The sequence below is a fragment of the Gossypium arboreum genome, chromosome 9 (genome assembly GCF_025698485.1).
Source record: "Gossypium arboreum isolate Shixiya-1 chromosome 9, ASM2569848v2, whole genome shotgun sequence".
Classification (NCBI taxonomy): Eukaryota; Viridiplantae; Streptophyta; class Magnoliopsida; order Malvales; family Malvaceae; genus Gossypium; species Gossypium arboreum.
Genome location: NC_069078.1, coordinates 6,171,947 through 6,244,035, shown reverse-complemented (window position 1 = coordinate 6,244,035; position 72,089 = coordinate 6,171,947). Strand labels below are relative to the sequence as shown.

Here is a 72,089-nt window from a genome sequence, read left to right as displayed (position 1 = left end):
AAATACCGCATCAATTTGATAACGATCTTTACTTTCAGGTTTTGGATCTTAGCCACAACAATCTAACAGGCATGATTCCTGCATATTTGTGGGTGTCGTATGTGCTCAATCTGTCCTATAATTCTCTAGACGGTCCTATACCAGGGCATTTGAGTGAATTTTCATCTGATTCATTTTGGGGAAACAAGTATTTATGTGGAAACATACGAGGTTTCTCTCCTTGCCCTTCTACATCAAGCAACAAGTTAAAAATTGTTGAAATCATTCTTCCCGTTCTCTGTTTTTTGGCCTTCTTGGCTTTAGGAGTCTTACTCTTCCTTAGATCCAGAGCAAAAGATAACATTCCTGAACCAAATGTCACAAAAAATGGAGATTTATTCTCAATCTTGAACTTTGATGGAAGAATTGCATTTGAAGATATCATTGAGGCGACCAACGACTTTGACATCCGATACTGTATTGGGACTGGTGGTTATGGTAGTGTTTATAGAGCGCAGTTACGAAGTGGAAAGATTGTTGCCTTGAAGAAACTTCATCGTAGAGAAGCAGAGGTCCTAGCTTTTGACAAGAGTTTCAAGAATGAGGCAAAAATATTATCAGAAATACGACACAAGAACATAGTGAAGCTTCATGGATTTTGTCTCCATAATCGTTGCATGTTTTTGATTTACGAATACATGGCTCGAGGGAGCTTATTTTGTGTTCTCGCCTATGATAATGAAGCAATGGAGCTGGATTGGACCAAAAGAGTGAAGATAATCAAAGATACAGCATGTGCTTTATCTTATCTGCATCATGATTGCCACCCACCAATAGTTCACCGAGACATATCAAGCAATAACATTTTATTGAACTCCAATCTTGAGGCTTGTGTCTCGGATTTTGGCACAGCTAGACTCATTGATCCTGATTCGTCTAATCAAACAATGCTTGTTGGCACCTACGGTTATATTGCACCAGGTCAAGTTTCTAAGCTTTGAGTCTGTTTTTGTTTTGTTATTCTACTTTGGGTTGTAAGTATGCCTTTGAGGTATTGAAAACTTGACCCCGATTCTTAACCATAATGAAAAGTGGCATATTAGCTATTTTTAAATTGCTTGTGGTTAAAGATTAGCAACAGTTTATGCATATAGTGCCATGAATTATCAAGTGCTGGAGTTCTTTTGTTATAAAGACTCGATTTTCGATCTTTTAAATTATTTTAACGATTATATTTTAATTGGGTTTCTTTTGTTGTTAAATGCAGAACTTGCTTATACTATGGTTGTAACTGAAAAATGTGATGTCTATAGTTTTGGAGTATTGGCACTTGAAACACTCATGGGAAAGCATCCTGGTGACCTCTTGGTATCATTTTCCGCATCATCTTCCAATAATATAATGTTAAGTGATATTTTAGATCCACGCTTACCGCTTCCAAGCGATCGAAGAGTCACAAAGGATATTGTTTTCGCTACAACAATGGCCTTTGCTTGCTTAAGGTCGAACCCAAACTTCCGACCAGCAATGAAGTGTGTGTCTCAAGCGTTTCTTTCCCGGAAAAGACCAGTAGCAGATCGTCTCCAAGCTATCTCTCTGCTGCAACTCAAGGAGCATGGTCTGTATATGGATGATGAAGCCAAAATTCAATCTCAGATGTCAGGGGAAATTGTTGAACTCCATGCTAGTTCTTCAAGTTGATTTTCAGGTGTAGCATTATTTGAACAATGCAAGGCATCTTTGTGTTATTTGATCTCTTCACTCCCTGTCTTTGCATTCAATATCAGATGCTTGTCAATTCTATCATTGTGATTTTGTGTTTGGTTTTGCAGATATTAGCCATCAAATCTCCATTATCCAAATCCACTCTAAAATTCGGTTATCTATTATTTAAATTCACTTTAGTTTTATGAATAATTAATCCAGATTAACAAAACTATTTTTAAAATTTTATGAAAAGTTTTAAAATCAAAATTTATCATTTTGTAAACGTTGAGGGTTAAATTTATTAAATTTTTTTTAGAATTTAACTAAAATGACAAATTTGATACACATTGAAGGCTAAATTTGTTGAATTTTTCATATTTAGAATCAATTAGATAGAATGTCTAAACATTAAATGGTTAAATTTATTATTAGACCAATAAAAAAAAAGCTCACGGCAGCTTTCTGTCACTCATCTAAAGGCAACTAATAGGAGAGTGACTATAATATTTGATTTTGAAAAGTTTAGTGATTAAATCGGAAAGTTAATAGTTGAGTGACCAAAATTGAACCAAGTCAATAATTTAGTGATTATTTTTGCACTTTGCCCAAAATTAAGTATAACTTAACATAATTCATAATTTTTTTAATTTAAAACATGTAAACTAATGAATTAACCTCGTAAATATTATATTAGAAAGATTTAAAGTATAATTCCACTTAGATATTATGAAAATTATGGTACATTATTGATAATTTATTCCTCATGTATTATTATTGCATATTTTCTATATTTGTTTAGCTACTATTAATATTACAACTACTTATAAATCATTTATTATTATGTTATTTATCATATAAAACTTTTTTTATAATTATTCTTAGTTATAAAATTTATCAAATGTCATTAATAAATTACATTGATAAAGATTAGACCATTTAAGAGATTTGAACTCGGTTATTTCACTATTAACATTATCAATTTGAGCACTAACTTTAATGACAAAAAAAAAATTGGTTACCTAAACCGTTAATTAAAGACTCATGATTGGGAATGAGTGTCAGTACCGTGACATATATTAGATGATATTCAGTGTATCACATAGCGTTGCCCGTGTTCTGCTATGATTTTAAATAAAATTATTTTTATATTTTTATAACTAGGACTATAATAGTAAATTTTGTAAATATTCAGCGTTTAAGTTTGTTAATTTTTTAGATTTAGGATTAAATTGAATATTAGAGGTTGAATTTTTATTGAATCAATAAAACAATGTTCGCGTTAAACTTCTATTAGATAACTAATATAAACGTAACTCAAATATTTAATTTTGAAAAATTAAAAACTAAAAACAAAAAATATTAATAATTAAATAATCAAAATAAAACGGAAATAATTAAGTGATTTCACCCTTTTCTTTTTAAAAAACGAGAGAGCGAGGAAGAAGTTTTGTGAAGTAGAATTAGGGCCACTTCTTTATAGCATTGTTTTTTGTGGACCCATTTATATAAACATGCAGGCAAATGTTAGATAAAGACTACCAAAGACTTTGAACTTTCCAGTTACATCAAAGGTAGAATGTTTTCCACCGCAACCATTTAATTTTAAGTCGTTATTCTATGCCAAAGTCTTGATAGGCTTCAATTTAAGTGTCATGTAACTTCGCAATTGAATAACGACTTAGAAAATGTTCGTTTTCAGGGAATAATTACGGGTCTGATTAAATTTTAATTTTATATGTCTAATAATTTTATGATTCTTTATAAATTTTCTATATTTTATAATTTTTGTATTTTTATAATTTTAATATTTTGAATATTCAACTGGACTTAGATGTTGTAAAATATGGAGATTACATTACAATAAGAGTAATTATATGTTTAGACACTCTAGTAACTATTTTCTAATTAATGATGGGTTGATTAGAAATTAGGGTTATTGTGCAAAATTTATATATTAAGATTATGGTCTCCAAATTATACATAGGTAACTTTTCTAATATCTCATCTTTTCATCTTCTCAAAATTACTTGTGTGATAATTTAAAAGATCAAAATCATAAGATCAGATGATTTCAAGAAACTCATAGATTCAGGTACGCTTCTGCATTTAGATTTATTCTTGATGATTTGACATGACAAATCCTGATTTATGATTTGTTAAGTTTTATATCAAATATTATTTTTATGATTCTAACAAGTGGCATCCGGATCTCATCATGTCGAATTATTAAGATTTTATGAATTCAATTTTTGATATTCTGGTGTTTCGGTTATAGATTAATATTGAAATTTTCAGTTTTGATTAATTATAGATTTGATTTTTTAGCATTTTCTTGATTAGAATGTTTTAATTGCAATCGCATAATATAAAAGGTTGTGTGCTTGTAATTTAAGCTACATTAATATTGACCAACCCAAAGGAGGGTTAATATTTAACAAAATTACATGTGCAACTTTGGTAATAAATATGTGACGATTATTCGGTTTTACATGTGAGCAATTAACCGACTCAAAGAAAGATTGATTGTTCGACATGTTTTTATTGTCTATCTTTGATTACTAAAATAAGATATTACTTACAAGTTAATATTTTTGTCCAAAGATGAAATATTAATGGTGTCTGATATCTTGAGATGGGATTTACCTTTATTCAAATTACTTTAGTTTAAATTTAAAATATTTTGAAACAAATAAATTCAGATTTTGGCTTTAGGATTTTATTAAGGATGTTTAATATTTTAAATAGATTAGTTGAAACAAAATGTCACCAAAGTGACCTCTTTTGCGTAGATTAGTTTATTTAAAATATCAAAATAATTATATATTTTTGTGATTCATGTGTTTATTAATTGACCCAAAAGAAAGTTAATATTTGACAGAATTTCAACGACGTCTGTGGTGATAAATGTGTGACAATTATGGGGTACTTTATGTGAGCAATAAATTAGTCCAAAGATTGATTAATTGTTTGACATAATTTATTGTCAATGTTTGATTGCTACGACAAGAGTATCGCTTACTGTTAATATTACTGCCCAAAGACTTAATATCAATGTTGTGTTTGGTATCTTGAAATGGGATTAGCCATTATCTTGAATCTATTGTTTACTATGAATATTAATGTGAGCTTGTTTTTATTTATGTTTGTTTTATATTCACCTAGTTCATCTTCTGCTGCCTCAATATCTGTTAACATCAATATTATATCTATTCTTAATAGGACTAGTTTCAAGAAATGAAAAAGGCACTTACTTATAGTGTTTGGTTGTATGGACATAGATCTTGCACTAAGGGAAGAACATCCCACACCTTTCATTGCAGAAAGCACCTTTGATGTTAAAAGGGATTTTGAGAGATGAGATCATTCAAGTCGCATGAGTCTAATGATCATGAAGCACAACATTCCAAAAGCCTGGAAAGGCACGAAATCTGAAGAGATTACTCAGGCTAAGGGTTTCCTTGACGAAATTGAGAAATGTTTTGCTAAAACTGATAAGGTTGAGATGACATCACTTCTAACTTCTTTGATGTCTATGAAATATAAGGGTCAAGGAAACGTGAGTAAGTACATTATGGAGATGTTCCATGTTGCTTCAAGACTTAAGGCACTTAATCACTACAGGAAAACAGACTTTTAGCGGCGTTTTTTTTACCTTTGGTGCGCTTCCCTAAGCTCCGCAAAAAACGTCGCTATATGTAACGTCGGTAAAATTAGCGGCGTTTGTTTGAAAAAAATGCCGCTAAAGGTCATGGTTTTTAGCAGTGCTTTTTTAAAAAACGCCGCTAAAGACCAGGACTTTTAGCGCTGCTTTTATAAAAACGCCGCTGAAGATCAAGACTTTTAGCGGCGCTTTTAGAAAAACGCCGCTGAAGACCAGGACTTTTAGCGGCGCTTTTAGAAAAACGCCGCTGAAGATCAGGACTTTTAGCGGCGCTTTTAGAAAAACGCCGCTGAAGATCAGGACTTTTAGCGGCGCTTTTTTAAAAAACGCCGCTAAAGACCAGGACTTTTAGCGGCGCTTTTAGAAAAACGCCGCTGAAGACCAGGAGTTTTAGCGGCGCTTTTTTAAAAAACGCCGCTAAAGACCAGGACTTTTAGCGGCGCTTTTAGAAAAACGCCGCTGAATACTAAGACTTTTAGCGACGCTTCTAGAAAAACGTCGCTAAATAATAGGACTTTTGGCGGCGCTTTTTTATAAAAACGCCGCTAATTTGCCCAGTTTTGCAATATTTATTTTTGCACTTATATCCAACCCTCCTACAAGAAATTCAACCAAAAACAGTAAATATATACCATAAAATCCAACCAAAACCCGCAAATTTAAATAATACAAAATTATACGAAAAATATATTATATAAATTGTAAATGAATATTCAAAATATTCTTATAATAATGTTAAAAGTTACAAGAAAACAAATGTCTAAGATGGGGGATTTTGAAATTGCTGGAACATAGTCATCATAGACTGAAGTTGTAGCTGGAGTTCATTGTATTTTCTTGCTCTCGCCTCCTCGCCGCCGCCTCCTCGCCTCTCATGCCGCCTTCGCTCTAAGTTGAGAAATTTGGTCATCTGTGCTAGCTTGTATCTGAACTATCTCGATCTTTTAGCCTCTCGAACTTCACTTGACTTTGACTCCGGAAGGCATGTATTGGTGCGAGGTGGATCCAAAATATTGGGTCGGGTTAACACCGGATCCTTGAAATCTAACCCACCATACCTTTCAGACCCAAAACTTCATTAATAATTCATTATCAATATCCTCAAAATTAACAGAATTATCAATAAGCGATCGCTTCATACTCTGCCTTCTTATCTTTTAGTTTCTCCTAATAAATCAGTTAAAGAGTTAGAAACGAAATATACAATAAAAATGAATACAACATAACATTATTTAAATTAAACCAATAAAACGATTTAATTAAATATTATAAATATTTATAATGAATCAAATTTTATTAAGTAAATATACCATAATTTCGCAATTCGAGATGTCATCGGAGTTCCATCTTTTTCTCATATGTAATGTCAAAAAGTCAAGGCGCCCAACTTTTGACCGACGAGGCTTCCTACAATATAGTAGTAAATATTATTTAATAGTAAAAAGTCATTAATACTTGATAGAATTAATAAATCCATAGTACCTCGGCCGAGCTACACAAGCAAAACTTCTCGATCCCGCCAGGTATGCGTAAATTTTTGTTTTTGCTCACGCTTGTTCCAACTCGCTCACGGTCCTACATAATGAAATTATTATTACATATATAGTAAATACTATAAACCAAAAATTTATAAGAGTTTGCAAGTACATAATACCTCTCCTTTCTTCGAATTCCAAAATCGAACCACATCTTCCCATTGGTACCTCAGCATTCTCGGTGGGACATTTTGCAATTTTTCTTCGAGGCTTATGGGTTTTTTAAAATATTCTTTTTTCAAAATGCTTTTATGGTCTCTCCATTTTTTACCCAATGCCTTCTTGATATAGGCATCAGAGACCTCTAAAGCAAACCTCTCCTAAAAAACACAAGTTTAATTAGGAAGTAAATATAAATGAAACTTAAACCAAAGTATTATAAATTACATTAACATTTTGTTACCTTAATATTAAAGAGAGCTTGATTTTTATTGCTATCAGGCATGTTATGCCATGATTCGTAGTTGATGGGCAACATATTGGCATTTCGTGCTATAATGCCCAAATAGCCTGCTAAAAGTCGAGCTTCTTGTCCAACAGTGACCATGGTCAAGCTTTCTAGTTACTTTGACACGCTCGATGTAATTTAAGTTATATAAATCATTAGAGCGTATGTCCTCGACCTCTCTAGCGTCCGACCATTTTCAGCTGAAAAATAATATATTATTACTATATTGAAATTTAAAATAAATCAAGAATAAAATTTAATACAATTTGTAAAATAAACTTAACATTACTTTGAAATTCCACAGACTCGTCAAGTGTCTCCAAGACGCTTGAAGATCCAATAACTGTCATTGCTCAAGATTTACTTCTTCTCGAATTTGTAGTATTCGCACAATACTAAAATCTCTTAATCTTCTTCTAGGCATTTTTCCCGCAACACATAAAATAGTTAAAATTTTAGTAAGAAATAACAACAATAGTAAATATAAAATAGTTAAATTATATAACATGACCAATGTTAAAATTATAACATTACATATAAATAAAAACTCATAAAATCTTACTACATCATAAATCGTAAATATTTTCGTCCACATCCCGACGAACCCATTGAAATTGTGTACTAGTACTAGGGATATTTTCATTTAAGTTTTGTTCTGGAAAGGGTAAAGTTTCTGATCTTTCAACGATGTCATCTCTACTTCTATTCCCCATGTCAAATAAGTCTCTAGGGGTGTTTCGGAGTACAACATACCAACCCTCATCAATTGAATCTTTCGAGTAAAAAACTTGTTTAACTTGAGAAGAAAATACATACGGCTCATCTATCAAATGTTCTCCAGTGTGAATTAATTGAGAGAAATTCACCATTGTAAAACCAAACTGATCATTTTTAATTCTGCGAGCAGTATTAGCATCAGCCCAATCACATCGAAATAAGATAACTTTCCATTTTCCACAGTAATCCAACTCAATAATGTCGGTTAGAAGTCCGTAATACTCCACATTTCCTCGGCGTGATTATCGTCCCTAGCACTAGCGTAACTTGTAATTAAAGAATTAACAACTACATAATTTTGAGTTCTCCTCAATCTCTCGCGATATTTGGTATGAAATCTGAATCCATTCATGATGAAGCCACTATATCTTTTTACTATTCGATTCGAACCTTGGGAAAGCCATTTAACTTCGTCATTAACGATATTCCCACTCCAAACCTATTGAATCAAAAATAAATTGAGTAATTGTAAATGTTATGAGAAAACATTATTATTTGTCAATAAAATGTTGAGTTGCATACCGTTTGGCTTAACCATTCATGAAAAGATTCTGCGAATAACCTATTAATCTCGCGATGTTGTAATCTTCGTGAGCGTGAACGAGATCTTAAGACTTGTTTGTACTCACTATGTTAAAAACATGTTTAATTTGTTAAAAAATAAACAAATAAAAAAAAGATGAATATTTATCATATTCTAGAACTTACTTGCGTAATTGTTCAAGTGCATCGTGGTGGAAAAGAACATATCTATGTGCTTGTATCCAAGATCGGTCATCTAATTCTGTAATTTCAACTTTGCCGATTGGTTCTCCATAACTTTGAAATAAATAAGTTTCAGCCAAGCTAGGATCATTGAGTCCGGCATTTCTACTTGGTCTATTCAATCCTGTTTCAACATCTTCTAAATATCTAGAACAGAATGTCATACACTCCTCTGCCAAGTAGTCTTCAGCAATCGATCCTTCCGGATAACGCTTGTTACGGCAATAAGACTTCAATTTGCTAAGGAACCTAAACACCATATACAACATTATCAAAACTGGTAACTATAGGTATAAAGGTGGAATGCCTTTGAAATAAATTAGCACCTTTCAATTGGATACATCCAACGATAGAAAATCGGCCCACCAATTATTGCTTCACGAGGGAGATGAATGACAAGGTGCACCATAATTGTGAAGAAGGAAGGTGGAAAGATCTTATCCAAATTGCATAATGTCAAAGCGGCTCGATCTTGTACTTTTTCAAGTTCTTCAACATTCAGAACTTTGCCACAAATTGCTTTCATTATATTGGACAGTTCAATTATACAAGACGTTACCTTCTTTAACATACAGCACCGTAAAGCAACTGGAAGTAGATCTTGCATCAAGATGTGATAGTCATGTGATTTTAATGAATATAGTCTTCGATATTTAAGACTTACACATCGAGATATATTTGATGCATACGCATCCGGAACCTTTATATCCTTCAACACTGTGCAGAACATTTCTTTCTCTTCCTTTGGCATTGCAAAAATTGTAAGCGGCAACCAATATTTTCCATTAGGACGTACTTGGGGATGAAGATCACGCCTAATTCCCATGTGAACTAAATCAAGTCGACTCTGAAGATTATCTTTTGATTTACCATCGATGTTCAAAATTGTCTGGATGATGTTCTCGCAGACATTCTTTTCAATATGCATCACATCAAGATTGTGGCGTAATATGTGATGTTCCCAATAAGGCAACTAAAAAAAATGCTTCTTTTCTTCCACAAGTCTGCCTCATTAGGGTCATCCTCCTCGTCAGATTCATCATCAGATTCATCCCTCGATCATCTATTTGTTTGCCTGTTAGATGGTTGATTCAGCTTTCCGTAACTGAAATCCATATCTTTTAACATGAATAAGATTTCAAATCCAATGGTCTGCTCAGGAGCTTTTTTCAACTCTTCAGTACCGTCAAATAAAGCCCTCTAAAATCTATAGCTATGGTTTTCATCTAACCATCGACGATGCACCATATAGCAGAACTTCTTCCCATTATATAACCATTGTGAACACGTTTGAGCAGCACAACAAGGACAAGCATAATGTCCTCTGGTACTCCAACCAGATAAATTCGCATATGCCGGAAATCATTAATTGTCCACAAAGCAAAGCAACGACGTAGGTAAAAATTCTCTTTCTCAATACATCATACGTCTCAACACCCGCCCATAATTGTTTTAACTCTTCAATAAGTGGCTGCAGATATATGTCAATATCATTTCCGGGGCCTTTCTCTCCGAGGATAATCATAGATAATATCAAAGAAGATTGCTTCATGCAGAGCCATGGAGGCAAATTATAAGGAACAAGGACCACAGGCCAAGTACTGTACGAGGTGCTCATGATTTTAAAAGGATTAAATCTGTCAGATGCTAACCCGAGCCTTACACTCCGAGGATCACTTGCAAAGCTTGGAAATTTATTGTCAAATGATTTCCATGCTAAAGAATCAGCAGGATGCCTTAATAATCCATCATCCGTTCGTTGATCATGATGCCACGTCATAAACTCGACTGTCTTTGACGACATGAATAGCCTTTGAAGCCCTGGGATTAGCAGGAAATATCGCAAAATCTTGTTCGGCTTCCTTATTGACTGTGGCCCATATTCATCCTCATTAACATCTTCTGCATCTCTATTCATCCAACAAGATTTACCGCAAACATGACAAGACTGTTGATTTCTCCGATCACCCCAATACAACATGCAATCATTTGGGCAACTATGAATTTTGTTGTACCCAAGGCCCAAATCTTTTATCACTTTCTTCATGTCTTTACATGTTGAGGGATTTTTGCAAACGGGAACATTTCTCTCAAAAGCTCTAACAGCATTGTCAAAGAGTTTCCGGTCCACCCTCCCAAACATTTTAAGTGGAAAAGGCGAATATAGAATGACATTTTCGAAAATTTTGATCCCTCATAAAGTTCTTCATTCATTTCACCAAGTAACGTGTAGAACTTCGCCGCTTCTTCATTCGGTTGTTTATCCGGTACACTTCTTCCCGTTTCCATAAAAGTATTCCCACCGATATTATAATCATCGGATACAACATAGTTTGGTGGAAATGATTGGAAACCTTCACTCCGCATATTAAATGCATCCCGCATCATACCTTCCATGTCATCTTCTCTAACATACTGACGATAACCACTATAAGGATAACCCAGATTAATTGTCGAAGAGGCTCCACTAGGTGTACACTCTCCATGGAAAATCCATTTTTTATACCCCCGAATGAAGCCATCAACAATTAGATGTTCGTAGACAACTTCACGATAATGCCAATAGATATTGCCACACTTCTTACACGGGCAAAGAATCATATTCTCTTGGCTTGAATTGTGAAATGAAAAATCTAAAAAAGATTGCACCCCATTTTGATACTCGTTGCTTGCCCTTGAGAAATTCATCCAAGTCCTATCCATTTCGTAGTTGTTGAAGTCTAAAGTTGGCAATAAGTTACACGGGTAAGTTGTTTATTATGTAAGTCTTGATATGATATATTTTTATGTTTTATGTAAGTTATGTAGATTATGTAAGTTATGAAATTTGAACTTTAAACTATATGCTTTTAAGGAAATTATTAGATTAAACTACATGTATTAGTTATGTAAGTTGTTATATACGTTATGTGAGTTATGTAAATTATGTAAGTTATGTGAGTTATGTAAGTTGTTATGTAAATTATGTAAGTTATGTGAGTTATGTAAGTTGTTATGTAAGTTATGTGAGTTATGTAAGTTGTTATGTAAATTATGTAAGTTATATGAGTTATGTAAGTTATGTAATTTATTTAAGTAATGATCAATATTAATACTATTTTGATAAAAATTAGTTATAACTTTTAAAGACATTTAAAAATATTAAATATTAAAATCAAACATTATTAATATAAAAAAAATACTAATTTGATTATAATAATATAAAAAAGAATCGTAGTTTAATTTTTATAAGTAAATTGGAAATAAATTAAGGTTATATAAATATTCAATAGTAAATGAGCTCGATAGAACTTTTTCAAGTCTTTTGAATTTTTAAGATTCATCATACGTGGCGTTGTTACATCTAGGAAGGATCCATTATATCTTACACTCGATATAAGGCAACCCGTCAGTTTCCAAATTTATATACTTTGAATCTTTAAAATATTTAAAATAAGGTTGGAGAGAAGGTCAGCTATTGTTGTAAGTTTATGGACAAGCAAGCTACATGGTAATAAAATTAATTAGTAAATGAGCTCGATAGAACTTTTTGCAAGTCTTTTTGAATTTTTTAAGATTCATCATACGTGGCGTTGTTACACCTAGAGAGGATCCATTATATCTTACAGCTCGATATAAGGCAACCCGTCAAGTTTCCAGCCTATATACTTTGATTCTTTAAAATATTTAAAATAAGGTTGGTGAGAAGGTCAACTATTATTGTAATATTAATGGACAAGCAAGCTACATGGTAATAATATTCAATAGTAAACGAGCTCGATAGAACTTTTTGCAAGTCTTTTTGAATTTTTTAAGATTCATCATACGTGGCGTTGTTACACCTAGGGAGGATCCATTATATCTTACAGCTCGATATAATGCAACCCGTCAGGTTTCTAGCCTATATATACTTTGAATCTTTAAAATATTTAAAATAAGGTTGGTGAGAAGGTCAGCTATTATTGTAATTTTAATGGACAAGCAAGCTACATGGTAATAAAATTAATTAGTAAATGAGCTGGATAGAACTTTTTGCAAGTCTTTTTGAATTTTTTAAGATTCATCATACGTGGCATTGTTACACCTAGGGAGGATCCATTATATCTTACAGCTCGATATAAGGCAACCCGTCAGTGTCCAATTATATACTTTGAATCTTTAAAATATTTAAAATAAGGTTGGTGAGAAGGTCAGCTATTATTGTAATTTTAATGGACAAGCAAGCTACATGGTAATAAAATTAATTAGTAAATGAGCTGGATAGAACTTTTTGCAAGTCTTTTTGAATTTTTTAAGATTCATCATACGTGACGTTGTTACACCTAGGGAGGATCCATTATATCTTACAGCTCGATATAAGGCAACCCGTCAGGTTTCTAGCCTATATACTTTGAATATTTAAAATATTTAAAATAAGGTTGGTGAGAAGGTCAGCTATTATTGTAAATTTAATGGACAAGCAAGCTACATGGTAATAAAATTAATTAGTAAATGAGCTCAATAGAACTTTTTGCAAGTCTTTTTGAATTTTTTAAGATTCATCATACGTGGCGTTGTTACACCTAGGGAGGATCCATTATATCTTACAGCTCGATATAAGGCAACCTGTCAAGTTTCTAGCCTATATACTTTGAATCTTTAAAATATTTAAAATAAGGTTGGTGAGAAGGTCAACTATTATTGTAATTTTAATGGACAAGCAAGCTACATGGTAATAAAATTAATTCATACTTATTCATACTTAAGTTGAATCAAGTAATAATTAAGTTGAACCAAATATAAAAACTTATTCATACTTATTCATACTTCAAATAATAAAGAAAACATATCAAATTAAAAACTTATTATAGTGTAACTAATTTAAAAATACTTTCAAAAGCCAAAAATTTAAAATTAATTTGGAAACAAAATAGTTCTGCTCCAAGCAAAACCAGCAATTAAATCTTTACAAAATCGCAACCCCAAAATATTAATTTTTCCAAAAGCATCATGATAAAACTATTATTGATTAGAATTTTGAAATAAAACGTACCTTAATAATTTCAACAACCTGGTCTACTCCACCCTCACCAGCAAACAGAGGCTGGAGTCAACAAAGTAATATTTGTAAAGTAATTTAAAGTGAAAATGCATAGAAATAAGGAAAAAATTTAGCAACGAAACCTGTACCTAGAATGATGTCAATGGTCATGGTGTATTTAGTTGCCCCAAATATTAATTCAGTGCTCGATAGTACCTAGAACAGATGTAAGATTATAAGAGTAGCACCAAATATATTTCAGTTTAAGCAAATATAAAAATTTTATCTATATCAGTACCAAGGAATTAAAGTATATGTACCATATTTAGTATACAATATAATTTTACTTCATAAAATAGTTGGTCATAAAATGTGCTTCATTCTTATTAGTAGAGATTAAAAACTTAACCATATGATTAATGAATAAAATGAGCAACCACCACACTATACTTCATATTATTCTTTTTGATATCCGTATAGACTCGATTCAGCTACCACTCCCCGTGAAAATGCCTTTGCAATTGTACAAACATTTATTGAAATTTTGCAAAATAAAACATTCCAGTTGTTTGTGCACAAATTGAAACATGAGATTCTTTTTTGATAATTTACTCGAGCAAATTACTATTAGGCACATATATAAAATACAGACAGATAATCTCTCTGACTAAAACCCAGCACCCCATACAGACAGATACTCGAGCAAATACCTGTGCAAACATTTATATATGCCAGTGGGGGAGTACTACTGAGACTTGGTGTTAAGGCCGACAACACATGATTAATTATTCAGCATATAGCTATCCAAATGAAGAAGAAGAAGCTGACCTGAAGATAGTCTTTTAGTCCAGCGACCAAATTGATTCAGACTTCCTCTATTGAAGTGCTGTTATCAACATCTATATCATTCTCCACACCTTTCTCACCCAGTTTGAAGCAGTTGGCAAATCTGTTATATTAAAAAAACAGATTAAAAAAGCAAAAAGCAACTGTTACTTATAAACGCAAAAAGCAAAAAGCAATACAGACAATTTCAATTTTAATTAGGTCTAGGATGGTAACCATGTCCACTTCTAGAATATCTTGTTTTATTCACAAGAAAAGGGTGATGTAAGAATTTTTTTACAATTTCTTTCTTTTTTTTAATTATTCATAGCTTTATTTTCCAAGTCATTAGATTTACTTTTGCATTCATTTTAATAAATTTTCCGTCGCTCTTGTCATACTATTCAATATACAATATAATTAATGGCTAAAATATATATACAATATCATTTTACTTTCATATTATTAATACCAAGCAATATTATTTAAAATAATAAATGAGTACCAATAAAAGTTCCTAATCATTACTAAAAATAATACAAGTTATAAAAACTAAATATATTATAAATTAAACTCTTCGCTATTCAATTTTTATTTTTCTTAATAAGGAATAAATTATTCATAGATAAGGTATAACTATAGTATATTTGTAAAATTATATATATAAAATTAATAATAATGATGAAGATGATGCTGCATTTAATTGAGAACCACTAAAATTTCTAAGTTGCCCATGAACAAACACCATAACTTGCAGTACAAATGGACAAACAAGGAGATAATACGTCCCAACTATGACATCCAAGTCAACAAACATGCTCCACATGAAACACCCAACTATATCTCACCCTATCACAAACCAATCTCAAATTTAAAACACCTACAAAACACACAAATGCACTTCACACATCTGAGAAGGAATTTGGGTTTTAGATTACCATAAATTATAGTGGTGAATGAATTTGAAAATCAAATATTTGCGAGTCTTAATTAATTATTGTATAGTGGGTGCATTTCATTCTCAAAAATTAAAATAAGTGATGGTAACATCTTCTTGTCAATACTCAAGCATTAAAGTTAGAAGCCTTTGCAAAAAAATATCAATCGATTATCGATATATATACACTCATTTATTTAATCATATTGGATATGCACAGTCTAGAGATACAAAACTTTCCACTATAGGATATAACTTCAATTTCCATGTACTCTATAGAAGGGATGAGAAGAATGGGAGGGGGAATAAGACAGATATGTCTTTCCATAAGTGCACTTGCAACCTATCAATTTACATGCTAACTGTAGGCGACTTTTAAGATTATCTTGTTTTTCTGCAGAAGGAATACAATGACCTATACCAAGATTTCCATAGATAAATCAAAATTTTCAAATATTTTTAGAAATAATTGCACCAAAAGCAGGCTTAAGGGTTCCTTTAGGAATAAACCATGAATGTTGTCCCCGATCAACAACGAGAGATGACATATTCAACCCATCATGGCTTTAGAAGCAAAGTATTGATGCCTCCAACATTGGCCATGAGATATTCTGAGAAAGCATCAAGATATTTCTCAACATTAATTCCATATCCTGCTGAAATAAGCAAGTATAACAATTGTACATCGTCATGATATGATGTAGAACAGCTTCACGTACATAAACGAGGAATGTATGAAACACAGAACCTGAACCCTCAACTCCCAAAATTTAAAAGTTGAAACAGAAACACAAAATCCTAAAACTTAAACTCTATGAACATCGAAATTAAAACTCCAAAATTTAAAACTTAATTTTTAAATCTACTTTCACAAAAAAGGAGAAGAAAATATCCAAATTATTCCAATCATGATTGAGGTTATTAATAACAGTAACTTAATATGCATCAATATAACAACAACTGTAATCACAAGATTGAAAAAAACAGTAACATCACATTGTAGTCACAAAGGTGACATTCATTATCCATTTTCAAAGAGACTAAATTAAACTAAATAAAGTGTCCATATAAGTAGTAACAATACCTATAGGACTCGAAATTCCAATGACAGCGGCAGAGAGAAGAGGCAGACACAGACGCAGACGCTTTTAGGGTCCAAAAATCAAAAATTTTGATTTGGGGTTATGGAAAAACAACTGATAGCAGAGCAAATCAAAGGGACTTCGGGGAAAACGATTTGAGGATATCTATTTGGGGGAAATTATAGGGGATTTCTGAAATTAGGGCTTGAAAGTAATGGGAAATTTGAAACAGACGAAGTAAAAGGAAAAGTAGTCGGGGTAAACTGAACTGGGGAAAAGTAAAGGGAAATTGGGGTTCCAAAAAACGACGTCGTTTTGCAATCTATTAATAGATTTTGTGGCGTTTTTAGAGAAAATGCTGGTATTTCACACCTTTTGTGGCATTTATTAAAGCGCCACTAATAAAAGACAACGAAACGACGACGTTTTGAAATCACTTTAAATGTTTTGTGGCATTTTTATATAAAGCGCCACAATAACAAGGTAATAACGATGCTGTTTTACAATCTGTTGAAAGATTTTTATGGCGTTTCTAGATGAAACACCGGTAACTCTCACCTTTTGCGGCGTTTATGGAAGCGCCACTAATAACAACGGTGTAGACGACGCCGTTTTACATTCTTTAATAGATGTTTTGTGGCGTTTTTTAGAAAGCGCCACTAAGAACTAAGCTTTAAAATGACATAGTTTGAACTATACATATTGGCAGCGTTTTTTGCTAAAACGCCACTAATTATGACAATAATTTTTCCTCCTTTTTTTCTCTTTTTATTATTATTATTATTTCCTATTAATACATGGTTAAATTTTAATTTAGTCTCTCTAATATATTTAAATTTTAAATTTATTTGCATATACTTTAAATTTTAATATCATTTAGTCTATATATTTTATAATATTATTAATTAATCTAAACAGTTAATGTTATTGACTTTTTAATAAAACATTACATGGTAATATATAATTTGAATATTTAGAGAATAGAGATTGAAATGTGGTTTCCATTTTTTATATGTTTGTGTCGTTCTTTTACATTAATATCTATATATATCAATATATATATCCATATATATATATTATTTATTCTTACAGTTAATTTAGGATTTATATAGTATTTAAGTGTTTAAGGGTTTGTTGTCTCAGCTTTAAGGTTTTATGGTTTTGGATTTAGGGTTTATAGTTTTAAGTTTTATAATTTAGGGTCTAGTGATATTAGGTTTATAGTTTTATGATTTAGGAATCTATATTTAAGGGCTTAAGGGTTTAGTGTCTATATTTAGGGTTTTATGGTTTTGGATTAAAGATTTAATGTTTAGGGTTTAAGGTTTACAATTTAGGGTTTATGACTAGAGATTTAGGGTTTGAGATGTAAAAGGATTATTGATTTTAGGGGTTTAATTAAGGTTTAGAGAAAGCCATAACATTGATTTTAACATCTTCGTAATTTAATTAAATGAAAACTTCTAAATAGTTTATTTATCAAAGTGTAACTTTTCATAATTAAGTAACTAAAATGAAATTAACTTTCCCATAGTTAATTCATATTGTGTATTTAATCTTTTAGCGGCGTTTTTATTAACGCGCCGCTATAGGTGGATCTATAGCGGCGCTTTACTGAAAACGCCGCTAATACTCAATCTATTCGATTTTTAGTGGCGTTTTCTATTCAAACGCCGCTAAAAACGCCGCTAAAACTCTATTTCGGTGTAGTGAATGTAACAACTCGATTTAGACCCTAGTCAGAATAGTAGTTTTGGGACCACAAATTTGAGTCAGAAAAATATTTTAATATTATTTTCCATGTTTACAATATGTGGTTGAGCATGTGTGAAAGTTTCGTATGAAAATTCAATTATTTGTGTGCTTAATTTGCAAAAAGGATTTAATCGCATAAAATGCAAAAGTGACTTGCTATTTGTTAAAGGTGTCTTTTTGTTATGAGGCATTAAATGAGAGGTCTTTATGTTGATATTAGACCATTGAATGTGACAATGGACATTTATGGACATCCATTATAAGTTTATAAAGGTTATTCATTAAGGGTAAAATTGGAAATTGATTAATATGTTATTATTAATTAAAACAAAAGAAATGAAAGCCATTATTCATCATCTTTCCAATGAAAACTAGAAAAGAAATAGGGTACTTGAGCTTTGAACATTCGGCCATGGTCCAAGCTTGATTTAAGGTTCGTTTTTGCTCCGTTTTTGATAATTTTTACGTTTTTGAGATCATTGCTTTGTGTTTCATCAAGCCCATGCTTAAATTTCAAATTTTGATGATGATTTTGAAATATTCCATTGATGCTTTTGTGAGCTTTATGATGATATTTGATGAAAAATGAAAGATATGTGTTGGATTAATATGTTTTATGTTTGGATTTTTGATGAATTTGAGTATTTTGGGCTAATTTGTGAAAATGAGAAATTGAGGGACTAAAATATGAAATAAATGAAATATGTGGGCTTATACGAGCTAAAGGAAAATTCGGCTAAGCATAGGTATATGAAAATTTTGTATATTTTGTGATTTTTGTGATTAAAGACTTAAATGTCAAAATGTGAAAATGTGAGGGCTAATTTATAAAATGCCCTAAATATGCGTAAATGGATTGTATTGAATGGTTTGGTGAATAAAAGAGTTAAATTTGAATGTGTATAGATTAAGAACCAAAGAAAACAGAATTAGATCGGGAGAAATCGAAAGTAGTTGAATAGCCGTTTGTATTCGTTCATTTCCGTACGAGGTAAGTCGATATACAAATAAATGTGTTAAATTGAATTATTATTATTTATATGATATTTGAATTATGGTGAATGGATATGAAAGTAAAATATGTGAAATTCGAGAAATTTTCAATAATGTGATGACGTCTGAATAGCCCCGTACGAACCATAGGAATAGTTAGGATACAAATGTCATGACATAGGATTCCGATATGTGATTTCGTGTAAGACCACGACTGGGATGTTGGCATCTATTTGAGATGTATGTGTAAGACCATATCTGGGACATTGGCATCGTATATGATTCGTGTAAGACCCTGTCAGGGACAGTGGCATAGATATTTGATCATATGTAAGACCACATCTGGGACGTTGGTATTGTGCAAGCTTTCCGAGCTATCCGAGTATCCTTATTTATTCCGAAAGGTTCAACGAGCAATATTGAGAATGGAATGAAAATGTGAATGAGTATCCGATTCAGGTACGTATGAAATGTATATGTTATTCAAGAATGAAAGGTGAGTATGTTTATAAATGATGACATGTGAATTTCATAAGAAAGAATAGTGGATAAATGCAAGTGTATTAAGAACAAGTGAGTTAGATGTGAATTATGAAACTTGTGTATGTGATTTGCTATGGATTCCATGGATAAATTGGCTTATAATTATTTTATGTGTTAAGTTTATTTGTATATGGCTTACTAAGCTTTAGAAAGCTTACTTTGTGTGTGTTTGCATTTTTTTTATAGATATCGTCGAGGATTATCACCACACTATCAAATATTATTTTGGTACCTTTTTGAAAATGTATATATCAAAGTATGGCATGTATAGGCTAGGATTAATGTAGTATGTTTTGAAATGGGTATATCATGCCATGAGATATGGCTTCATTATGGTTGAACTTATGGTTTGGTTTTGGTATATGATATGTGATGCAAAAATGGTATATTTGGTATATATATATGGCCAAGTGAAATAGTCTTTTTGGAAAGTTAGTTGTATGGTTATAAATGTGATATGATTCATATGTTCATGTTATGAATTAGGTACATGGAATTAGTACGTTTGAGTTGGAATTATGTTTGGAAACGATTATTGATATTGAAGCATGAATGATGCTTGATTTGGTAATGTTTTGGTTGCATATTGAGTTATGAAATGTGGTCTTAAAAGCTTATGTATATAGGGTGGCAAAATGGCTTTGCAAGTAGCCTATTTTTTTCCACACGGGTAGAGACATGGGCGTATGTCTCAGCCGTGTGTGGCACACAGTCATGTTACACGGCTGTGTGTCCCCTGGGGTACCCTTTCGAATTAAGGCAGTATGCCCTATAGTTTTGCCATGGCCTAGCACACGGGCGTGTCTAGTGGCCGTATGAGGCACACAGCCTTGGTACATGGGCGTGTGTGGCCATTTCGAAGGGTAAACAGGCTAAACACAAGGGCGTGTGGTCAGCCGTGTGACCCAAGTCAGTTTCGACCACGGCCAAGGTACACAGGCGTGTCTCCGACCGTGTGGTACAAGTCAGTATGTATGCTTTGTTTTCACACTACCTATGACACGAGCGTGTTTAGTAACCGTGTGAGGCACACGACTTGTTCACACAGGCGTGTGATACTTGAAATGTTAAAAATTTTCTAAGTACTCAAAATTTTTATATGTTACCAAATTAGTCCCGAATGTATGATTAGGGCTTTGTATGCTTGTTTTGAATGGTTTATGATAATGAATGCTCAAATGTATGTGAATGATGTATATTATCTAGTAATGCCTCTTAACCTATTTCGGCAATAGTTACGGGTTAGGGGCGTTACATTTATTGGTATCAGGCTACAGTTTAGTCAATTCTAGGACTAATATAGCGTGTGATAGTCTAGCTATACATGTCATATATATGAACTGCGATAGTGTGATGAATCTTGACAAACAAAATGTGTTTTACGTATAGTAATGGATCCCAAATGAGCCGTAGTGGACAATGTTAAAAGTAATGCACCCGCTTCCACTCAAGGGGTAGTGTCGGCTGAGTCTAGGCCAATTTCGAGTAGCCACAAGGGAGAGGCTAAGAAAGCCTTCTTTCATATGATGAATGAATGGTTCACTCAGTATATTAGAACCAATCCGGCTACTTCGCAACCTCCACCCCCACCTATACCTCAACAAGTCCCAGTTGTGTCACAAGCTATAGATCTGATTCGTCTGAATAAACCTCCAGTTGATAAGATTAGAAAATATGGAGCTGAAGAATTTCGTGCTACTACTAATGATGATGCTGAAAAAGTAAAATTTTGGCTTGAGAATACGATATGCGTGTTCAAAGAATTGTCTTGTATTCCGGAAGAATCTGTTAAATGTGTTGTTTCACTTCTGAGGGATACCGCGTAACAGTGGTGGAAAACTTTGATACCACTGGTTCTGAGAGAACGAATTACTTGAGATTTCTTCCAAATTGAAGTCTGAAAGAAATACATCAATGAAAGATTAATAGATCAGAAACACAAAGAGTTTCTTAAGCTAAAGTAGAGCCTATGTCTGTTATGGATTATGAATGGGAATTTGTGAGATTAAGTCAATATGCACGAGAATGTGTTTTGACTAAAGCAATTATGTGTAAGAGATTTGAAGATGGTTTGAATGAAGATATCTATTTGTTAGTCGGGATTCTAGAAATAAAAGAGCTCATTGTGCTTGTTGAACGAGCGTGTAAAGTTGAGGAACTCGGCAAAGTAAAAAAAAAGTCGACTCGAAAGCTAGAGAAGTACGAAAAAGATCATCAAATAAGTCATTTCAGTTAGAATTAAAGAGATTTTGAGATGATTCTAGCCGTTCAAAGGCTACTGCGGGTTATTCGAGATGAGATCGAGAGAGGCCACCTGTGAATTCAAAAGCTACTTCAGTAGCTAATGTAGGAAATGTCAAACCAACACCACCTAAGTGTAAATATTACGGTAAATGACATCCCAACAGTTGTAGATTGAATGATCGAGCTTGTTTTAAACGTGGATTCTTATATCACTTTATTTGAGATTGCCCTGAGTCAATTGAACAAGAAATTGTACAAAATCTGATATCGAGTGACACTTCAGCTAAAGGCAGGCCTCCCAGAAATACGGGAAATGTGAGTGGTAGCCGAAGAGCTATTAAAGATACAGCTGTTCGATCTGAGGCTAGAGCACTGCCAGAGCCTACGCCATTCGAGTTCATGAGGAAGCTTCGTCTCCGGATGTGATTACGGGTACATTTACTCTTTATGATACTTCTATGATTGCATTGATAGATCCAGTATCAACACATTCGTATATATGCATGAATTTAGTATCCAGTAAGACTTTACCTATAGAGTCTACTGAATTTGTGATTAGAGTATCGAACCCCTTAAGAAAAAGTGTCCTAGTTGATAAAGTGTGCAAGAATTGTCCGTTGATGATTCGAGATATTTGTTTTCTGACTGATCTGATGCTATTACCTTTTGACAAATTTGATATAATTTTGGGTATGGATTGGCTAACTTTGCATGATGCTATTGTGAACTGCAAACGAAAAACTATTGATTTGATATGCAAGAACGATGAGATATTCTGAATTGAGTCCAGTGATTTGAATGGGCTACCAGCTGCGATATCTGCAGCAAAAGCTCTGAAATATATGAAAAAGGGTTGTGAATCCTACTTGACCTATGTGATTGATTAGAAAGTGACAAAAGAAAATAGAATCTGTACTGGTTGTCTGTGAGTTCCCTGATATGTTTCCTGAAGAACTTTCGGGATTACCTCTGATTCAAGAAGTTGAATTTGGCATTGAATTAATGCCGAGGACTACTCCGATATCTATAGCTCCATATAGAATGGCTCCGACCGAGTTGAAAGAATTGAAGTCTCAGTTGCAAGAATTAATTGATAGGGGATTTGTACGACTGAGTTTTTCATCTTGGGGTACTCTAGTTCCGCTTGTGAAAAAGAAAGATGGCATGATAAGAATGTGTATTGATTATCGTCAGTTGAACAAAATGACTATCAAGAACAAATATCCTTTGCCTAGAATTGACGATTTGTTTGATCAGTTGAAAGATGCTACTGTTTTTTCAAAGATAGATATGAGATCGGGCTATCATCAGTTGAGAGTAAAAGATTCAGACATTTTGAAAATAGCTTTTTGAATGAGGTACGAACAGTATGAGTTCATAGTTATGCCATTTGGATTAACAAATGGACCTGCTATTTTTATGAACCTGATGAACAGAATTTTCAAACCGTATTTAGACCAATTTGTTGTTGTATTCATTGATGACATTATGATTTATTCGCGTGATGAAAATGAGCATGCCGAGCATTTGAGAGTGTTGTTACAAACTCTGCGTGATAAGAAACTATTCGCAAAGTTTAGTAAATGTGAGTTCTGGTTACATGAAGTTGGTTTTCTAGGCCATATTGTGTCAACACCCGGTATACGAGTTAATCAAAGTAAGATTTCAACAATTTTAGATTGGAAGCCTCCGAGAAATGTTTCTGAAGTCCGCAGTTTTCTGGGACTTGCTGGTTATTACCGACGGTTTGTAAAAGGATTTTCAATGATTGCAACTCTGTTGACAAAGTTGCTTCAGAAAGATGTTAAGTTCGAGTGGTCAGATAAATGTCAGAAAAGTTTCGATCAGTTGAAAGCCCTATTAACTGAAGCTCCAGTGTCAGTCCAACCAAAATTTGGTAAAGAATTTGTGATATATAGTATCATCCAAATTCCCAGATTCAACCAAAATAATATCTCCTGTCTGACATTTCAAACTGATTCTTTTTTCTCGACAATTCTCTACTGTATCATGTTTCATTAACCAATCCATACCTAAAATAACGTCAAATTCCCGAAAGGGTAACAACATCAAATCAGTGGGAAAATCATAGCCCTTAACTTTTTGTGGACAGTTACGACATATTAAATTAACTACCACACTTTCGCCTAACGGATTTATAACTTGTACATCATAATCAGTTGGCTTCACAAATAAATTCTTTTCAGATGCTAACATAGTGCAAATATATGAATGTGTAGACCCAGGGTCTATTAAAGCATACACAAGAACATCATAAAGATAGAAAGTACCAGCAATTATGTTCGGAGCTGTTGCTTCTTCTCTTACTCGAATGGCATAAGTACGAGCAGGGGCCCTAGCTTCTGATCGACTAGCAGTATCTTTCATACTCGAACGAGTTGCCCTTGTAGCACTGCTCTAACCAGAACGTCTTTCTTTTTGAGGAAGAGGCTTATCTTTCTCTTTCTGCTTTACTTCTTCTATTTGTACTTGGGGACAATCTCGAATAAAGTGGTCAGTGGCCCCCACATTTATAACAAGCCCCTAACTTACCTCTACATTCTCCGGGGTGACTTCTTCCACAATGTTGGCATTTAGGCCTTCGGGTATTTTGTACACTACCCACGCTAACAGTAGGTCTGTCAGATGCCTTAAAATCAGATTGTCTTGGTCTACTCTTTCCTGATCTTTTCGGTGCTAAAGTGGCTCGACTAAATTCCTTATTAGATTTCTTCATCGGTAAAGCTGAAACTAACTTAGATGCACTTCTTTTGAAAGATTTTACTCCTTCTATCTCATTGCATCTTTCTAGTATATACTTTTTTAAGTTTCTAAGCACAATCTGATAGAACAACGAATTCCCGTATCTCAGTGCCCCCTATCATCATTCTGATCTCATCATTAAGCCCTTCTTCAAATCTGATACACATTTCTTCCTTGGTGGGTACAATATCTCGAGCATATTTTCTCAGATAAACAAATTCTCTTTTATATTTAGCCACTAACTTGTTTCCTTGTCATAAGTCAAGAATTTCTCTTTTCTTCTTATCCAAATATCTTCTACCAACATATTTCTTCTTAAATTCATTCTGGAAAAATTCCCAAGTGATTTTCTCAGCTGGTACCAAGGCTTCTATTGTTTCCCACTAGTTATAAGCTTCTTCTTTCAATAATGACACAATACATATTAAGTAATCATTTGGTGAGCTTGCCATTTGTTTAAAAACTCTCATTATACTTTGCAACCAATGCTCAGCTTTGACGGGGTCATCATCTGTTCTTCCCCGAAATTCTTCAGCCCTATGTTTTCTGAGCTTTTCAAAAGAACATTTATTGGATTCCGTTGTTAAAGGGGGTGGAAGAGTAACCGGGGGTATTATTGATGTTGAAATAGGGGGAGGAGGTTGCTGAGTCTGATTTCTTTCTCACACATTCTCATTATACCATTGATTCATAAATCCATAAATCATATTTTTAAGTTCTTGTTATTGCATCAAGGAAATTGGAACATCACTACTTGTTCCTTGTTCAGAGGTCTATACTCTACTGTTAACTTCTTCTTACTTAGTTTGTTTTGGTCTATCTAACATCTTTTCAAGTCGAAGATAATCTATAATAAAAAAAGGGATTAGATCAGATCATACAGATCAAACTATCACTGACTTATATGGCATGTATTTCTAAGCACTATACACGTCACACACATTCTGAGAATGGGGCTAAACTGAAGCTCTGATACCATTAAATGTAACACCCCTTACCCGTATTCTACGTCAGAACAAGGTACGAGGTATTACCAGACTTAAACACTATTAAGCACACACAAAACCAGATCATAAAACTTCATTCCAAATTAACTGTTATTCAAACACGTGCTTAAAGTCCCTTATACGAGCCTACGAGGTCCAAACATACGTTAGAGATAGATCGGAACCAAACTAAGAACTTTCAGAGCTTTTAGAAAGTTATGCTCGTGTGGATAGGGACACCCCCGTATGGGTAGGCCGTGTGGTCACACACGCCCATGAACCAAGCCCATGGATTTCTCTCTCTTGTATTCAATAAGAAACTTGAGTCACACGACCTGGGCACACGCTCGTGTTGCTTGGCCGTATGATATTTAAATTTCTCATTTAAGGTGCAGACTTCACATGGCCATATCACATGGCCATGTTAAAGCTGGTATGCCTAAACCTGGACATTCTGTTTCTAATTTTTAAGTTGCAGGGGACACACGATCTTATCACATGCCCATGTGGTGGGCCGTGTGTCAGACACGGTCTAGACACACGCCCGTGTGTCTATCCATGTGGACGAAAATAGGCCATTTAAGGCCACTTTTCTCACCCTCATAACATTTCCCTGCACAAAATCACATTTATAACCTAATAAAGTTCAATCAATCATCTATTTCAAGCCAAAACATGTATATTTTATTATCAAACACGACCATCACATTCAATTTACTTTACATATTTAATCTTTCATACTATTACATGATCAAATCAACCCCTATACATGCCATATAAATCAAAAAGTTATTTAATAAAATCTACCGAAACAAATCTGGATAGTGTGATCCTCGATGTAGATCGTTTCCTCCATATGTACATAGGTCAATCTACAAAACAAATAACATACACAAGTAAGCTTATAAAAGCTTAGTAAGCTCATAGGCATAGAAAAATAAATCTTATCGAACATTTAATTTCACTAAACCTTCCTGTAAATTACAAAATCATTAATAAGCTCGTTTGATTGATTTCGATATCACTATTCACCAAATTTTAGAACTCTTGGGCCCATTTTTCATCACTATTCACCAAATTTTAGAACTCTTGGGCCTATTTTTCATTTACTTTCACAGTCAAATTAGAGAACAATAATGGAATTGAGTGCTTCATTATCACATTGCCATAGTAAAACCATGGACTTGCATATAGTAGTATATCACACACCGAAGCCATAGCCTAGCCATGGTCTTACACGGATCACATATCATATTGATGCCATATCCCAGATATGGTCTTACATAGAAGCACATATAACACCGATGCTATATCCCAGATATGGTCTTATACGAAAGCTCATATATCACCGATGCCATATCCCAGATATGGTATTATACGGAAGCTCATATGATACCGATGTCATGTCCCAGATATGGTCTTATACGGAAGAACCTTATCACATCACACCGATGCCATAGCCCAGCTATGGTCTTATACGGGAACACATATCACATCTTTTCCATCAATTCATCATGGTCACAGAACGAAAGCATTCAAAACCATTGTTCCAACTAATTTGTACTTTTACTTAAATATTATTTTATAATCATTACAATTTGATAATATTCATTTACAATAATATACCATAGTATTCATGAAATTTTCATAATAAAACATTGAATTTTTTGCCATATGAACTTACCTGGGCTGATTTGCAAAAGTAGTAAAAATTTCAGGGACTATTATTGCAATTTCTCCTTTTCGCGATTCACTTCGTTTTCTTGATCTATAATTATAAAATCATTCCCTCATTAGCATCTATTTCAATTCTATTTTACTTCACAATTTATGCCCTTTAATTTTTGAAATTACACTTTTACCTCAAACTTTTCAGTTTTTACAATTTAGTCATTACTCAATTTATTCATCAAATGAACTAATTCCTCTCACATATCATTTTATCTAAACATTATAAACTACTTCATAGCCTTTGACATTCAAGGTTTCAACACAAAACCCTAATTACAACAACTTTCACAATTAAGTCCTAAAAATCAATTCTTATAAAAAATCTCTTTATAAAATCATCATATAATAAAATTAGAACCAAAACTCCATACTAAATCATCATAAACTTTCAGCTCTTACTCATGGAAACTTTCTAAATCATTCATAAAAGCAAAAACTAATGAATTAGATAATAGGACCTAGTTGTAAAAGTTTCAAAATCACAAAAATTACAAGAACTAAACAAGAATTGAACTTACATGCTATAAAATTTAAAACCAACTTATTAAAAGCTCTCTAATGGTGGTTTTAGCTGATGAAGATGAAGAAAAATTATAAATTCTCTAGAATTACCAACTACATCATATTTTACAATTAAATTTTACCCTATTCCCACTTTTGCCCTTTGTTTACACTTGAGTTTTTTAAATTTCCTGCACACCCATGCCGTCCAACCTATATAATTTGGGTCTATTTACCTTTTAACTCCTTCTTTAATGATCTCTTAAGCTATTTAATCACTTCCCACAATTTTATATCTTATTCAATTTAGTCCTTTTTATTCAATTGACTACCGAAATGTTAAAATTTATTAAAAAAAACTTTAATACTAACTTAGAAACATTCCATAAATATTTCTAAAAATATTTATGGCTCGGTTTATAAACTATAGGTCTCGATACCTCATTTTTATCTCATTTTATCTAAAAATTTCCTTTAATTCACAATTTCACTAATTCAAAAACATTTCTAAAATTACACTTAACTTTTACTTACTAATATCTAAAGTCACATTTCAGATTTAGTGATCTCACATCACTATTTCGACATCACTGAAATTTGGGCCGTTACAGTTATGACGATTATCGAGCCCCGTTTGAACGTTAGAAATATATAAGACATAAATGACATGTCATTAGGCTTACCATGTTTCTGGTCCTGAATGTTCTATCGATGATTGAGTTTTGGCATTTGTTGCGGATACTCGTCAGCTTGTGTGAGCGGCATCGTGTAGCTTACATTCCGACTGATAGCTTGTGTGAGCAGACCCATTTTATGGCTCGAGTGAGCAATAATGTAAAGGAAAAGGAAAAGTAATAGTTTATACCATATGTTTAGCACAATTTGTGTAAGATTTCCTATGTTTCCTATATTATTCTAAATGGTTCAACGGGCATAAAAAGGGAAAGAGAAGGAATGATAAGTGTTCCACTGGTTAAGTTATGAATCTATGGAAATGTATGAAATGATCTATGAATATATATCTATGCTTATGGAAATTATAAATCCAATGGCATTATGTTCATGTGATACTTTACAATGTGATAATTCAAGTAAATTATGTGATAATCCACTAACAATTGTTGTTGATGATGCTTAGGCTTGTGCCAAGCTATTGGTTGGAGTGTATCATGTTTAATTTTAAATTTATGCATTGAAATGGTAAGTAATGTTCATGCTATACAAATTTAATAAGCATTATATGCTTACATAGTTTTCTTTCCTATGTTTTATAGATTATCAGAAGCTCGATCGATTTGGAAGCTCGTCGGAGACCTCTCACACTATCCAACGATTATATCAGTAGTTTTTGATGTTTTGGCGAAGATTATAATGGCATGTATAGGTGGACTTATGTTTAATGGCTAGTTGATGTTTATGGTATGTAACTGTTGTTTTGAATTTGTGTTAATTTTGGTACTTTTGATACCTTGTGGTTAGGTGTTAATATGGTCAAATTGATGCATGATTTTATGACCAAAGTGGTAAGTGATTGTATGTTTGCAGTGTGGTCAATTATGGTATGTTTTAATATGAAAATGAGCTAGATGTGTATGGATGAGTTATGACTAATTATGCATAAGTTTAGGTATATTTGCTTGATTGTGATTGAGGTGCCTATATGGCATATTGGTTGGAAGGATTAATGGCCTATTGAATTGGTCTTATTATACATGTTTTGGTATGTTTTGGTACATTGATTATATATGTATATTTCTTGCAGGTACATGTTTGAAATGGATGAAAGAAATGGCTTGATTTTGACCAATTTCTTGTCCACACGGCTCAAGACATGGGCGTGTGTCTCAGCCGTGTGTGAACACGGACATACAACATCGCCGTCTGTCCCTTGTAGGTTTCAAAGGTTACAAGTTAGGTAGTTACACGGCCTAGCACATGGGCGTGTAAGGCTATTTCGAGTATTAAACGACCTGGTACACGGGCGTGTGACCCAACTTAGAGAGTTACACGGCAAGAACATGATCGTGTTTCCCTTATTACACGGCTTGAGACATAGACGTGTGTCTCAGTCGTGTAAGGTACATGGCCTAGCCACAAGCCGTGTGACCCCTGCAGTTTTGAATTTTTTAACTTTTTCATTAATGTTTCAAATGTTTCCAATTTAGTCCCGAATCGTTTCTAAATTGTTTCTAAGGCCTCGACGGCTCGATTAAGAGACGATATGCATATATATGAATGAATTATGTTATGTTTACACTAATGTTTGGAAATGTATGTTTTCTATTACATTTTTACGATAATGCTTCGTAAACCTATTCCAGCAACGGATACAGGTTAGGGGTGTTACAGAATGTGCCAAATATCACACATGGCGTGCAAAGAAATGATTGCCTGAGCTACTGAAAGCCAACTGATGGTGAAAGACACATTTTTATAGGCAATGGAAAATCGATGGAAGTGGAAGCAATTGAGAATTTTAGGTTGTTATTATTATTATTTGGATTTAGAAAAAAACTTTTGTTATATCATCTTTTATACGGAATTTAGTTTATGTTTCTTTATTGGACAAATTTGGATATTGTTGTTCATTCAGAAACAATCGGTTTAGTTTATATTTAAATTCAAATATTGGTGGAATTGGTTATTTAAATACTTATGACAACCTTTATTTGTTAGAAACAATTACATGTGACACCCCAAACCCGGCCCAGGCATTATGGTCGAAACTAGAAATGTTATGAAGAAGGGATTTGAAACAATGACTTTCAAGTTAAAACTTCTTGTATAAATTGTTCTGAAAGAGACCACATTTTCGGAAAAACTTATTATTATTCTCTTTAATGAAACCGTTATTTATTACCCTTTTAAGTATAACATAAATTTTATAGCAGAAGTTTAAAAAATGTTATAGTTGAAAACCGAGCTTGATTTCAGAAAATATTTGTTTGCGTAAAACCATTGTTTTCGTAAATTGTTTTGTTTAAAAGTCGTGGAATAATAATCTAAACCATTTCAAAATCCTAAATTTTAAAACCAACAGTCCGAAGAGTCCCAAAAATTACAAACTCTCAAAATAGTCCAAGATTTAAATAAAACTAATAATTAAACCAGTTCGTGATCTAGTGGTCACCGTAGACTCCATCGCACTGACCCTCCTATGTCTGAGGATTACCTGAACAGAATAGACAAACAAATGTGAGTTTTTTTAAAAAACTCAATGTATAACTAAACAGAGTCTTGCATGCACATAAATTTAGATTTCTTAGAATAATAGAATAGAAGTAGACATGAGTCCTTAACAGAATCAGATCATAACAGAATCAGATTATTAGAACATACATATGTACAAAGTCCTACCCCCAACCTCTACACCATCTCCGACCATCCCAACACACCATGTGGGGTTTAAAACACCTACTCATCCCAACACACCACATAATGTCGCTACGACACTTATCAGAATAGTTGCAGCTAAGCTGCTAGTATTTCGGTGAAATGTCGCCTTATAGAACACTTCCTCTACATATACAAATCCCACTCCATATACAGAAACAGAATACAAATATACAGATATAATAGACTAATATACAGGCTATTACGAACCAGTCAGATCATACATATCAATTTCCAAATGCTTAAATCAGTCTATTAGAATAGCAAATCTCATGAATTAGGGTTTGTTTTGACCTTACTAACCATACGGAAGGCCCACAGTCGATCGAGATGACACATGCGACCCTAGGGAAAATTTTAGAATTTTGGGCCCACACACCTAAATTGGCCTTGCTTGTGTAGCCCACATGGCCTAGCCCATAGCCCACATGCCAAATTGGCCTATCTCGTGTGACCCACACAGCCACACATTCGCCCATCACACGGCTGGGCACACGCCCGTGTGGCATCGACAGGCCATTTTTTCGGCTTTCGCCAAACTTCATTTTCTCTTGTTTTTATTACACACATGGTTTGATTTCTGAAACAACTTAAACGATGAATTTCCCAACACCTATAATCAACAGAATTCAATGAATTAATCCCCCAAATTCTTCAATTTCGAAATCAAACCACTTTAGTAATACCTAACATGTCGAAAACCCAACAACCATAACAATGCTAAATCGTTAGAATCACTTACCCTGGAGACAGCGATCTACACAATCACTTTGCCGGAATAGCACCCACTGACACATGATTCTCTCCTAGTTATTCAATAAACACAAACCAAAGAAAACAGTTAACAAGAAAAACCCTTCGACACCATCACAACCGCTAATCAATCATCAATTCCATAAGGAAACTTAAGCCAAACCACACACTTACCAAACGACAGCAATCGAACTCAACGATAGAGATTCCCAAACAAAGCTTGAATTTTCGTTTGAATTAGAAAGGAAATAGAAACAGAAGGTGAAAACCAAGAAAGAAAGAGAAAGAGAGAAAATAAAAAAAATGAAATGTGAAAAGTAGAGGTTGATTTTTAGGAAAGAAGAAAAATAAAAATAAATCAATAAAAGGATAAAGATCAAATCATATCCCCCAAATAACTAACCACTCCATCCCACTCCTAGATAACTACCGAGCATTTAATTTCAAATCCAACTCCACCCCAACACACTTAATCCAAAACTTGCAAAAATAACCCTTGCTGCTCACGTCAAGACTTGAACCCAAGACTTCAGACACACACCAACATCACTTAACCACTGAAGTAGATACATTTTTGTAATAGATTTCACAAAAATAAAGATAAATAATTCAGGGTATTACATTGCATCTTATAATGAAACCTTGCATTTGGAGTTACGTGGTATTACAATATTTACCAAGTGATTATCTCATTTGGTTTCGAGATAACTTTGGTTAATGATTGTATAAATCACAAGTTTAGTGGGAGTAAGTATAGTCTCAATCAATCCCTAAGATTGATTTTGATATTATAGAAATACATAAGATTTCTAACATTTTAGTAGTGGGAAGTCTAATGTATGTCCAAGTTTGTACACATTCAAATACTGCATATATTGTTGGGATTTAGATAGATATTTAAGCAACCATGATATGGACCATTTGATAGCAGCCAAGAGGATTATAAGGTACTTTTAAAGAACAAAAGATTGCATGTTCACAAATCGAAGGTCTGATAAGTTATAGATTATCAGGTATATAGACTCCAATTTTGATGGAATATTGATCTAAAATTTTTTCAATAAGGTAAAAATTGTGACAATAATTGGTAATCCTTTATTCCAATAAAAATAAGAGCATATTAAAGTCAAAGCACATAGACTTTAAGTTCTTGGTTGTTAAAGTAAAAGTTTAGAGTTGTTAGGTGTCTATAAAATATATTGGGACAAACTCCATGATTGCGCACTAGCTTACTAAGGGACTATACCCAATTTTTTTTCACGAGCACATTGCTCATATAGGTGTAATGACATTTGAGGATATTTGGTTTTAGTGGGAGTTTGTACATTTAAATATTTTATGTTATAAACACATTTTCAGTTATTTCATTTTACGAATATTAAGTTTATTTTTAGTAGAAATAAAGTTATTAAGTTTATTCACATGTTTGGATCATATTGCATGTAATTTCCATGCTACACATCTATACTTGATCTATGTCATTTGGTTGTGCTAATATACGTGATCAGGGATGGATTTAGTTATGATATATGTAATGAAAGTCATATTGGTTTTATGTTAACATAATTAATGGACGAGATTGTTTGGAATACCTTTTGGATATGAAAGTAAAGTTTTGAGCTGATAATGTTATATGATGACATATAATTATAGAGTAATTAGTATATATATGTGATCGAAGTGGGAGATTGTTGGAAAATATGAACATTACATATATAATAAGAGTAATTATATTACATGTTATTATTTACTATCATAACAGGTTAGCCCAAATTAAACGTGATCTAATTTGGTTAAGGTTTATTGGGCTTTAATTATTAAATAAAATGTGGGTAAAATATGTGTAGATACTCTAGTAACTAATTTCTAATTAATGATGGGCAGATTAGAAATTAAGGTTAATGTGAAAATATTATATATTAGGGTTATAATCCCCAAATTACACACAGGTAACTCTTCTAATATCCCATCTTTGGAAAAGAAAAAGTCATCCTTTCAAAATTACTTGTGTGCTAATGTGGAAGATCAAAACCATAAGATTAGAAGATTTCAAGAAACTAATGGATTCAGGTACATTTCTGCATTTAGATTTATTCTTAATAATTTGACATGACAGATCTTGGTTTATTGTTTGTTAAGTTTTATATTAGATATTATTTTACGATTCTAACATCAAATTCTTAAAGCATAATGAAAAGTGGCATATTAGCTATTTTGCAAACACCACAGATTTTTCACCTTTTAAATGATTTTAACGATTATATTTTAATTGCATTTCTTTTGTCGTTAAATGCAGAATTTGCTTATACCTATAATTGAAAAATGCGATGTTTATAGCTTTGGAGTATTGACACTTGAAACTGTCATGGGAAAGAAACTTGGTGAACTCTTGGTATCACTATCAGCATCATCTTTCAAGAATATAATGTTAAGTGATATTTTAGATCCACGCTTATCACTTCCAAGCAATCGAAGAATTACAAAGGATATTGTTTTTGCCGTAGCAATTGCCTTTGCTTGCTTAAGATTGACCCAAAGCTCCAACCAACAATGAAGTGTGTGTCTCAAGTGTTTTTTATTGGGATAAGTTATGTTAATATGGGAAAATATGGAACCGCGACATCGAAAAGTTATCGATAACAATTTTACATACAATATTGTAGTTGAAATAATAAAAGTAAATAATGACCTTGAATAAATTTTTCAAGAAATATATATATGGAATATATTGACTAAAATAAAGACCCAATTCAAGTAGAATTAAACTTGTGAGGTATTTTGAACTAGCAACCCAAACATCTAAAAGTATAACGCCAATGGGATACAAATGAGTAGTTTTGTAAATATGAAATATGAAAATTTTTGTTAAGTCCTAACACTGATTATAATATTTTTTTATGGTGGATACAATAATCTTTAAATATCTTATTAGTGTGGGAGTTCATGAAAGATTTGACATGCATCTTATGATTGTTGTTACAATCTTTTTATGAATCACTAAATAGAAGAAGTTTATATTAAACTCCTTGAAGGATTTAGAATGATGGAAGTGCACATAAATTCTCGGGAAATTGTTCATTTATATGAATTAAAATGATTTGAACATATGTGGTAAATTTGACTTAATGAATAGTAATTGAAGGAGTTTTAAACTGATCCAAAATACCTATTTGTATTTTTATGGAAGGATAATGATCAAAGTTTGCTATGATTATTGTTGAAACTTCTGAAGATATCAAAATATATTTCCCCAAAATTTTTCTTCACGCATGAGGTATTTTATGAAGTTATCATGAGGGGGAGTAAATATGTGTTGTACTCTTTTTCCTTTGGTTTTATCCTATTGAGTTTTACTAGTAAGGTTTTTAACGAGGCAGCACGTTATATGTATTTTAGATATTTGTACTTTTTCCCCACGAGTTTTCTTTTTATCTTAGTAAGGATTTAACGAAGCACATTATCTACCAACGGACATCCAAGGAGGGTGTTATGAATATTTTATTATTAAGTGAAAGCTCGTTAAGATCAAGTTTAATTTACTTTCAGAATCTAATAGTCATTAGAAGTAGAGTTTTATTTCATTTATACTTTTTATATCTATAAATATAGACTTTGAAGAAGTATTGTAAACATCTTTGTTGATCAATAAAATTTATACTTGTTTTTGCTCTCCTATTTTTGTTCTTTTAACTTTCTTTGTTATTTATTTCATAACACCTTTGAAATATAAATGCTATTGGAATTTTTTTTTGTTTAAAAATATTTTCCTAATTTCAAACATTAAATGTCTATCTTTTTTTTTTTGTCAATTACAATAATAAGGGAAAACTTGAACAATAAATACAACTAGTGCAACTCGAACTCAAGCCACACCTGAAGTAATGAATACCCATTAACCATCAGGTTATCACATGAGGTTCATTATATTAATAAACTTCAAGCTGAATTTACAATTATCTTATATTGAATTTAATTATAATTGTCTTGAATTGAATTTTTCAAAACAAATTAATTTTATAGAATGATAAACAAACCAAGGTAATTAATTAAATCAAACCAAGTTGTCAACATAATTTCAGAAAAAAAGTGAAACAAAAGTTCGTCGCTTTACTTTGAAGAGACGAAGAGAAGTCAGTTTATTTATGCTAAGTTTTTATATATGTCTATGTAATTGCCGGCTTCTTAAAAAAACAATAAAAGCTTAGACTATAAAGTATAGACAACGAGATGGCAATGGTTGATTTCCGATCTTACTTTATAGCATTGCTTCTTTTGGACAAATGGAGGCAAATTTTGGAGTAAAAACTAGCTTAGACTACGAAATTTAACGTCAATGGGATCGTCTTATCTATTTTCCTTTCTTCTTGCAAAAATGGTTATAATTTTTCTAGAGTAATTCTCAAGGCATCAGTCGTAAATAATTAAGATATAACTGCATTTATGTGTGTATATATATAGATTGTACATATCTTTTCAGGCTTCTCTAATTGTAAATATGTAATAGATATGGCATCATGAATATAGTTTAAAAAAAAAAAAAGAGACTGCTGGCTTCTTTGAAGATTTATACGCAATCGAATTGGCATTGTCGCTTTTTGTTGGTTCTAATGGGAAGAAATTTTGATGTGATTAGAGTCCTACTCTTGGTTTCCAAATGCATGATGCATAAGGAATTTTGACCTCATGGTCTATTTGAAGAATTGGCTACATAGGGGTATCTCCTTGACCATTGACATCCTCAAAAAAATTAACTACTTGGTTTTGGCCATCGGAAATTTAAATTTTTGTCATGTTTCTAAGGGAAATCAATGTTGTTGCAGACTTCTTTCTTTGTAAATTGAAATTAATTTATTACTTTACATACTATTTTGGTTACTATAGTAAAGTATTGCCATCATGCTATTTTGGTTACTGAACTTTTAATTTGTTCTATTTTGGTCATTAAATTATACAGAATCAACTATTTTATTCATCGAATGTTAAAAACTGTTTGAAATATATGGAAGTGCTGATATGAGTTTTTTACTGGTCTTATAACAAATTTAGCCTCTAATGTTTATATATTCTATCAATTTGATCACAAATAAAAAAATTCAATAATTTTAACCCTTAATATTTACAAAATTTATCATTCTAGTTCAAATTTTAAAATATTCAATAAATTTAATCCTAAGCATTTAAAAAGCACACATCAACACTTCCGTCAAATTTTAAATGATCATTAATGTTCAAGTGACTAAAATATTTGATTTCACGTAATTTAGTGATAAAATTTTTAAAAAAAATCAAAAGTTTAATAAACAAAATAAAATGCAAACAATATTAAAATAAACATAACTAATTTTCAAACAAAACAATATTATAATAAAATATTAGTTATGTTGGTCAAAAGAGACAGCTCAGCTAACAAACTACCATAATTGAAGAAAAATATTTACATGTGAGTAGAGGTGTAAATAAAACATTTATACTCGATAATTCTAGAATTAATAAATTTAAGTTATTGAGCAAGTTAAATTCGAGTATATTAATACTTGAATTAAGTAGCTTGTAAGGTTAATCAAGTTTTTATTTTAATATTCATAAATAATTTTATTTAGTTCAAATTTAAATTTGAGAATCAATAATCAAGTTTGAAGTTGAACTACAAAATTAAACACGTCAAATTAAATAAGATTTGATAATTTTTAGTTTTATTTTATTTGAATTTAAACTTTGAAAACACGACCGAGCTTGAGCTTTAGGAGGAAGACCTGGACTTCCAAAGCAATAAACTTATCCGGGAAATCACTAACCTACGCTGTTATCAAAACCTACAAAAATTAAAGCTCAAAGATGTCCTCACCTTTTTGTTTCACTACTCTTGTTCTTTCTTATGTTTTGATTGCATTCGTGGTTGTCATTGTTCCAACTTTGGGTACTGGTTCAACCAGATTGCCCACAACATCCTCCCTAGAGATGGAAGCAGAAGCTCTCCTCCGTACTGGTTGGTGGGATGGGTACGTCAATCGCACTTCAGAACATTGCAACTGGCCAGGTATATCATGCAATGAAGCTGGGAGGGTCATTCAAATTTATAGTACAAGGCTAGCGGTTAGTGGAAGCATCTCGCCTGAAATAGGAGCTTTATCTTCACTCTTGTGCCTTGATCTTCCTCACAATGCTCTAGTAGGTGAGTTACCTCCATCTCTCGGAAAACTTACACTCTTAGAAAAGCTCGACCTTTCCGGTAACTCTATTAACGGTTCTATCCCCCTAGACTGGGGAAACATGAAGAGGTTGAAACAGTTGGACCTATCCAATAACCAAATTCGTGGTCCTATCCCTCCTACCTTGGCCAACTTAACCAATTTAAAAATGTTGAACTTATCCAAAAACCAAATTATTGGTCCTGTCCCTTCTACATTAGGCAACTTAACCAATTTGGAATTGTTGGACTTATCCTTTAATCAAATCACTGGGGCAATTCCTCGTGAAATTGGAAACCTAAAGAATTTGTCTGAATTGAAACTAAGTAAAAACAAGCTCAATGGTTCGATCCCTTTGTCAATATTTAATTTATCCAGATTGAGCCTTTTCTATCTTGATTCCAATCTTTTAGAAGGTCCCTTACCACAAGAAATGGAGAATTTGAAAGCTTTAAGTTTCCTTGACCTCTCCAGTAACAAATTGATTGGACCTATTCCATCTCAAATTGGAAATTGCTCAGTGTTAGAAGGATTGTATTTGAGTAACAATCATATAACTGGAAGCATTCCCTTTGAAGTCTTCACTTGCCCTCATCATACTCTTGATCTCAGTCATAACTTCATCGAGGGAGAAATACCGCATCACTTTCATAACGATCTTTACTTGAACGATTTGGACCTTAGCCACAACAATCTAACAGGCATGATTCCTGAATCTTTTTGGTTCTTGGAAACTCTCAATCTGTCCTATAATTCTCTAGAGGGACCTATTCCAGAATACTTGAGTTATAGGTTTTCATCTGATTCATTTTGGGGAAACAAGTATTTATGTGGAAACCTACCAGATTTCTCTCCTTGCCCTTCTAAATCAAGCAACAAGCTAAAAATTGTTGAAATCATTCTTCCAGTTCTCTTTTTTTTGGCCTTCATGGCTTTAGGAGTTTTACTCTTCCTTAGATCCAGAGCCAAAGATAACATTCCTGAACCAAATGTCACAAAAAATGGAGATTTATTCTCAATCTTGAACTTTGATGGAAGAATTGCATTTGAAGATATCATTGAGGCGACCAACGACTTTGACATCCGATACTGTATTGGGACTGGAGGTTACGGTAGTGTTTATAGAGCGCAGTTACCAAGTGGAAAGATTGTTGCCTTGAAGAAACTTCATCGTAGAGAAGCAGAGGTCCTAGCTTTTGACAAGAGTTTCAAGAATGAGGCAAAAATATTATCAGAAATACGACACAAGAACATAGTGAAGCTTCATGGATTTTGTCTCCATAATCGTTGCATGTTTTTGATTTACGAATACATGGCTCGAGGGAGCTTATTTTGTGTTCTCGCCTATGATAACGAAGCAATGGAGCTGGATTGGATCAAAAGAGTGAAGATAATCAAAGATACAGCATGTGCTTTATCTTATCTGCATCATGATTGCCACCCACCAATAGTTCATCGAGACATATCAAGCAATAACATTTTATTGAACTCCAATCTTGAAGCCTGTGTCTCGGATTTTGGCACAGCTAGACTCATTGATCCTGATTCGTCTAATCAAACAATGCTTGTTGGCACCTACGGTTATATTGCACCAGGTCAAGTTTATAAACTTTGAGTCTGTTTTTGTTTTGTTATTCTACTTTGGGTTGTAAGTATGCCTTGTAGGTATTGAAAACTAGACCCCGATTCTTAGACCATAATGAAAATTGGCATATTAGCTATTTTTCAAATGCTTGTGGTTAAAGATTAGCAACAGTTTATGCATATAGTGCCATGAATTATCAAGTGCTCAAGTTCTTTTGTTATAAAGACTGCAGATTTTTTATTTTTTACATGATTTTAACGATTATATTTTAATTGCGTTTCTTTTGTTGTTAAATGCAGAACTTGCTTATACTATGGTTGTAACTGAAAAATGCGATGTCTATAGTTTTGGAGTATTGGCACTTGAAACACTCATGGGAAAGCATCCTTGTGAACTCTTGGTATCACTATCGGCATCATTTTCCAAGAATATAATGTTAAGTGATATTTTAGATCCACGTTTATCGCTTCCAAGCGATCGAAGAGTTGCAAAGGATATTGTTTTTGCTGCAACAGTGGCCTTTGCTTGCTTAAGGTCGAACCCAAAGTTCCGACCAACAATGAAGTGTGCGTCTCAAGAATTTCGTTCCCGGAAAAGACCAGTGGCAGATCGTCTCCAAGCTATCTCTCTGCTGCAACTCAAGGAGCATGATCTGTATATGGATGATGAAGCCAAAATTCAATCTCAGAAGTCAGGGGAAATTGTTGAACTCCATGCTAGTTCTTCAACTTGATTTTCATGTGTAGCATTATTTGATCTCTTCACTTCCAGTCTTTCCATGCAATATCGGATGCTTGGGGTTTGGTTTTGCAGATCTATGATTATCAATAATTCTAGTGATTTAGAAACCATTTCTTATTATTCAGTACTATAACTGAATTAAATAAAACACTATAACTGATTTATCTATAATGGTGTAATTCATTTTGTAATTTGATTATTATTTGATGAATTAAATAAATATTAGTTATGTTGATCGAAAGAGTCATGATTTAGCTAACAAACTACTATAACTGAAGAAAAAGATTTACATGTGAGACCAGTCAAGTTGGCCTAGGAGATCTCCACAAAGAGCGAGGAAGCATGCTGCTTCCATTAGATTTCTAAGCAATTACTGGCAATGTAAAGATGAGAGACCAGTAAATATTCACTTGTACTTGATAGAAATTGTATTCTGGTTCCAAGACATCTCATGGCAAACCGTAACGACTGGGCTCAAACCAAAAGATAGGAGGAAGACCTTGACTTCCAAAGCAATAACTTTGTTTGTAGCGACGTAAAAATTTCTTGCCTTTCAGTCGCTAGTTGAGGCGGTTATTTGAAGATTTGAAAATTAACTTTCGGTTTTATTAAAAAGGGAGTCGCCACTGATCATTTTTCCTAAGTGTGATCGGACACCTAATAAATCCTCTTCTTTTAAAAGAAAATTCATTTTTTTTTAAACAAAAAGAATGCCAATATTAAGTCTACGTCAAAAAACCAAAGTAAAATTGGGTTCGGGAGTCAGTTACGTGCGAGGAAGGTATTAGCATCCTCGCGACGCCCAAAATTGGTACCTTTATTAAATACGTGTCGTCTTGATTTTCAAAAACACGAATTCAATTTGACATTTAATCGTGATTCGATTGAAAAATGAGAATTTTTAGTTTTCAGTTTTTTAGAAGGGTGTTCCGTTTTTTTACATGAGCCGACGAATTTCACCCAACATAGCGATGAAATCGATGACTTAATGTTAAATCGGTTCATTGCCTTAGTTATTGAAATTAATAAAAAACATGAATAAAAATCTTTAAAGTAGTGAACAGCAAAATGATATAAAATGAGCGAGAAACAAAAATAAAAGGGTTAGAAATACATCGAAGCAAATAATAAATATGACAATAATATTAAAAACAATAACAATGTATGCGATATTAAACATGATAACAATAGTATTAAATACGAAATAGAGACGAACATATACATAAACATATAATAACAATAGGTGAAGTAACGTAAACATAATACTAAAAATACTAATAGTGCCATATGTAATAATAGGAATGAAAAGTGTATACATAATAATATTAAATATATACATAATATATATAAAATGAACATATACAATATATATTAGAAATACTAATATATATATATATATATATATAATACTACATAAATATGTACATATATATTAAAATAAATACATAATAATATTAAAAGTATGTATATAATATAGTGTTACAAATACGAGACATAATATAGTTATTAAAATATATACATAATAAAATATATGAATAATAGGATATTAAAATATATATATATATGCATAATATATAAAAATATAATATTAAAAAAATATATACGTAATAATATAATAAGAAAATAATATATTCATAATAAGTATTTAAAAACATCTATATGTATATGTATAATAATGATAAAAAATAATAATAGTGAAAATAATAAACATAATAATAAATATAATAATAGAAATGATAATACTATATAAAAAGTGTATATATACATATATAATAAAATATATACCAATATTAATAATAAATATAATATTATAATACTAATAATAACAATATGAAATTAAAATAACTAAAAATAATACCATGTATAAATATATATACTTGTGCATGTATAATGAAAACATACACTAATATATAAAATAATAATAATATTTATAATATTAATAATATTAGAAATAATAATAATAATATTTAATAAAGAAACAAAAATAATTAAGAAAGGACTAAAATTGAACTAATGACAAAGTTTTGGGGCAAATTTAAAAGGAAATAAAGGGGAAAGGACTAAATTGCACACGCAAACAAATAAGAGGGATTGGATTGGGCAATAAACCATTCGGCCTAAAACTCAGGGACCAAAATGAAACAAAAACAAAATTTGTGGGTAAAATTAAAAATACGAAAAATTGAATTACAAAGCTATAAAAAAGCGGAAGGGCTAAAAGTGCAATTAGCCCTTCCATAAAAAACACGCGGATCCTAAGCGGGTATGGGTCAGGTCAGTCCGACCCAGGGCAAAATGACGTCGTTTTATGCCCTGGGTCTTTAATGCAAAACGGCATTGTTTCATATTGTTATAAAAGCGAAAAATTTTGTAAAAAATTCATTTTTTCTTTCTTTTTCTTCAAAAAAGCTCTCTCTCTCTCTCTCTCTCTCTCTCTCCTCTCTCATTTAGGAATTTGGGTGAGACTCACAGCCAGATACCTCGCCATGCGCCATCGTCAACCCACCACCGTACACGGTGGCCAAATTTTCGAAAAAGGTAAAAATTTTAGTTTTTTCGCTTTTTTCTTTTTTAAAAAAAACTTATTAATATATCTTATATATATATACATAGAACACAAATAAAAAATAAAATATGTATGAATATATGCGTAGTTTCAAAGAAAGGAATAAAACAAATCAACAACCTTTCGTGTTCGCTATTTGTTGCCTTGTTTATGTGCTTGAATCTGGTTTTTGATATTGTGAAGACTGTTTTTGTACTCTAGAAATTTACTGCTTTGTATTGATAAAAACAACCGACCCTTTTACAAAGTTTTAAATCGGCTTTTATAGCCATTGTACAAAAATCTCTTTCTACTTTCTGTCTTTTCGTTTTAATTGCTTGCAGGTGCTATGGCGGTGGAGGTGACCCGAGTTGGTGGCCGGTGCTGCAGTGGGCAGGTGGTGGCAGAGGCAAGTGGCCGAATGGGACAAGGTGGCTAGGGTTTCAGCTTTTCTGAAACCCTAGTTTGTCTAATGGGCTAGGTTAATTTTAGGTTTTGGGCTTTTGGATAGTTGGGCTGATGTTTGGGTTTAAAATGTTGTAAACGGGTTTGGGTTTTGTGTGTTTAGTTGTAATGTATTTGGGCTGACGGGTTGGGGTTTAAGTGTGGGTTGCTGTTGGGGTTTTGGTTTGTAAAGGTTTTAGGTATTTTGGGTAGGTGTTTGGTTTAAATGGGATTTGTAAAATGTAAATGGGCCATTCGGGTTGAAGTTGTAAATGGGGCAAAATTGGGCTATAACATTGTGTATATTGGATTAAGTTCTTTCTTATGTTTGGATTGCATTCTTGGTTGCCATTGTTCCAACTTTGGGTATTGGTTCAACCAGATTGGCCACAACATCCTCCCTGTTGGTTTTTTAGTCTAAGAAAGAGAAGATGGACAGATCAAATTTTAGCAATGAAATGTGATTTGCTATATTTTTCAATTTTTCAATACATAATTTACATACAAAGATGACTTTAAATAGGAAAATTTTCCAACTACAAGTTGACAGGTTTAAGTACATGAGATTTACTCCATTGACTGATTTCTATCTAGTCAGCGCTTAAATTATCCTATCAAAATGAAGATAAATAATTTGACAACTTTTTCTAGCAAGTTATAATTTGACAACTTTTTCTAACAAGTTGACAACTTGCTAACTTGTATCATAAGCTTTGGGATAGTCTGGCAATAGTTGTTTGTCAAATAGTTCATCAGTTGACAGTCCACCATTTTTCTTGTAGTACTTTAGCTTGTCTTTTGGTTTGTTCGCCACTTTGGCTTATTCTTTGGCTTGTCCATCACTTTGGTTTACATTTTTGGTTTGCACTTTTGGTTTGCACTTTTGGTTTGCACATTTGTATCTCGTCAATTGAGAGAGTTGTTGCATGGATGGCTATCTCACAATACTTCTCCTTAGCCTCCATACAGCGAACACTAATTTCATTTCTCAAACTTCGTTTTTCCAAGAGGCTTGGTCAGAATATTCGTCAGTTGATTCTCTGTACAACAATGAATTAAAATTACTTCTTCGCTCTGTTTAACTTCTCTCACAAAATGATACTTGATCTTGAAATGTTTTGTCTTTCCATAAAAGATAGAGTTCTTCACAATTACAATGGCGAATTGATTATCATAGTAAATTTGCGTTGCTTTAACCAAAATTCATAAATCTTAATATATGTTTGGTTGATTGTAATAGAATTGAACAAGAATGAAATAATTATAGTTTAATGAAGTAATGGAGAGATAATAAAATATTATGTTATTTAGTTGATTGAATCGACGGACATGTAATATTATTACTTTAAGTAAAATAATATCATAGAATAGGTTAAAATAAACAAAAATTGACAAATTTAACCTTAAATTAAAAGTAATTATTATTTTGTATGATTAATTAATATCTTACTATTTTTGAATGCATTATATAACTTATGAATTATTTTTTACTTATAATAAAATTATATTAAAATAATATTTACAAATATTTGTAATAATTAATATTTAACCGTAAATATTATAATATAAATAAAATATTATGTCCCATTTTTTTTTTTTGTGAAAATACAAAACAACTTAAAAATCAAACACTAAACAAAAGACATCTGTGTGGACTCCTTTATCAACCGTAAATCGGTTCTTCTGTCCTTTACTGCCTTAATGATCTTGTCTGCAAGTTTATTGTCCTCTCTAGAGATATGTAGAATAATCCCGTGGGTAAGAAGCTTCAATACCGTATAGATTTTTCTTTCCAAAACTAGGGTTTCCGTAAACGTCATCCTTAATTATGTTAATAGCTTCAATGCTTATTTATTATTAAGAAGCATATGAATCCTTGCTTTTATTTTTATTTTTATTTTTTGCGTTATTTAGCAAGTTGATTTAAAATTTGAAATATGAAAATTAAAAGGATTCAATTTTAAATATGTAAAAGGAAAAGTTAAAAAATAGTTTACCCAAAAAGTGACAGGGACTGAAGAGAAAATTTCTCCTTTTCCCTTCCGCTCTTTTTCACGCGAAGGTCCCAGATGGGTTTTGGTTCCTTTATTATTTTTGACTCTTTACTCTCCTCCATTTGCTCTAGAGGCCGCCTTTACTCCACTATCCAGTCAGCCATCGCCGACGTCCCTCGGGCCAACTGATACCACCGGAGTGCAGCTCTCTTCCTCTTCAATCAATTTTTCGGCTTAAAGTCTCTCTCACTCTCACCGTTGCCGCCGACATCGTAATGATTTTTCGTGGCGATCTTCTCAGTACTTAACTGTATCTACTCTATCGCTTTGTGATTTATATTTGGCTCTCATTTCCGATTTTGAGTAGAGCTCTCTTTGCTTTTTGTTAGCTTCGTCTTATTGAAAATCATCTCTAAAAAAGTACTAATCGATCTATCTTTTGCCACTTTCCTTTTCTTTTAGTGATTGATTCAACAACCACTGCAATCAAGATGTCATCTGACATTTACATTGTTCATAACGAATATTCTTGGAATGATTTAGTTCTTAATCCGTTTTTATTCTCATTTTCTAGGTTTCATCTGTTTGATTTCTTCAATTTTGTTATTTACTGAAGCTGATAGTGTTCGCTTTTCTCTTTTGACAATTTATTCGTTTTTCTCTGTTTCTCTTTTGACAATTTTAAGCTAAGACTGTCTAAGAAGGGGGAACTTCTGTTGTCGCTGTATCAAATTTTAATGTTCTATGTTTGTAATTCAGTATTAGGGTTTAGTTGTTTTTCCCTCCAATTTTTTGCATTTTGTATTGTGCTGTTTTGGGTTTCATGATCATACTGGAGATTGTCATGATTCGTGTATGCATAGATGTTTTCTTTTTCATACTGCTAGGTGTTTGCATTCATCAGTAAGGATTGGGTAGATATTCTTTAAAATAGTTTTGAATGGAGCTCATCGATGAACTTAGTTGGGATTGTTTGTGTGCTGGTGGGTATTATTTGCAAATGGACTTTGATAGAAAATTTCAAGTAGACCCAAGGTATCTCTATATATCATCTGAATGGGAAGTTTTTGTGTGATTACTGATATATTCATCTGTGTTACCTAGGCTTATAGCATGTTTACATGAAGGGAAATTGAGTTGTAATCTTTTAAGTGAACAGGTTCTAGGTTTTGGCTATTTCAACGTTTTAGGTTGATTTGTTGTTCTACTATTCTCAATTGTTTGAAAAGCTATGTTGGTTTCTGCTTTCAGTTGCATTATTTGCTTTTAAGTTGCTTCTCTTGTTTTTAGCCTGTAGTTATAAAATCTATTTTATATATATGCTTGGCCTATTTGGATGTAACAGTGAATAAGAAAGAAAGCACTAAGAAGAAGAAGAAGCCATGGGAAGCACAAGTATTGCTACTTTCGACTGGTTGATGTGATAATGTTGTTTTATAATTGGTGGTTGTGAGGTCCAGTTTTTTAGATATATCATAGTAAAAGATTTGGCCAACTGATGAAGGCTTTTAAAGTTGTTCAAAATGTTCTCCAAGGCTCAAAGTATTGTGAAACAAACCTAAATGGTGCTCTGCATTTTAATGCAATGTTATATCACTGCACAAGTGATTCCGACAAAGAGGTCTTACCTCATGAATGGTACGAAAAGGCGTTTTCAAAGTTGACAAGATTGGCCCACTTGTTAAAAGATGTGGATTCAGTTGATGGACGTCTTGTGAATGCAAATGACAATTCGATCATCATCAGTGATCGAATTGAACATAGAATGAATGCTTTCAAGTCACTTGTGAGAGTCCTTATTGGGTCCCCATCAGTTCAACAAATGCTAAAGAAAAAAATATCTTCATTTGACTGTTTTGGTAAACCTAGTGAAAGGGAGCCCATGATTGTGAATTCATTAACCTTAGTGAGCAATGTTTTGAATGTTACAGCTCAACAGAGGAAGTTGGTGCGTCTAACAATATGTCCTCAGGTTACACAACACAGGATATGGATGGGTGCCCTTGAGAAAATATTGAATGAACTGAAATTGGAGATTGATTTATTGAATTTCCAACTCCCAAGTAAAGGAACTAAGATGGGTAAGCAGATAGTTTCTAGCTGCCTTAAGTTCTTGGATGAGTCTGCTGTTTCTTACGACTTTGATTCTGCTTCATGGATTCGACTTTCGTCTGCAAAAGTTGTTGACTCTCCTCGCAAATGGGAGGATGTTCTTGAGATGTTTACTGATCTCATTAATTGCTTGAAGAGTGAGAAGGAATGGCTTTATCATTTGAAAACGATTGAGGTGATGAAAGAAGGTGTGTCTCAGATTAGGGATGTGTTAGTTGATAACAGTATTGGGTATAAGGATTCTAGGCACCAAGAAAGCCTTGTACAAAGGAAGCTATCTAAGACATTGGGACACTCGTCACGGTGCTTGTTCACACTTTTATTGTATTACCTCTACGGGCAGGTTAGAGATCTTGAAGTGGATTTGTGTGGAGCAATGTGTGGCAACGGTATTGAGAATAGGTTTACCTTGTGCATGGGAAGAGTTCTGACTTCAAATGAGGAGAAGATGGTTTGGAGTGGGGTTAAGCAGTTGGATAGGGCTCTGGGGTTATTCAAGTTTGTATGGGAAACAGCAGGTATGAAAGGGAATCTGGAGTTGCAAGGTCACTTATGGTTTGTAGGGCCTGAGGAGAGATTTTTCACATATCGAGGAAATGCCTTCTTTCTACATGGGATCAGTCTTGGACCTAAGATTATCTCGTCAAAAGCTCTATGATGTTTTAAGGTTATATTTTGGCATTCCTGATTAGCAATTACATCATGTTATTCAAGTCTTGACTATGTTTTTTAAATTTAGTTTTATTTTATTTACCATTCTTGCGAAATATGTTGCACTATTTTAGAGAATGTGTCAAGACTTGAATAACACTATTTAAAAATATAAAATAATATTTAAAATTAGAAAAATAATTGTAAAATTTTTAAAAATCATAAAAATTATAAAATACATAAAAAACGTTTTATAATTTTTATAATTTATAATTTTAATTTATAATTTTAAAATATTGATTTTTTATTTTTTATATTTTTTATGATTTTATAATTTTGTTTCTAATTTTTAATAAATTTTAGTTGTTTCTAATTTACACCTTGATTCCAGCTATATTTCCAGTTCCATCCCTTCAGCTCTATGCCATTTGACCAATTTGCAGTCGTTGCAGCTTGAGAGAAATCTTTTACATGGTTCCATCCCTTCATCTCTACTTCATTTACCTAATTTATGGTATCTATCCATGGCTTCGAATCTTTTAGAAGGTCCCATACCCCTTGATATTGAGATTTTGAATGCCCTGCAATACTTAGATCTCTCAGACGACAAATTGAGTGGAAGGATTCCCCTGCAAATTGGTGGCTTATCACTATACTAGCTTGATCTAAGCCATAACCTTCTCCAAGTAGTGAAACCTTCCCAGTTTGAGAGTTTAACTCAATTAAACATTTTAAATCTCAGTCGGAATAATTTAATGGGCATGATTCCTGAAATTCTAGTTTATGTGAAACCTCAATTTATCATTTAATTCCCTGAAGGGTCCAATTCCAGATGGGTTGTTGCATCTTGCACCAGAGACAATTACAGGCAACAAGGATTTATGTGGTTCCATTCAAGGCTTCCTTCCTTGCCCTTCATCCCCAACTGTAAATCAAGAAAGAAATAGCAAAGTCAAGCACAATCTGCTTGTCTTTATTCCGGTTCCAGCTTTGTTATTTTTTGTCTCAACTTTTGCATTGGTGATATTCATCCTTTGCCGAAAATACAGAGCTAAAGCTTTGAAACATGATCCAAGTCCAACCGAAAATGGATATTTATTCTCTATTTGGAATTTTGATGGAAAGATTGCATTTGAAGACATCATCAAAGCAACAGAGGATTTTGATATCAAATATTGCATTGGAACGGGTGGTTATGGCAGTGTTTACAGAGTAGTCTTACCAAGTGGCAAAGTTGTTGCTTTAAAAAACTCCACCGATTGGAAGCTGAGCAGCCACCTTATGATACAAGTTTCCGAAATGAGATCAAGTTTTTAACAGAAATACGACATAAAAACATCGTCAAGCTCCATGGGTTTTTGTCTTCACAATCGGTGCATGTTCTTGATTTATGAATATATGGAAAGGGGAAACTTGTTTTATGCCTTGAGTATTGATGATGAAGTTGTGGAAATGGATTGGATCAAAAGAGTGAATATTGTCAAAGGTGTCGCACAGGCTCTATCTTACATGCATCATGATTGCAACCTCCAAATTCATCGAGACATTTCAAGCAATAACATTTTGTTGAACTCTGAATTGGAAGCTTTTATTGCTGACTATGGGACTGCAAGATTTCTTAATCCTGATTCATCTAATCAAACTGTAATTGTTGGAACATATGCATATATTGCCCCAGGTACTTCACCTTCACTCTCTTATTTTCCTTTTTATTTAGTTTCATCCATTATTACTTTGTATTGGTTATTTATTTTGAATTACATATTGAAATAATATGATAGAAACAAATAGGAAAAGCAAAATTAAGAAAGATCAAATATAAAAAAAAAATTAATTCGAGATTGGAAGATTCAAATGCAATTATACATGCAACCACATTTGAATAGAAAATATAAATTAACATCTAATTAAGTGGTTTTTTGTTTTAATTATAGAACTTGCTTATTCGTTGGTGTGACTGAAAAATGTGATGTTTATAGCTTTGGAGTGTTGGCATTGGAAATATTGATGGGAAAGCATCCTGGTGAATAATTGTCATCACTATCATTATCATCGTCTCGTTGCTAAATGAAATTTTGGACCTTTGATTATCACCCCCGACAAGTCGAAAAATGGTAGGAGACATCACACTTTTATTGTTGTCATTGCTTTTGCATGCTTACGAGCTAGACCCAAAGCTTGACCAACAATGACATTAGTGTCTAAAGAATTTCTACACGTCAAGTATCCAATTGCAATGCCTCTTTCATAAAATATCATTGATCAAGCTTAAGAATAATGAGATATTTATGAGAGATGAAAGTCACAAATAAATGACATTTTTAAAGAGGATATGAATACCATATTCATTTAAATATCTCCTTAGGCTAGATTTTGGTTATTGAGTTTGATTTAATTTAAGAAATTACCTTATTGAAAATTTTAAAGTTGATTTGATAATTTAGGGACCAACGGAAAGTGATAAGTGGAATCAATATTCACTAGGGCATGACACTGTTATTCATAGTTATTTTCTTGTTTTCCTACAATTATTTCATTCATTATCATCAATGCAGTTAAGCTTACGCTGTTAAGTGACAATGAGCATCTTAAAGTTCGGAAATTTGCAGTTGTAATTCATCTCAATGCAACTCTCATTGCAATAAAACCACGACTGGGGGAGAAATTTTATACTATTCGAAGTCGGAGTAAAACTCAAATACGATATAATTAATCAAATTCGAAATGAGAGTTTGATATATTTCAAATCAATTGCCTGCACATTGAATGATAATCCCAAACTCATGTCTGATGCTCATTTTCGAAATGATATAGTTAATTCCCATACCAGAAAACATGTAATAAAATAGAGAAGAGAAGGGAATGGGCGCATACTTATCGTAAAGTTCAGCATGTTGGAAAATTGTAATTTTTGAAAATTTTAAAGCATATTTTCAATTGGTAAATATGGATATTTGAATCATAAAAGTGAACAATTTTTTAATGAAGAACACATCAGCTAACAGTTTTTGCTGATCATCTTTCATTCTTCAGTTTCTTTTCGTTCATGTTTTTCTGTTTTTTGTTGCAAAAACCTCAACACTGCTAACAAGTTGTCCACACCTTAACGCCAACCCAGCCTGCACTCTATTGCTAGTTCTAGATTTTAAGTTGGATCTGGTGCGCTCTAATTGTATAGCCTAGAAATGGGAAGAAGTTAAAGCTATATATCCTTTAGATTTGGCAGGGGCTTTAAGGATTCAATGATAAGTGCGTAATTTTTTAATTATTTGTGATATTTTTTCCTTGAATTATGTTATTTATATTTTTAACTATATTATTTATATTTATATTTTATTTATTGTGTATTTAAAGAATAATTATAAAAAAGTGAGGTTAAAGTTCATTTTTGGAAAGTTTTTGGGATTTGAATTTTTAACATAACGCAACTTCAATGGAAAGATTGCATTTGAAGACATTTGAAAGCAACAAAGGATTTTGATATCAAATATTGGTTTGGAACATGTGATTATGGCAGTGTTTATAAGGTAGTCTTACCAAGTGGTAAAGTTGTTGCTTTAGAAAAACTATCCGCCAAGTGATTTATAGATGTCTACCTCATTTGGTCTATCTTTCATGTTCTATTCACCAATCTTGATTAGTTAGCCATTCTTGGAGAGTTCGAAAAATTTAAAGAGTAAGCCAAATTTAAAGAGTTTACCAGTCGTGCATGCTACATGAATCGTCATCTCACAACAAATATGGCACCTTATCTGTTTTCCTTTTTGCTAGTGGAAATGGTGAATTATTAGTTATATAATTTTTTAGACTAATTTTCAAGGCGTCAATTGTAAATTATTAAGAAGATAAATACATTTCTGGGTCTATTTAGTATTGTATCCGTATAATTTTTACCATTTCATATTTATGTTCATATTAAATTAAACTTATATAACATTAAAAGTATTAATAATTTGAATTATAAAGATCATGACGTTGTTCGTGCTAGTATATTTTGTGTTGTTGTTTAGGGTTTTCTTTTACATATAATCATATCATGTTTAGGAGCGAGACCAGGAGCTGGCAAACCTCGACCACTCTTAAAATAGAAAAATTTTCATTTAAGCTTTTTGAAATTTTTAAAATTTTAAATTAGTAAAGGTAAAATTACACTTTATCTCCCTAAAAATGATAAAAATTTAATTTAATATTTAAAAATTATAAAAATAGAGTCTATTAAAATGGTGAAATTATATCGTAAAAATTTTTTTTCTTCGCCCCTGATCATGTCTAGTGTTAATAAATCTACTTTTCATATCAACCGACTCAATTGGAATCCAACCCTGTTTAGCTATTCATTCACTGTCTAATGTTTGAAACCAATCTGTTTTGAAAATTAGGTTCAAAATATTGAAGTATATAACAACTAAATTAAAATTCCACCTCTTTCCAAAAGGGAGTAAATGGGAAATTTTGATCTCATGGTTTATTTGTGCTTGATTTGAAGAAATGGGTAAATAGGGGTATCTGTTGGTGTTAGACACACTTTATCCGGATGAAGTAAGAACTTCAATTTGGAGTTTAACAGCAATGTAATGTACCAGATGAAGAATGAAGAAAAAAATGCTTAAAATTCAAGCTTTGAGCTTCAAGGCAGGAATAGAAACAAAATTTAGCAAGCAAAGAAAAATGGAGCATATGGAAGGAAAATCTGATGATTTCATTCAAAAAGAAACTTTGGCTCAAAGCCATTACATGTACCAGACATTGGCTGGTCAAAAAACAACAAATTCATCACCTAAACACTACCTGACTCCATTTAATACATTGGAACTAGGTAATGTTAACTTGTACATTTGAGCAAAGTTGGTAACCAGCTCTTTTACCATCAAGTTACATCAATTTTCATCCAAACATAATTCAAAATGAACTAAATTACAAAAACATTGTTAAAGAAACAAAATGAAACTGAGATGAAACAGTAGCGTTAACATCTCCTGTTGCATGTATTTCATCCGGAAAACTTATGTGCATAAGTTTGCATGAGCTGTATGTCCACCTTTGTTACTGCATGTGTTGCATGGGAACTAACTTCAACACTCCTCCTTAGTTTCCATGCTTGTAACACCTAGCTGCTTTCTCAGTTTTATAAACCTTGACACACCAAGGGCCTTTGTGAAGATATCAACAACCTGTTCCTCTGAATTGCAATGAATCAGCTCCACCTCTCGAGCTTGTTCCATCTCCCTTATCACATGTAACTTGATGTTGAAGTGCTTCGTTCTACAATGGAAGACATGATTCTTTGCAATTGCAACAGCAAACTTGTTATCACAAAAGATCTGTGTTGCCTCCCTTTGATGTAGGTTAAGATCAGTTAGAATTTTTCTCAGCCAAATGGCTTGATTTATAGCATTGGCAGCTGCAACATATTCAGCTTCTACTGTTGATTGAGCCACCATCGATTGTTTCCTTCAGCTCCAACAAAACATGGTTGAGCCAAGGGTAAAAGCATATCCAGAGGTGCTTTTCATATCATCACTTGAACCAGCCCAGTCACTATCAGTATAGCCTCTCAACTTCAAACTTTCAGCTTTGTTGAATAACACACCATAGTCAAGAATGCCTTTGATGTACCTCAGCACTCTCTTTGCTGCTTGAAAGTGCTGGACATTACAACAATGCATAAACCTTGATAACATATTCATAGCAAACAAGATATCTGGCCTAGTTGCTATCAAATATAACAAGCAACCAACTAGGCTCCTGTAGATAGACTCATTGACTGGTTCATGATCTCCTTGGCTTGACAACTTCATTCTAACAGCAATAGGAGTGCTTGTTGGCTTACAATTCTCTATTGAGAACTTTAACAAAACCTTCAAGGCAAATGTTCTTTGTCTCAAGAAGATTTTTCCTTCTGTTTGGCGCACCTCCATTCCCAAAAAGTATGTAATTAGCCCCAAGTCAGACATTTCAAACATGTCCTTCATTTTGGCTTTGAATTCAGCCAACATGTCTTGATCTCCTCCAGTCACCAAAAGGTTATCGACATAGAGGGATACAATAAGCTGTATTTCAACTTTAATCTTCTTAACATATAGTGTTGGCTCACTAACACTTCTGTTAAATCCCAAACTGACCAAGTAACTGTCAATTCGAGCATACTAGGCTCTAGGAGCCTGTTTCAGGCCATACAACGCCTTATTCAGCCTGTACACCATTTGTTCATTGCTAGACACAACGAAGCCTTGAAGCTGATCAATGTAGATCTCTTCTTCAAGGAAGCCATTTAGGAATGCAGACTTGACATCTAACTGATGAATGGCCTATTGCTTTTGTGCTGCTAAAGCAACTAGCAATCTGATGGTGTCAAGTATGGCTACTGGTGTAAAAGTCTCCAAGTAGTCCAGGCCATATCTTTGACTGAAGCCTTTGACAACAAGTCTGGCTTTCAGCTTGTTTAGACTGCCATCAGCATTTTGTTTGGCTCGATAGACCCATTTAACACCAATAATCTTTCTGTTGGTAGGCCTTTCAACTAGCTCTCATGTTTGATTCTTTTGAATCATCTTGATTTCTTCAACCATGGCCTGTTTCCATCCTTCATCAGGTTCAGCTTCTTCAAAACCGTATGGCTCCAATATGGCAACTTGTGCTCTTTCATAATTTCAGCCAAAGGTCTAGTGCCTCTGACTGGCATGTCATCAATGTCCATTTCAAGACTAACTTGATTAGGTTCAGCATGATCAGCCATCAGCTCTTCAGAAACAGCCTCTGGCTTATTCTTCTCCCAATTCCAGCATCCTTTTTCATCAAAGATCATATCTCTGCTTACTTGAATTTTGTTTGTTAAAGGGTCTAAGATCCTATAGCCCTTCTTGACCATCCTATATCTGGCTAAAATACCAGGAATAGCTCTTTTGGACAACTTATCCCTCTTTACAGCTGGTATTTGGCTGTAACATAGGCAACCAAAGACTTTCATATGAGCCAATGATGGCTTGAACCCGAACTAGGCCTCAAAAAGTGTCTTGTGAGCAAGTGCTTTGGTTAGAAGCCTATTCTGAATGTAGACAGCAGTATTGATTGCTTCAGCCCACATGGTCTTGGGCAAATTCTTCTCAAACAGTAAATATCTGGCCATATCCATCAAGCTCCTGTTCTTCCTTTCACTTACACCATTTTGTTGAGGTGTATAAGTGTTGGTGAGTTGGTGTCTAATGCATACTTCATCACAAAAGGTATTAAGTCCGGATGAAGTATACTCTGTTCCATTATCAAACCTAAGGGTCTTGAGTTTACAGCCTGTTTCAGTTTCTGCTGCAGCTTTAAATTTCTGGAATATTGAAAGTATTTCATACTTATTCTGGTGAAAGTATGCCCAACAATACCTGGAGTAATCATCAGTAAATAAAATGAATCTGCTTCCATTCAATGTTTCAGTCTTCATGGGGTCACACACATCTGTGTGTACAAGCTGCAGCTTCTCAGAGGCTCTCCATGCTTGATTGGTAGGAAATGGCAATCTTGCTTGTTTTCCTAATTGACAGACCTCACATACCTTTTCTTCTTCAATAAAGTTGGTGAAGTTTTCAACCAAGTCTTCACTGATCATCTGAGTCATTGATCTGAAGTTGGCATGCCCAAGCCTTTAGTGCCAAAACTTGGAATCTTCTGTAGAGGCAATGCAGGCTGAGTGTAAGTCACTTGGCCAGCTGACTTCAAAGCATTTTTCAGTCATAGTGACTGACATGAACTTGGATCCACTTGGATCACATATGTGGTATTCTTCACCTTTGAACACAATAAAATAACCTTTCTCAAGCAATTGAGTAATGCTGAGAAGGTTTCTGTCAATCTCAGGCACTAGTAGCACATTTGGATGACTTTATTGCCTGTAGGAGTGCATATCAGCACATCCCCTTTTCCTTCAGCTTTTATGAACTGTCCATTACCAACTTTCACTTTGGTCTTGCAGCTTCTATCCAAAGTCTTAAAGATGGTTGCATCAGGTGACATGTGGTCAGTGCAGCCACTGTCCAACAACCAGCCTTTTGAACCTTTCTTTTGGCCAGCTGAGCATGAAACAGCAAAGACCTGCTCTTCATGGTCACTACTGTCTTCAGCCACTTGAGCTTCAGCATTTTTGTATTGTGTTTGATTCTGGCCAGGTCTGCCCTTTTATTTGCATACCCTTTCAACTTGCCCCTTTTTTTTGCAGTGTTGACATACAGCATCTGGTCTGAACCAGCATTTGGCTTCTGGATGACCAGGCCTTTTACAAAATCTGCAAAGTTGATCTCTTCCTCTTGCAGCACCAGGCTTAGGCCTGTTTTTCGAGGTCTTCATGCCTTTGTAGGCTGAGGAACTTGAAGCAGACTTGGTCTTTGCTTGGAAAGCACCCTCTTGGTGCTCCTCCATCCTGCTAGCTCTCCTTTGCTTCTGAGCATAGAGGGCATTGATGAGCTCAGTTAAGGAGATGCTTGCTAGGTCTCTTGAATCTTCTAAGGAAGATATTTTTGCTTCATACCTTTCTGGTGAGGTAGAGAACACCTTCTCCACAATCCTTGCCTCATCAAATTGTTCACCAAAGAGCCTTATGCTGTTAACTACAGCCATTATTCTGTCTAAATACTGCTTGACAGTTTCTTCTTCTTTCATCTTCAAGTTCTCAAAGTCCCTTCTCAAGTTTAGAAGCTACTGTTGCCTTGTTCTTTCAGTACCTTGGAACTCCTCCTTCAATCTGTCCCAGGCCTGTTTTGGTGTCTCACAAGCCATAATCCTTGTGAAGATCACATCTGACACAGAGTTTTGGATACATGACATGGCTTTGTGCCTCTTGGTCCTTTCATCAGCATACTGCCTCATTTGAGCCACTGTTGGGTTGGCTCTGAGTGGTGTTGGTTCAACATCTGAGTTGACCGCCTCCCATAGGTCAAATGCCTGTAGGTAGGTCTTCATTTTAACCATCCATATGTGATAGCCTTCTCCATTGAAGACTGGTGGTGCAGCTGGTGAGAAGCCGGATGTAGCATTGTTTTGAAGGTTGAAATATGACAGGTCCACTAAGAAATGAGCTCTGATACCAATTGTTGGTGTTAGACACACTTTATCCAGATGAAGTAAGAACTTCAATCTGGAGTTTAATAGCAATGTAATGTACCCGGATGAAGAATGAAGAAAAAAATGCTTAAAATTCAAGCTTTGAGCTTCCAGGCAGGAATAGAAACAAAATTTAGCAAGCAAAGAAAAATAGAGTATATGGAAGGAAAATCTGATGATTTCATTCAAAAAGAAACTTTGGCTCAAAGCCATTACATATACTAGACATTGGCTGGTCAAAAATCAACAAATTCATCACCTAAACACTACCTAACTCCACTTAATACATTGGAACTAGGTGATGTTAACTTGTACATTTGAGCAAAGTTGGTAACCAGCTCTTTTACCATCAAGTTACATCAATTTTCATCCAAACATAATTCAAAATGAACTAAATTACAAAAACATTGTTAAAGTAACAAAATGAAACAGAGATGAAACAGTAGCGTTAACATCTCCTGTTGCATGTATTTCATTAGGAAAACTTATGTGCATAAGTTTGCATGAGCTGCATGTCCACCTTTGTTGCTGCATGTGTTGCATGGGAACTAACTTCAACAATATCTCATTGATTTAAAAGGAAAAATGGCAGCTTGCTGGTCTCATGAATTTACTTAGGCTAGTTGAATTTGGAAGATAATACTTGGTTTAATTTGTTTTCTGGTTTACCACTTTATACATTTTGTTTTAATGGTGTTATCTATCAAATATAGACAGAAAACAAAGGTAAGAGTGAGAAAGAGATTCAAGAAGGAATTAATGATTCAAAGTAACTATTGCCATTATATTACCACATTAAATAAAATAGTTGAATTAAACACACACATCATTGTGTTTGGTGTGCTCTTAAATAACTAATATAACAAGCAATATTTGAAAAAAGAGGATGAAATTTCATATTTACATCAGCTGTAAATATCTCTCTTAAGAATTAACAGAAAGTTGGCATTATATTAATCACCTTTTATTCACTTATCACCTGCTTAGAAGCTTCAACGAAGAAAAACACAACATTTGCTAAAGAGGAAGACATTGAAATTAATGAATATGTGTTAGACAATGACTAAAGACTTTGAAATTAACATATATATATATCCAATAAAATTAAATCAGTTTTATGTGTATTTAAATAAGCTAATGTTTGAGAATTGGACTGCAGCTTCAGCCCTCAACTTAATAGCTATGAATCCTACTTCTCCACTTGTATCCCTACCTTCTTTTTACTCTCTATAATTGTAATCACTAGTGGAATTACAAGAGCAACAAACGATCATTCTGAATGGCTGGCAGCAGAGGCAAAAGCGTTGATGGAAACAGGTTGGTGGAGTAATTATAGAAAGAGAGTTGGAGACCATTGTATGTGGCCTAGTATCCAATGCAATGCTGGAGGTGTCGTCTAGATTTTTCTTAGAGGCCATGGCCTGAATAGGGGCAGAACACCTCAAATAGGAGCACTTTCAAAGCTCTGGTACCTCGATCTCTCAAACAACAGGCTTAATGAATCCATTCCAGAAGATATTGGGAGACTAACGAATTTGGTTGCACTGGATCTATCCTACAATAGCGTTTCAGGTTACATCCCTTCCTCTCTGGGCAAGTTAACAAAATTGGTCTCTCTCGACCTCTACCATAAGCAAATTAAAAGTGTCATCCCTCCACATTTGGGTAATTTATCCAACTTGAAATTTTTATATCTTTCTGAAAATAAAATAAATGGTTCCATCCCTTCTGAAATTGGAAATATGACGAATCTAATAGAGTTACATCTTGATTCCAACCACATTTCCAATTCCATCCCTTCATCTCTATGCCATTTGACCAACTTGGAAAGATTGCACCTTGCCAGAAATCTTTTACATGGTTCCATCCCTTTTGAAATTGGAAATATGATCACTCTAACAGAGTTACTTCTTGATTCCAATCACATTTTCTATTCTATCCCTTCATCTCTACTTCATTTACCCAGTTTATGGTATCTATCCATGGCTTCGAATCTTTTGGAAGGTCACATACCCAATGAAATTGAGAGTTTGAATGCTCTGGTATACTTTGATCTCGCAGACAACAAACTGAGTGGACCTATTCCAACTCGGATTGGTAATTTGTCAAATTTCGGATCCTTAATTTTGGCAAACAATAACATGAGTGGAAGGATTCCCCTGCAAATTGGTGGCTTATCTCTATACCAACTTGATTTAAGCCATAACATCATTAGTGGAGATATACCTTCTCCACTCAATTCCCAAAACATTGATCTTAGCCATAACCTTCTCCAAGGACTGATACCTTCCCAGTTTGGGAGTTTAACTCAATTAAGTCTTCTAGATCTCAGTCGGAATAATCTAACGGGAATGATTCTTGAACTTCGAATTTATCCGAAGAGACTCAATTTGTCATTTAATTCCCTGAGGGGTCCAATTCTATATAGATTATTGCATTTTGCACATGAGACATTTACAGGCAACAAGGATTTATGTGGTTCCATTCAAGGCTTCCATCCTTGCCCTTCATCTCCAAATGTAAACCGAGAAAGAAATAGCAAAGTAGTGAAGCACATTCTGCTTGTTGTTATTCTGGTTCCAACTTTGTTATTTTTTTTCTCAACTTTTGCATTGGTGATATTCATCTTTTGCCGACAATATAGAGCTACAGCTTTGAAACATGATCCAAGTCCAACCAAAAATGGAGATTTATTCTCTATTTGGAATTTTGATGGAAAGATTGCATTTGAAGACATCTTCAAAGCAACAGAGGATTTTGATATCAAATATTGCATTGGAACTTCTAGTTATGGAAGTTTCTACAGAGCAGTCTTACCAAGTGGCAAAGTTGTTGCTTTAAAAAAACTCCATCGGTTAGAAGCTGAGCAGCCGACTTATGATACAAGTTTCCGATGAGATCAAGTTTTTAACAGAAAATGACACAAGATCATCGTCAAGCTTCACGGATTTTGTCTCCACAATCGTTGCATGTTCTTGATTTATGAATATATGGAAAAGGGAAGCTTGTTTTATGCCTTGAGCATTGATGATGAAGCTGTGGATTTGGATTGGACCAAAAGAGTGAGCATTGTCGAAGGTGTCGCACATGCTCTATCTTATATGCATCATGATTGCAGCCCTCCAATTGTTCATCGAGACATCTCAAGCAATAACATTTTGTTGAACTTGGAATGGGAAGCTTTTATTGCTGAGTTTAGGACTGCAAGACTTCTTGATTCTGATTTATCTAATCAGACTATAATTGTTGGAACATATGGATATATTGCCCCAGGTTCTTCACTCCCTTTTTCCCTTTTTATTTACCTTCATCCGTTCTTAGTTTGTACTGATTATTTATTTTGATATACATAATAGAATAATATGAGAGAAACAAATGGGAAAAGCAAAATAAACAAAGATCAAATATAAGTAAAATTTTTGTTTTAACTTGAGATTAGAGAATTCAAATGCAACTATATATGCACCTACAATTGAATGCACAATATAAATTAATATCTATTTTTAACTATGTTTTTTTTTAATTACAGAATTTGCTTATTCATTGGTTGTGACAGAAAAATGTGACATATATAACTTTGGAGTGATGACATTGGAAATATTGATGGGAAAGCATCCTGGTGAATTGTTGTCAATACTATCATCATCATCATCACCACCATCTAGTATCCAAAATGTCATGCTAAAGGAAATTTTGGATCCTCGATTATCATCCCCAAGAAGTCAAAAAATGGTAGGAGACATCACTTTCGTTGCTGTGATTGCTTTCGCATGCTTATGGGCCAAACCCAAAGCTCGACCAACAATGCAATTAGTGTCTCAAGAATTTCTACACATCAAGTCTCCAATTTCAATGCCTCTCCATGAAATATCTCTTATCGAGTTTAAGAATCATAAAATGTTTATGAACAATAAAAGTTATAAATAAATAGTATTTGATTTGGTGAGACTATAAATGCATGACAATGCTCAAATGAATTGATATAAGATAATACGCTTATTTGTTTATCTTAATCTACTCGGGAATCAAGAAGCAAGAGATTGAACTTTACAAATGTATCTGTTTCATGACTTGTGTTAAATGTAGATATCAAGGAGAAAGGGATGTACTACATAATAATATTATCACAGAAGGTTATCTCGAACCATGACTTGTTACAAGTTGGGTAGCAGTGATGCATTGCCAAATGTCACTCACTGTTTGTAACATTAGAATTATTTTATTGTTATTGCCAATGTTACAAGATCCTATAGGATCAAATCCTTTGGTTAGGATGATCATAACACAATTAAAGTTTAATTATATTTAACATGTCACAAAAGTTAAATTGATTATAGAAATGTTCTAATAATTAATTTGATTTGATAATGTTAAAATTTTACATGATATATACTTTATGTGTATATATAAAGGATTTGATTAAAATAATGTGAAAATATGTGAACTATATTTTAATAAATATACTTTATCAAATTTGTTAAATATAGTATTTAATAAAATTTGATAAAATAAAGATTAGGTTTGATTTTTAAATATACTGATATCTACTTACGAAATGCAACTTATCACGTTTTGACAAAATTCTAACTTTACTATTAATGCTTAATTACCATTCAAAAAGTTTGGAATAAATTACCTTTTATATTCAATAAAAATTCCAAAATCATGCATGATGTTCATTTTCAAAATGATATACCTAAAACCCCATAACAAAAGACATGTAATGCAATGGAGAATAGCAGATCCGCACGTACTCATTGTAAAGGTCGGTAGAGGTTAAGCGAAAAAAATTTTTTAGGGGCCAAATTAAATTGTAATTTTTACGATTGTAAAAATATAATTTTATTATTTTAATAGCCTATATCTTTATAATTTTAGAAGAATTAAATCAATTTTTTTATCAATTTTAGGGGGGTCAAAGTGTAGTTTTTACTAATTTAAAATTTTTACAAATTCTAAGAACATGCAGGACATTTTTCAAGTGAAAAACACGACGAGCAGCAGTAAAACGACCTGAGCCAACATGAGCTACAGGCACAGGCAGTCCATTCCCCATGTAAAGCTTGTGATTACCTGTGTATGGTGCTGCATCCTTCAAATTATCCAAATCATTAGTGACATGATTGGATGCTCCTGAATCAGGATACCAAGTGTTTGTATTCAGAGAACTCGAACAACAACGGTCTGGTTTGGAGCCATCACTGGGAACTGAGTCCACCTTATGAGAGCAACATGCACAAGACAAATTGGAAGAATCCTGAAACTGATGACAGTGAGCCTGCATAGACTGATCAGAAACTCCATCAAAATTTTCATCAAATCGATAATAACACTTATGAATAGTATGACCGATTCGGCCACACAGCTGACATTGAGGCTCAGAATGACCAAACTTCCTCCCTCGACCACGACCTCGAGAAAACCGGCCATTACCCCTGTAGGACGATCGTGATCTTCCATCAAACTGACTGTTACCATTTTCAGTGCTTTCATGTTTTTGAGCAACATTTGCCTGAAAAGAAACACTAGAAACCAAGTCCTGTTGTTGAGTCTCACAATCAATAAGCATTTCAGCAAGAAGATCAAGAGGAACACACATCGTAGAGGCTACTACTCGAATTGATTCAAACTCCACCGGTAAACTAGCAATAATAACACTAATCTGTTCTTGCTCAGAAATACCACTCCCTGCAGCCATCAGAGTGTCACAAAGACTCTTAATCTTGGTCAGATATTCTTTTATGGTTAACTAACCTTTTTTCTGAGAGTACAAAGAATGTCTCAAAGTAGAGACTGTCAAAGTAGACTTTGAAGCAAAACGACGTACTACAGTATTCCAGACATCAAAACTTGATTGAGCATTAGTGAGATGTACCAAGATCTCATCACAAATGGTAGACAACAGCCAAGAAGTCAAGAGTTTGTCTTGTTGCTTATGAAATAAGAATGCAGGATTAGAAACAAGATTACCATCCTTATCAACAATTGACTGTGAAGGAGTAGTGATTGTCCCAAGCACAAAATCTTGTAATCCATAACCTTCAAGAATCAATAGGACCTGCTGTTTCCACAATAGAAACTTATTCTCACAAAGTTTCACGGTGTCATGCTTGGGAAACTGTTGTATCTTCCGCAAAGAAGCATCACCAGGATCGGGAGAAGAACCATCGACTGGAGTAGCTATGTTATCAGAAACACCTTTAGTGGCCATGAGCAAGACGCAAAGAAAGAAGAAAAAAAAAACGATTATGGCTCAGATACCATAATGAGATACAAGAAATCAATCATGATGATGGTAAAAGAAACCAATTGTATTCTACTCTTACCTGAATTACCAGCTCTCATATTTATACAGACTTTAGTAACTAACTATTAACAACTTCAGTAACTGTTAACTACTAACTGCTGTTCAACTAACAACTATAACCATCCATAACTATTCCATTCCTTAATATTTTTAGTTATAAAAGAAATAATTAATATTCCAACAATTACACTTTCATCCAATTATTTGGTGATAAAAATCAATATTTACTTTCACGGTAAATATCACTCAAGGAATTATGTAATTAATTAGGAATTGCATGTAATGATATTAGTAAAATAGAATAGTATTGCTTTTATATCAAAGTCGCTTTGTTCAAGGAAGAACATCAGTTGGACTCTCCAATTTACTCTTAAAATGATAAAGACAAGTAGATGCACAAAGCTAACTAATCAACTTGTATTTGGTAATATATTCCATAAAATTAAATTATATTTTGAGTATCATATAATTAACGATTTAATTTTACATCAAACTACGACCAAAAGGAGCTACCCAAATAAAAGTCTTTTACTTATTTTCCTATGAGCTTGAACCCGGATAAATTTTATTATTTCAAAATTAAAAAAAAAAAACTATTCAACATATATAGTAAAAAAAATAACATTTTTATCGATATGATAAATTACTGAACAGATGCAAAACTTTACATGTATGTTGAACACAGTTATTTTATTGCTACATGTAATGAGTAGTTTTAAATATTTGATTATATACAAAATTATTTAAATGTATAGATTATATTATACATCGATAATGGTAGTAGAAATGATCATAAAGTAATAATTTAGTATGTGCAGATTGTAATATTGATTATTATGGGGCAGGGCTGCTTTTGATGAGTGTAGGTTTAATGAGAGATTATGGTGGTTTTGTCCGAATAAGTGTTGTTTTTCTAAGTCTGATCCTAGGGGTTGGTGTTTTCCACCTCATGGTTGGCTTAAATTTAACGTTAGTGGTATTGCTTTTGAGGGTGCTCGGGGTGGTGGAGGAGTGATGAGAAATGAGGAAGGAATTGTTAGAGCCTTATTTTCGGGTCCAATTGATGCAGGAGATTCTGAGTCAGCTGTATTGGGAGCTATTATCACTGCTCTAGATATTTTTACTGAAAATCGGCTGGAAGGGGTCTGGTTCTTTGATTATTGAATTAGGTTCAAGGGAGGTTTTTAGTTGGATTATGGAGAAATCAAGGAGACATTGGTCGCATCAAGTTATATTTGCTGATCTGGAAAGGAGGTTGAGCAGAGTGGGGGAATTATCTTTTTCAATTGCTGAGGCGAATGGGAATGAAATGGCAGATTCACTAGCAATAGCAGGGATGAGTAGAACTTGTATGTTTAAGGCTTGGTGGTGAGTTTGTTTGTAATGTTAGATTTCTTGTGTATGGTTTGTGGTGTTGGGGTACTTCTTGTAGTATTTTTGGTGGTTATTGCTGCTGTGATGTTTGAAAAACCTGGTCCTAGGACTGTACGGTTTGTTAGTGTTGATGAGTGGTCACAGTAGGCAGAAAATGTTGGTCTTGGGTGTATTAATCTTATTTGCTTTTACAAGAGGTAAAGGCATTAATGAGCCAAAAAAAAAAAAAACATGCAGATTTTACATGAAAAATCTTTATTGAGAAAACTCATTGGCACTAAAGTTGTAAAAACAACAATAAAAAGGTTTGCGGCTATGTGCAATTTTCAAGAGTTAAACAACCCGTCTAATAGAAGAAGTATAATTCTATACAGATTCAACTTGTGCGGCAAGGTCCATATCACTGGAGCTTCGACCTCGCACCCCAGTATTGTTTTATAATTATAATCAATATTACAATCTGCACATATTAAATTATTTTAATTTTCTTATTAATAACTTATTATTAGATCCAAATTTTGTCATATTTTCGTAAGTCTTAGGATTATAGCTAATTTAATTATGTTTATGCTTCGCACAAATAAGAAAACTAATTTAATGATAATGATAAAAATATCAATATATTTATTAAATATTAATATAAAAAAATATTTTTATTGGTGTGTCATGTTATATCCGTATCCTCACTTTTTAAAAATTATTGTGTTATCGTATTCATATCCCTTCGTACGCCTATTGCGTGTTCGTGTCCGTGCTAGATGGATATTTATTCTCAATCTAGAACTTTGATGGAAGATTTGCATTCAAAGATATGATTGAAGTGACGGAGGACTTTGACATCCGATACTGTATTGGATTGGTGGTTTTATAGTAGTGGTTATAGAGCGCAATTACCAAGTGGAAAGATTGTTGACTTAAAGAAACTTCATCGTAGAGAAGTAGAGGTCCTAGCTTTTGACAAGAGTTTCAAGAATGAGGCAAAAATGTTATCTGAAATACGACACAAGAACATCATAAAACTTCATGAATTTTGTCTTCATAAATGATGCATTTTTTTTATTTACCGAATACATGGTTCAAGGGAGCTTATTTTGTGTCTTAGCAAACATGTATAGAAGCAATGGAGTTGGATTGGATCAAAAGAGTCAAGAAAATCAAAGATACAACATGTGCTTTATCTTATCCGCATCATGATTGCCACGCACCAATAGTTCATCAAGCAATAACATTTTATTAAACTCCAATCTCGAGGCTTGTGTCTCAGATTTTGCCACAGCTATAGACTCATTGACCTTGACTCATCTAATCAAACAATGCTTGTTGGAACCTACGGATATATTGCACCAGTTCAAGTTTCCAAACTTTCTTTTTGTTCTGTTATTCTACTATTTCATCTACTTTGGGTTGTAAGTATGCCTTACAGGTATTGAAAATTAGACTCCACGAGGAAGAAAGTGGAAGTATGCAACTTCTACGATATTTCCATGCATTGAATTGATCATTTTCTACTAAAGCACGTCCAACACGGTTTATAATTAGCTTTTTACATTTAAATACAAAAAGCAACCTATAGTGTGTCCACTTTAGTTTAGAAGATGAATGAGGCAGACTTTAATATCTTTAATCTAAAAAAAAATTAGAATTTTCTAATGTAAATATAAATTATAAGATGGTTCAATGTAATTGTATTATTCAGTATGGCCTTAAACTTTTTTTTTTCCCTTTTTCTTTGAGAAAACGTATTCAAAACTTATCGGTCAGTTTCCACGAAGAGCATATTTTCATTGAACAAAGAAAGTGAATCATGATTTTTAATATCTAACTGAGCATATTTTCAGGTAAAACTGATATTAGAAAAAATTAGGTTTTAACATTATCATTATTGCTTCATGAAAAGCTTCAAGAAAGAATAATAGAACATTGAGCTCTTTGTTTTCTAAAAGTGATCAAAAGACAAATCAAATCTGCTCTTCATTTTCTACCAATGAAATTGTTCATGTTCACATCACTTTTCTTTGATCTCAATTTCTCCACTAATATTTAACATTCCCCTTGTAGTGGAGAAATTGAGATCAAACCAGCCATAATGATTAGGTTGAAATTGGAATCAAACCAAATTATAAGGAAGACCTTGACTTCCAATTCCACAGCAATAAGATTGTTTAATGTAACCTTTTTAAGTCTTAAAAATTTCCACTTTTATTGCATAGGAGAAGGGATCGTATAAAATTGTGATTTCACGTCATCTTTATTTCTTTCTAATAGGAGAATGGCAAATCATATTTTTCCTTCTGATTTTCAGCTTTTTCCTCTTTACAAAATTCAAATCCAACTAAAAATACTAAAAATCAGGAGGAAAAGTTTAATTTATCATTCTCCTACTAGAAATTAATTTATTACAGTTTCATACAACCCTTTCTCTATTGTATTCTATTATCGGTTCTACTTTTCAAAAACATTAATATTATTAAATTAACAAATAGAAAAACTACTGAATACCACAAATAATATCAAATAATAATAATAATAATAATAATAATAATAATAATTAAACATAAAAAATAATCATAATCATAATTTTTTAATGAAAATGTACTGCTAATGGGTATATTTATAACGCTAAATATTTTTTTATTTGGTATGTAACTATAACACTAACACTAATTAAGTAATAATTAATCTAAAAATAAGTTTAATTTAATATGATATTAACTATTACATTAATAATAAAAATATATTAATAAATGATAAAATACATTTTTTTAGTTTTGACATAAAATTAAAATAAATAAATTTATACATTATAGATTAGATTACCAATATCTTTATATTATATTTTTTATATATATAATGTTAATTTCATACATTTAATTGTTATTAATTATAAAAATTACTTTTAAATTATTAATTATTATCATATTTATAATAAAATCACATTTATATATTTATAAATTATACTTATTTAATTAAAAATACTTTGATGTTTATTATTTTTAATTTATCCAATTATATTAACGATATTTTAGATTAATAATTTAATTAATTAATAATATATTATGTTGTTTTAATATGACTAAATTAATTAGTTTCACATTATTATATTATCATATTAATTAATATTTAATTAATATTACTTTTATTATTATCACATAATAATACTAATAAAATATTATTCTAATGTTAGTTTAGTAATATAATTAACAATAAAGGGTATTACTGTTAGTTCAAAATTTTCTCCAAACTCGTGCTTGTATATTTTACTTGTTTATTTTTAAGTTTACTAAATAATTTATTTTATAATTTTTAAATATATATTTAATAATTAAATGATAATTAGTCTAATTTAAAATAAAAGCCTATTAATTTTGAAAGTAATGAAAATAAAAGAATATGAACCAACCGATAGTAAAATATTAAGTAATTAGATAAAATAATTTGTCATTCAAATATGAATCAAAATTTTATCTACAAAGAGCCATTACTTTAATACTTAATTACGTTTGACATAATATTTCATAAAACAATGATAAACAACATTCACAATTATATAAATATTGTTAAAATGAAATAATAGTAAAACTATCAAATATCAAGTAATCATAACTAAACATATCAAATAATAATGAAAATCATATAGTTATTGGTGATGGAAACAATACTTATTAAATAATGCTAAAATGTGATTTTTCTAGTAATTCTTTAGATGTTATTTTGAATGAAAATGCATAGCTAATTCATATATATATATATATATATATATATATATAGTGCTAAATATTAGTTTTTAATTGGTATATAACTATAACACTAATTAAGTGATAATTAATCTAAAATAATAAGTATTTTTAAGATGTATCCAAAGTCTAATTAAGTGATAATTGATAATAAAAAATATTAATTATAATTATAATAAATTTATATTAATAATGTGTTACGAATGTAATTTAATATTCAAGATTTAATAGAAATATTACTAATAAAATTATTATAAAATATTATTTTATTTTATTGATTTTATAGATTTAAAAAATATGAGAAACATAGATAATTCAAAAACAACTTCTTAATTTATCAATATTTTTATCTTAATTTCTCAAAAAAAAAATGAGGTGTTGGATTGAATTAATTTGATTAGACGTGATATTTAATTTAATTGTAAAAATATATTCATTGTCTTTTTATTTTTTAATATAAAATAAAAATAAATAAATAAATTTATACATTTTAAATTAGATTACTAATATTATACATAATATTAATCTCACAGATTTAATTTTTATTAATTAAAAAAACAAAGGTAAGAGAGAAAGAGATTTTTGAAAGAATTAATAATTCAGAGCGGCTATATTTCATGATATTACCATATTAATTAATATAGTTAAATTACACACATCATTGACTCTTAAATAATTAATATAACAAGCAATATTTGAAAAAGAAGATGAAATTTGATATTTACATCAGCTGTAAATATCACTTTAAGAATTAACAGAAAGTACACATTACATTAATCACATTTGCTACAGCTTCCAGTTTGCTTCTAAAAGACTAAGACTTTTAATATAAGAAGATGGAGGAGAATAGAGAATTTCTTTTGTTTTTTTTTTTGTAACACCTCAAAAATTATAGGGTCAAAAATTATAAAATTATTATAAATTGAAATCTAGTATTAATGGTTAAGAGTTTAGGAATACTCTTAGAAAACTAAGGTTGAAATCCCACTTTTTTGCACTTTTTCTACTTTTTTGCATTTTTCCTCTTTTTCTTCAGCAATGAAGGATGAAAACCAAGTTAATATAACAAATAATTGTGGTAAAAAATAATTAAGAAATTGGCAATAGCGTAATGGCCAAGCATTACTCCATTCTCTTTAAAGTCTTAAGTTCTATCCAAGCCAATTCTTTTTTATTTGTTTTAAATTTCGGCAGGAGGGTTTATTTCCTAAAACAACCCCTAAAATTTACATAACTTAGCCTTTTAATGTGAGGCCCCAAAATTTTGAGAAGCTAATTGTGAGATTCTACAGTAATTAATTTCTATATTTGTGGCTCTGCGTTCTGCCATTGTGTTTAAGGTTTGGAGTTCGAGTCGTATCGTTAAAAGTTTTATTATTTTGAAACAACCCCTATCCATGCATTACATAGTTAAGTGTAATTCTATGTAAACTTGTGTTAAGAATGACCCTGTTGGTTCACTAGTTAAGTCTATGTATTCTATTTGGTCTCGTGTTCGAGTCTCATCGTATGTGTTAGGACATATTTTCTTGTTGTCAAAAATTCGTTGGTGGTTAAGACAAAAGATTTTAAACGTTTCTTTTTGTTTTCTTCCTTTTCTTTCCTCTAACTTTTTCCTTCTTTTTTTTCTTTTTTTATATCGTTTGAACGTGCTATTGTGGATCATTGAACTTCTCATTCTGATTTGTTGTACGGGCTGGGAATACGTGTTGGAAGTAATGAATCCCTGCAGGATAATTCGAGTAATCGCAGTTAATATTTTGGTAAGTGTCGATTCCGTTGAAGGTTTTATGTCGAAGTTTTTGGCATAAGTTTCTATGTATTATTGTGCTTCATTGTTGCTAAATTCAGTTAATTGAATGATTATATGGTTGTTTTAGGCTTCGGAGACTCTGTATGTTCTTATCGCTTCAAAATCTCTTTAAGTACGTACCGAAAACCCTTAATTTTGTGAATTTCGGACACCAAAAAATGTGGTTATCAACACCGCACGGCCAGGGACATGGGCGTGTTCCCAAGTCGTGTGAGTTACAAGGCTATGTGCCAGGCCATGTAACTCACTATTCATCTAATTTGAGCCATACGGGCAAAGGACACGGGTGTGTATGTAGGACGTGTGTGGCCATATTAGTGCAGGGTTTACACGGGCAATGGACACGGGCATGTGTCTAGGTTGTGTAACTCATTGTTTATGATCTAGGACCACACGGCCAAGGACACGGGCTTGTACCTAGGCTGTGTGAACCACACAGGCAAGGACATGAGCGTGTATCTAGGCCGTGTAACTCACTGTTTGCAATTTAGAACCATACGGGCAGAGGACATGAGTGTGTGTCCAGGCCGTGTGAGCCACACAAGTAAGGACATCGGCATGATGTTAAGGTCATGTGGCATATAAAAAGAATCTGAATCTTGTTTCTGAGGCCGTGAGTGTTGTCCAACACGAGCACTAACCTCCACAATATATGTATGACCTGAATTTGATCGTATGAGGACTTTTTAATGCTCTAAGACTGATGTATGGATGATATATATGTATGTGTACTGTGATGGCTATTTCTGACACTGATCCGCATTATCTATTTGTGAAATGAATTGGAATGACTGAACACATTTTGTGGATATTTGTAATATGCATTTGCATGGGTTGGGATATTGTGAAGAAGGAAGTAATCTATTTTGAATCAGTGGTTAAGCCACGATGTATATAAATACGAATTTGGCGTTTTTTCGCATTTTGATCTAGCAGCTAGGTTGCGTCTCTTTAAACGTGTTAGACAGACACTCTATGGTGAGTAGGGTTAGTTGGGCATTGAACGCTCTTAATGGTGTGTTGGGATGGCCGAAGATGGTGTGTAGCGAATGGGGGTAGGAATAACTGCATACGAATCTAATCTGTTCTGTATATGAAACTAAAATTGCTTCTACATATGTAACTAATTTATTTTATATC

General features: G+C 32.8%; 7 protein-coding genes and 1 pseudogene across 11 annotated transcripts in view; 7 read left to right on the top strand and 1 right to left on the bottom strand.

Annotated features, from left to right (window-relative positions):
* Positions 1-1,841, top strand: part of LOC108455586 (MDIS1-interacting receptor like kinase 2-like) — a 2,887-nt gene extending 1,046 nt beyond the window's left edge. Inside the window, exons 1-2 of the mRNA XM_053019212.1 lie at positions 1-960; positions 1,247-1,841. The exon at positions 1-960 is cut by the window's left edge and continues 1,046 nt beyond it. Coding sequence (XP_052875172.1) covers positions 1-960; positions 1,247-1,680 — 1,394 coding nt within the window. The 3' untranslated portion in view covers positions 1,681-1,841. The remainder of the gene's footprint in view (positions 961-1,246) is intronic.
* A 36,211-nt stretch (positions 1,842-38,052) lies between these two features.
* On the top strand, positions 38,053-41,132 carry LOC108455585 (probable leucine-rich repeat receptor-like protein kinase At1g35710). The gene has a single exon (XM_053019211.1). The coding sequence runs from the start codon at positions 38,213-38,215 to the stop codon at positions 40,178-40,180; it is 1,968 nt and encodes a 655-aa protein (XP_052875171.1). The 5' UTR covers positions 38,053-38,212; the 3' UTR covers positions 40,181-41,132.
* Positions 40,464-41,132, top strand: LOC108455584 (probable leucine-rich repeat receptor-like protein kinase At1g35710). Its single transcript, XM_017754131.2, has one exon. The coding sequence runs from the start codon at positions 40,464-40,466 to the stop codon at positions 40,881-40,883; it is 420 nt and encodes a 139-aa protein (XP_017609620.2). The 3' UTR covers positions 40,884-41,132.
* A 4,744-nt stretch (positions 41,133-45,876) lies between these two features.
* On the top strand, positions 45,877-50,296 carry LOC108457343 (uncharacterized). 5 transcript variants are annotated; one of them, XM_053019210.1, is made up of 3 exons: positions 45,877-46,294; positions 47,220-48,653; positions 49,029-50,296. In XM_053019210.1, the coding sequence occupies exon 2, from the start codon at positions 47,373-47,375 to the stop codon at positions 48,642-48,644; it is 1,272 nt and encodes a 423-aa protein (XP_052875170.1). In that variant the 5' UTR covers positions 45,877-46,294; positions 47,220-47,372; the 3' UTR covers positions 48,645-48,653; positions 49,029-50,296. The 5 variants fall into 5 exon arrangements, with proteins under 5 accessions (XP_052875170.1, XP_017611846.1, XP_017611848.1 ...); XM_017756357.2 differs by having other exon boundaries at positions 45,878-46,174; XM_017756359.2 differs by having other exon boundaries at positions 45,879-46,146.
* LOC108455583 (MDIS1-interacting receptor like kinase 2-like) lies at positions 49,436-50,993 on the top strand (annotated as a pseudogene).
* Positions 50,994-56,485: 5,492 nt separating this feature from the next.
* LOC108455582 (uncharacterized) lies at positions 56,486-57,280 on the bottom strand. The gene is made up of 2 exons (XM_017754129.1): positions 56,852-57,280; positions 56,486-56,797 (listed from the first exon to the last, which is right to left on the bottom strand). The coding sequence occupies exons 1-2, from the start codon at positions 57,278-57,280 to the stop codon at positions 56,486-56,488; spliced, it is 741 nt and encodes a 246-aa protein (XP_017609618.1).
* Positions 57,281-59,000: 1,720 nt separating this feature from the next.
* Positions 59,001-60,618, top strand: LOC108455581 (MDIS1-interacting receptor like kinase 2-like). Its single transcript, XM_017754128.2, has 2 exons — positions 59,001-59,038; positions 59,133-60,618. Exons 1-2 carry the CDS (start codon positions 59,001-59,003, stop codon positions 60,616-60,618), a joined length of 1,524 nt encoding a protein of 507 aa, XP_017609617.2.
* Positions 60,619-60,774: 156 nt separating this feature from the next.
* On the top strand, positions 60,775-61,648 carry LOC128280405 (MDIS1-interacting receptor like kinase 2-like). Its single transcript, XM_053018556.1, has 2 exons — positions 60,775-60,994; positions 61,251-61,648. The coding sequence occupies exons 1-2, from the start codon at positions 60,823-60,825 to the stop codon at positions 61,646-61,648; spliced, it is 570 nt and encodes a 189-aa protein (XP_052874516.1). The 5' UTR covers positions 60,775-60,822.
* Positions 61,649-72,089: the final 10,441 nt, after the last annotated feature.

Excerpts from the sequence above, each read along its gene's own strand:
- LOC108455585 (XM_053019211.1), top strand. The coding sequence starts at position 38,213 with ATGTCCTCACCTTTTTGTTTCACTACTCTTGTTCTTTCTTATGTTTTG.
- LOC108455584 (XM_017754131.2), top strand. The coding sequence starts at position 40,464 with ATGGTTGTAACTGAAAAATGCGATGTCTATAGTTTTGGAGTATTGGCA.
- LOC108457343 (XM_053019210.1), top strand. The coding sequence starts at position 47,373 with ATGAAGGCTTTTAAAGTTGTTCAAAATGTTCTCCAAGGCTCAAAGTAT.
- LOC108455582 (XM_017754129.1), bottom strand. The coding sequence starts at position 57,280 with ATGAAAGAAGAAGAAACTGTCAAGCAGTATTTAGACAGAATAATGGCT. Across the intron at positions 56,798-56,851 it reads GCTGGTTCAGACCAGATGCT|GGCAGACCTGGCCAGAATCA; the intron begins GTATGTCAACAC and ends TGCAAATAAAAG.
- LOC108455581 (XM_017754128.2), top strand. The coding sequence starts at position 59,001 with ATGGCTGGCAGCAGAGGCAAAAGCGTTGATGGAAACAG. Across the intron at positions 59,039-59,132 it reads AAAAGCGTTGATGGAAACAG|AGGCCATGGCCTGAATAGGG; the intron begins GTTGGTGGAGTA and ends GATTTTTCTTAG.
- LOC128280405 (XM_053018556.1), top strand. The coding sequence starts at position 60,823 with ATGCATCATGATTGCAGCCCTCCAATTGTTCATCGAGACATCTCAAGC. Across the intron at positions 60,995-61,250 it reads ATATGGATATATTGCCCCAG|AATTTGCTTATTCATTGGTT; the intron begins GTTCTTCACTCC and ends TTTTAATTACAG.